The sequence below is a fragment of the Populus euphratica genome, unplaced genomic scaffold (genome assembly GCF_000495115.2).
Source record: "Populus euphratica unplaced genomic scaffold, PopEup_1.0 scaffold172.1, whole genome shotgun sequence".
NCBI lineage: Eukaryota > Viridiplantae > Streptophyta > Magnoliopsida > Malpighiales > Salicaceae > Populus > Populus euphratica.
Genome location: NW_011499920.1, coordinates 499,998 through 568,881, shown reverse-complemented (window position 1 = coordinate 568,881; position 68,884 = coordinate 499,998). Strand labels below are relative to the sequence as shown.

Sequence of the window (68,884 nt, the reverse complement as noted above, 5' to 3'; positions counted from 1 at the left end):
ATATTAAATAATAGAAAATTTTAAATTTTTTTACAGGGGCCCGGGCCCCTGCTTGCCACCCCCTGGTTCCGCCGCTGGTCATTGCTATTGATCAAAATTCGGTTCAACATGGGAGGACCAAGCACATTAATGTGAAATTTCATTTCATAAGAGAAGCTGAGAAGACTTTATTTGTAAAGCTTCATTACTGTCCAACCGATATACAACTTGCTAATATAATGACTAAAGCACTCCTTAAATCAAGGCTGGAATTTCTAGGGATGAAACTTGGTTTGTCCAAAGCAAATCTCAAGGAAAAGTATTAGAATTTATGAGAATTTGCCTTTGAAGATAGCTGTTAGACTTAGTCTTTGAATTTATTTTTTCATAACAGAGTCTGTTGCAAGTTTTGCTATTATTCTGTTATTAGTAGTAATCCAATAATCTCTCATGTTTGTTGATAATTTATAGCATTTTGAATTTGGGTGTAAGCCTTTAAATAAGTATTCTTAATTTATAATATTAATTATTTTTCAGTTTTAACTTTCTCTTTTTTAGAATTCTTTGCATTTGTTATTCATTAAAAAATGCAGATTTCAACAATATTCATTTAAATTGTAGATTTCAACATAGTACGTCCACTAGCATAAAAGAATAGCTCTGCAGCAATAACAACGTACATGCCAAGAACATCGAACATTTCAAACATAATTTTTGTTATTTTTTCCTTGTTAGCGATAAGGTTCAGGGGAGCTTTAGGGTGTGTTTGGTATTGTGGTTATGACAAAGATTATTTTATAAAAAGTACTTTTAGTTGAGATTGGTTTGAAAAAATAGATGTTTGGTTACAACTGTGGTTGAAATTGAGATTGATCAAAAAGTAGTATAATGTGTTTGGTTAATAATGCTTTTGAAATTGAGGTTATAAAATAATTTTAAAAAATATATATTAATATTTATGGTTTTTAATTTAAATATTGTAGATTTAACTATTGCTATTACATCATAAAATAAATAATACTTTATATAAAATATTTTTTATTGTTCCATTAATCATTCTATAATTTCATCAGATATAAAATATATTCGACAAGGACTATAGTTTTCAAAAAACTTTTAAGAGCGCAACAACACTAGGGAAATATAATCAAGAACAAAATTGAGATTGCACTTAAATTCTATAAATGTGGCATCATCAAGTGATCTCTGTCTAATTTATATAATCATTGAATAATGTTTAACATTAGTTTTTTTGAATAAAACACAATTATAAATATTTTTTTTATTTTGTTGGGTCGAACCTGGTTTAATGCATTTTTAGCATTGAATTGAACTAGTTCGACTGAAACAGTGAAATATGACTCCATTGTTCATGATAGACAACTCATAAATAATAGAGCATGCTTCACTATTTCATGGATTTTCTCATCACAAGAAGCAGCAATGAGTTGCTTCTTGTAAACCTAGGGCTGTGTCATAATTAATGGTAGGACCTACTAGTATAAAATTATAATAAAAATATTACAAAATTTGTTGTTGTTGTTGTTTTATAATTGTTGTTTTTAATTTTTACAATTAACCTCCCTGTGGTTCGACCCCGGTCTTGCCGGGTTATTTATTACTTCGACACTCCTGCACTTGGGAGAAGACATCAATCTTTTTGTCGTGTCAGTAGACAACTCATAAATAATAGAGCATGCTTCACTATTTCATGGATTTTCTCATCACAAGAAGCAGCAATGAGTTGCTTCTTGTAAACCTAGGGCTGTGTCATAATTAATGGTAGGACCTACTAGTATTAAATTATAATAAAAATATTACAAAATAATAATATTTATAGCTGTGTGGTTGAATCTCACCCGCAATCATAATACCAAACTATAGTATCTAGTTGTTTATGTAAACTGTGCTTTTTAATCAATCCTGTTTTGTTAATTAAAAAACTAATTGATTTTGCATAGATTCATTGTTTGTGATAATTACAGTGGAATGATTAAGGTGAGAAACCGTATTCTTTTAATAGTTTGTGTTGATTTCTTGCTGCATTGTGAAGGAAGCCCTTTCCAGTGCTCAAAAGTAACCCTTCATCTCGATCTTTCTCCTTCAACAGGCAGGTTTTGGTAGAGATGGTGCGCCGAAGGCCCTTTTCCCCAGCTTTGTCGCATTAGACATGAAACAGGGAATTTCCTATGCCCAAAGAGTTAACACAACCCATAATCAGCTTACTGAGCACAAGATAGATCATGCCAGCAACATTACTCACTCATTTTCCTTGTTCTACGCGAGCAGATCACATACTCAAAGACATCATCATTCATCAGCAACAATCCATATCCACCAAAAATAACTCAAGAGAAAAGAAAACCCAATCATTGTCTATTATCATGCAAGTTTCAATACCAAGGAGAAACGATCAAGAACCAAGATAGAGAAATCTATGATCCACCTGAAAACAATAAAGCAGGATATATTAAAAGTAAAGCATCTCAGTTCTTGAATCTCCTATACTTTCTTTGATCATTCGTGAACAGTGTGGTCCTGATTTTTTATTTTAATACGTGGTCCTGGCTCATGAACATGCTGCGTGTTTAGTTAGCCCACCTTACCTGCTTGGACTTGTATCAATCCTGTGCGAGACTCGGTACTGAGCAATGAAATATCCATTTGATGAATAATGGATTTTTGCAAAATCCCCTTCACCTCTGCAAGATCAGGCCTTGCCAGACTCACACAGACCGTTGCCTACTATCTTCCCTTCCCCTTCATTCCAGCTATTTCCTTACGAAAGCCGAAACCAGAGTTAGTCAGATATAGATAGGCCACCCCACAAACCAACCCGAGGGCCTAATATTGTGTGTTAGTGTCATTTTGTTGTAACTTGTAAGAATCAAAGGTTCAATCAACTTTGGTAATCGGAGAAAAAACCCTTACTAGCAAGAGAGTTTTCTGTACAACGACGATGACCAGCATTTGGTTCCTCCTCTATTACCACAATCTTCAAAGAATAAGAGGAGCATGCTGAATATTATTTATTGATGAAAAAGAGGAGCATGCTAACTGAGCGTAGCATGCTTCTGGGCTTTCATTATTCATCAATGAAGGTTTTATTCTGTAATGAAAGACAGCCCCTACAATATTATTTACCCGTATCGGGCGAGGTGGGCTAATCACAGATTCACAGTGAGCCAGGACGATGCTAATAAAATCTAAAAAATGAGAAGAACATCCACACATTTCATTTCATTTCATTTCTTTCCGTATACATAAGTAAACTTGACATGAAAAGACAGGGAAAACAAAGGAAAATAGTGAAAAATACATTAATGCTCTTCATGAGGCGATAACTTGGAGAAGATAAAAGGCAATCTATATATGATTACACATACCAAGTACATGTTTCATATAGTAACTATGAGGGGGGAGAACAAAATCAAAGATCACAATCACGCCAAAACAAGCCATATTAATCGGCCTCACAATCCAAAACCATATTGATAAAGGAGGGATGGGAAAAGGGGCAGGCAAAATGGATTTGCATATCTAGAAGCACTTCCTGTGAACAATGGAGGGTCCTGATTCATCATATTCGGCCTTTGATATCCACATCTGGATGAAAAATTAAAATCTAAAATCAATTGCCTGTATAAAAATGCTGAAAGCCAAATAAATATAGACAGAAAGGAAGTAGAAACTACAGAACATTGTAAAATAATTAATCAAGTAAATGTTATGAATTGGTTTTCTAATTTGGTTGTTTTATTTTGTACCCATTACCATTGCCAATTCTCTTGTGTGTGTTATTCTCGCGCATGCTTGTACATGTTTCTCAACTAATGGAAGTTAACGTTTGTTCTGTTCTGTTCCATTACTTCACCCTTTAGCCTCTTTTTTGCAAGCATGTGATTCTGGTGACCTTCAACTCTTTCGAGCTTTTGGGTCAAGAATAACTTTACCATTTGCAACATCAAATACAACGATAAAAAGGAGAAAATGGAGATGTGTGATACATGCCTGTTGGAAAGTGCTGAGGGAAGCCAGTATAGACCCTCCGATCCAAACACTGTATTTTCTCTCAGGAGGAGCAACCACCTTGATTTTCATGCTACTTGGAGCAAGAGCTGTGATCTCCTTGCTCATTCGATCAGCTATTCCTGGAAACATGGTAGATCCACCACTGAGCACTATGTTACCATACAAGTCTTTCCTGATATCAACATCACACTTCATGATCGAATTATAAGTGGTTTCATGAATTCCAGGTGCTTCCATTCCAATGAGTGATGGTTGAAATAGGACCTCAGGGCAACGGAAACACTCTGCACCAATGGTGATAACCTGGCCGTCAGGTAGCTCATAGCTCTTCTCAATTGAAGAGCTACTTTTAGCCGTTTCAAGCTCCTGCTCATAATCAAGGGCCACATACGCAAGCTTCTCTTTAATGTCTCTTACAATTTCCCGTTCAGCGGTTGTGGTGAATGTGTAACCTCTCTCCGTAAGGATCTTCATCAAGGCATCTGTTAAATCCCTTCCAGCAAGGTCAAGCCTAAGGATTGCATGGGGAAGTGCATAGCCCTCATAGATGGGAACTGTGTGACTAACTCCATCACCAGAATCCAGCACAATACCTGAAAAGCACGCCACAAAGAGAAAGTTACAGGCAACTTTGAACGGCAATAATTTTTTCCTTGCAATTGAAAACAGAGAAGAGTTCTCACATATATATATGCATCCCATACACACCTGTTGTACGCCCACTAGCATAGAGGGAGAGCACTGCTTGGATGGCAACATACATGGCAGGGACATTAAATGTTTCAAACATAATCTGTGTCATTTTTTCCCTGTTGGCCTTAGGGTTCAGGGGAGCTTCAGTAAGGAGAACAGGATGTTCTTCTGGAGCCACACGAAGCTCATTGTAGAAAGTGTGATGCCAAATCTTTTCCATATCATCCCAGTTGCTAACAATCCCATGTTCGATAGGGTACTTTAACGTGAGAATACCTCTTTTTGATTGGGCCTCATCCCCAACATAGGCATCTTTCTGCCCCATCCCGACCATAACACCTGTATGCCTAGGCCGGCCAACAATACTGGGGAAGACTGCCCTTGGAGCATCATCTCCAGCGAAACCTGCCTGTTGAAGAAGAAAACAATTCAAAGTTATAAGCATGTTCATGTGAACTTTGGAAGGCTCTCACAACATTGCAGCCCAAAAGGAAAACAAAATATTAAAAGACAACCACACTCACCTTAACCATTCCAGTGCCATTATCACAGACAAGAGGTTGAATTTCCTCACCTTCAGCCATGGTTTATAGTGATCCTGCAATTCAAGTAGTGTCATCTAGTCAAGGCAAAGAATCATAGCAAGGTACAATAATATTTGGAAAAATAACCATAAATTCATCCTTCAACAGAAAAGACTGGTCTTCGGAAAGACAAAAGATTATTGTACTTTAAAAATAAGAAAATGATTGCTTACATCATGGAGAAACAAACTTAAATGAAGGGCTAAGTACTTTCATTGAAAGCAAACTTGAGTAAGACAAAGGGTACACCAGCAACACAACAAATTAATTCTCTATTCATGGCCATGCCAAAACAGAGGCCAATGATCCCTACACCACCCCAAAGGTTAATGCAAATCCACGATCAGCTTAATGAACATAATAAAGATCACACCAGTCATAACAGTCACTGATTTTTCTCGAGCACAGCACAAATCATGTGCGCAAACATTCGCGTTCAGAAAATCTCACATCTAGAATCAAGGTAAACATTTGTCTTAGATCAATATACGAAAACAAGAAATCCAAATTGAAGACCCCAATAAAATAAGCATCAACAAATTGATATTTCCCAATAGAGTTTTCGTGCAATTTGTACAGCAGAGTTTTGAACATAAAGCGCTATAGCATTAAAAAAATAAAATCTTAATTGAGATAAACCAATGATTAATCTTGATTACTGTACTTTAACAATAAGAGCAGACATGTCTACATCACCAAGAAACAAACTTTGAACAAAATGTTAAATTCTTCAACTGAAAGCAACAAACAATCTGAATCCCTGATCATCGCAACACCACAACAAAGGCCAGTGGTCCTAAGACGCAGTTAAGAATTTTAGTACAATTTGCACAGACCAAAGTGCATGTCTTGAACATAAAACAACTAAGCATGCATCTAATGATCCTGATTCCAATAAATCCAGAATTGATCTTGATTTAAACAAGTTTGTTGACAAATTTAAGCACAAAATGCTCCGATCATTGACTGTGAAGACTACAAGGCACAGATAAAACAATGATACAACAAAATCAGCACACAAAACACCAAAACCTACAGGTACAAAAGATCTAAATGAAGAAAAGTATGATCCAAGTAAAACCCATCAACAAAAAGCACGAATACTAGCCAAGAAAGAACAAAAGCTAAAGCAAACCCAATTCTTGAATAAAGCAAAGGAACACTATAAACAATTCAAGAAACAAACTTTCTTTGAACAAACAACGTACCTTTTGATTCTGATAATATAGAAAACCAAAACTGAGAGCAAAGAAGAAAGAAACTCGAGTAAGAAGAAAAAAGAAAGAAACCCAAGTTTCTTCTGTTGTATACTCACAGCATGTGCGTTCTCTAGAGAATGTGGTTACTGCTTTTATATTAGAAGTGAAAGAAATTAAGAAAAAGTTGTAATTTTTGGACTAGTGAGATGGGAGTGAAACGGAGAGGGGTCACTTTCCTTTCTTTTCCTTCCTTTTCTTTCTTCAATCCCAAGGGAAAAAGTGCAGAGAAATAATGCTAAAAGCAAAAGCAAAAAGAGAGAAGAGAGGGAACAGGTGGGCATTGTGCCACTGGACTGACAGTGAAGCAAGCGGAGGATTTGCTTGCTTGACGCCTTGCTTTACTTTGGAAAATATCTACTGATGCTTTCCATTCTCTTCTTCTTTTTTCAACTTCAGAACAGAAGAGATATGTTTTTTATTAGTTGCAAAAGAAAATTGTACGACAACAGAAGAAATCGGCATGACTAAACCTGAGTTAGAAGGATAAATATGTAATTCTAGTAATCAAGTCTCAGCTATGATCAAAATTTTGATTAAAATAAAAAATATAAATAAGTTTTAATTGGAGAGGAAAATCAAAAAGAAAAAACAATTTAATAAAAGGTTAAAAAATTAAAATTAAAATTAAAAAAATAAAGATTAAATTGTAAAAATAATATATGACAAATTAATATTAAATAATAAAATTAAAACTAATAAAATTTCTATAAAAAGATCAAAAATAAAAATAAAAAATTAATAAAATAAAAACCAAAGTTAAAAAACCACCAACAAATAAAGATTAAATTGCTTCCAAGGATTTTTTTTTAATAATGAAGATATTAGTGTCATCTAAATTGGTCTGAATATATATTTTATCATCAAATAAAATAACAATATGGTACATGTATTTGAAATAAATACAATCATATATCTATATAGATTTGCTTCAAATTTAAGAGATATAATCCATTTTCATAGATAAATAAAATTAAAATTTTAATATTTTTAAATCATTTCCATTTATTTATGTAAAAAATAAAATTTAAAAAATAAAAATATTATTTTGATGAATTTTTAAATAAAAAATTTAAAAAAATCTGAGACAGTCCTAAGTTTTACATCTCAACTCCATATTTTATATAAAAAATATCTTAATCCAATTTTCTGTATTATTTATTTTTTTGAAATACAAGTTTTCTTTTTTTGTTAACTTGGGCTTGCTTCTCATGTTTCGAACTCTCTCCATTGGGCAGCTCGTATGACAGAACCTCTGTTTAGGCCTGTTGAAAATTCTACCATGGGCTAGGCCTCCTTTAATGAAATCAAGAACTCCATGAGTTCATGTCAGCAGTGATCGGGGATGTAGCAAGCTTTGCTGTTCATAGGCAAGAGGAAGAAGAAGAATGAGGGAAGTGAAGAAGGCTTTGAGTTTCATCTTGACTGTAGAATTTTGGAGGATGGGAATCTTTTGGACACTCTCTCTTGTCATGTCTTACTTCCAGTTGTTCTGGCAAAGGGTTTTTGCTAAAAAGCCTAATGCTTATCCTCGTTGCCCGCCGCAAAGAATTGGGACTAAGAAACCCATTTGCGTGATTACTGGTGTAAGCTATGGATTTTAGTGGTTTTTTTAGTCTGGCTAAGCACAAAAAAATCTGTATTATTTTGGGTTTTAATCATTTTTTCTTGTTTGTGTGTTGTTGCTGCTACAGGCTACGTCTGGTATTGGTGCGGCGGCAGCTTATGATCTTTCAAAGGAGGGGTTTTATGTTGTTCTTGGTACTCTGCTGATTTTAGTTCATGTTCATTTTGTTTCATTTGTGTAGGATAACAATGTCATGAATTGTGAAGATGAATGAATTTTAGTGACTGTTAGGAGAAATAATTAGGGAAGGATTCGAGTTGCATAATTGTCATTTGTTAAGTAGTTAGCTTGCTGATATTGTCTAATCGAAAAATTTGTGATCTTTTTGTATGGATGGATTTGAATTGTTTGATTAACAAAGTAGAGCAGCTAGTGTCTTGTATTGATATGTAAGTAGTATTCTAGATGCTGCAATAAATTGACATCTGGATAATGGTCTCTCTTCTAATCATGCTAGAATCATTTTTTCACACCATCTTTGAACAACAAAGATTCTCCTATCAGTTCAAAAACTTGTTGCTGAAACTCATATTATACATGCAGTTGGAAGGTCATCCCAATTGCTATATAAGGTATGTAATCCATGCCGTTAGTGACTGGTCTATTATTTATGTCCATGCTCCACATTGAATTTTTCTTTAAGTTTTCTTGTACTTGTTGCTTTGCTTGTGTGACAGATGATAGAATGGATACTCGAAAAGAATAAGGATGCCTGTGTAGAAGCTTTTGAGGTTGACCTCTCATCTTTCCAGTCAATCTTGAAGTTTAAAGACTCACTTGAGAAGTGGCTATTAGATTCAGATATGCATGTTTCTGTCCAACTCTTGATAAACAATGCTGGGATACTGGCAGCTTCACATCGTCTCACAGAAGAAGGCTATGATCAGTAATAGAAATCAAACTATTCTTTCCTGGTTAGATTGAGAATTTCATGGTGATAAGCTAACCTGTTTTTGCCAGGATGATGGGTACAAATTACATTGGTGCCTTCTCTTTGACCAAACTTCTCCTACCACTTCTCAAAAACAGTCCTGTTGGCTCACGGATAGTAAATGTCACCTCCTTTACACATCGAAATCGTAAGGACTTTTATAGTCACTCTATATGAAGCATATTTTTGAGGATTAGATGATTGGTTTTTAGGCATCTCTTGCATAGATTATCAATGGTAGCTAGCTGTCTACATCAGCGATTATCTGTCATGTTTTCAATGAAGAATGAATTTTGTAATGACAGTGCCTACTTTGTTACTTGCACACAGCCTCATTCTGTTTGGATGTGTCTTGTTCTTAAATTTCTTTTCATTTCGTTCTTTTTTTGAGAGATAAAATCCTTTTTTTAATTTTTTTATTAGCAGCATTTCTAGTGAGGAGTGCAAAGCAAAATATTTTGCATTGCAATGAAGTTTACACAGATGCTTGATAAAAAATGTAATTACATTTGCTCTTTTCTTTAGTATTTAATGTACAGATCGACAAAGAAACTGTTGTTGGGAAGTGCCTCTCGAGATCAAAACAGTATCCATTTTCTCATATCTACGAGTTCTCCAAGTGTAAGCCATAACAATCACACTATACACAAATGGATTGTGTTTTGTCTTGTTTCTAATAGTCAAATGTCATTTGTGGCTTAGTATGTCTCCTGATGTTCTCATATGAGCTTCACCGGCAACTTCACTTAGCAGATGAATCTTGCAAAGTCTCTGTCATGTATGTATTTTTTTTACTTTGGCATGTTTATTTCTTGGTTATTTAATTACTGCATTCAAACTTTAGAGTGGAAATTAGATATTATTTCTATTATTATCACTGTTTGAATGTACTCATGTATTCCTGCTATCCTTTCTTCATCTGTTTGCTAGTGGTTCCACATATTTCATCCTATGCATACAATCATTTGTTCTCATGCATAAGCATCTCATTTGTCCTAAGGAATGTCTAGTCTTATGCTTTAGTAGTTAGATTCCCTTTTCACTGAAATGTTAAAAATATCATGTTCTTTGTCAAAATAAAAAATTATGTTCATGATTACTTCAAACTCAAATTATTTCTTTTGGTTCTGTTTAATATTGAAGTGCAGCCGATCCTGGAGCAGTGGAAACCAATATCATGCGAGAACTCCCTTCCTGTATTTCCCGTATGACATTTATAGCGCTCAACCTTCTGGGCCTTTTGCAATCACCTGAAGAGGGGGCTAGCTCTGTTATTGATGCTGCTCTTGCTCCACCAGTAAGTTCTTGCGGTTGCTCTTATGTTTAATAATTTAATCAACCCTTTTTCTGTCCTTGTGGTGATTTTGAACCTTGGGTAACACGCATGGTATTTCCTTGATGAAAATTAGAAATCATCGTCTGAGAAGGATCAGTCTTTGGATTATTGTGGTTTAAAGAAGCTGGTATTATAGTGGCTGGTTACTCTGATGTATAGTGAGGATTCTGCTACTTTTCTTTTTCTTAAAAATGCTTATCAGATTTTATGTGGTTTTTTAGTTGATTTTGCCACAAAAATAATTCTTACCTCTTTTTTAGTTGAGAACTATAAGAGTTTGGCAATGATTCCTCTTGCACATTTGCGATAGAAACACCATCTTGAAGGCATTTCAAACAGGAAATTCTGTTTCCTCGCCCCTTTCTCACTGTTCATTGTTCTAGAGAGAGATCTAATTTTATCCAGCAAATTCAAATTAACATGTCATCTGTCATTTTTTTTCAGCAAACTTGTTTTGTTCATCTCAGGAAATATCTGGAGTGTACTTTTTTGGTGGAAAGGGCAGGACTCTGAACTCTTCCGCACTATCACATAATATCAGACTTGCAGAGAAACTCTGGAGATCTTCAAGCGACCTCTTTTTAGAGTCAAAACTCGCTTCTGCTAGAACATACACTTCATGAATTGTAAGTCAGAGGGACACGCTACCATGAACAAAGGAAAAGATCAAGTGCTTATGCAAAAAGGGTTTTCATTTTTCTGCATAATTCACAAATATGAATCGAGTGAAAAATAGCAATTGAAATGTCTATAAGAGTTGACGAATACAAAGAATGATATACCTTGTGTGTCGTGCCATCATAATGATTCCTATGATTCAATGATACACTTGTTATATACTTAGTGCTGTTTGGTTATTGTCTCTTGTCTCGTGATAAAAGAGATAAAGACAGTTGAGATTGAAAGGACATGTTCCCCTCTCTTTCCTGTTTTGAAAGGATAAAAATTGACTTCAAAATTGTCCGGTCTGTCCCTCCAACTAAACCTTTCTGTATTTGTCTCTTGTATTCTAGGACACTAACAAAACGCAAGATATCATATCCAAACCTTTACATGCGAGCATTTATATATGTTGTGTTGGCTTTTTGTAGATATTTAGAACTGAAAAAACTTGAGTAATGGATGGTAGTAAAAATCTCTCCATTTCTTTTCCTTTTTTCATTTTTTTTTTGAAGATGGAAGAGTGATTGCATTAAACCTCTTGGAGTCGTACAAAATTTACTGGTCTTGAAATGGATGATTGTTTGGACGCATGTCGCCCGCAACCACTCCATAATAGAAAAGATGAGCAGCTTCTCTACAGGAAGCTGCAGAAAGGGCTTTTCTTGCCCTCTAGTGCTTTATTAAAAAATTAGGCGAGATTCAAAATACAAACAAGTCATAAACCGTCTTCAAAGGTCTTCAATCCTAAAACATTCCATTCCACATTCAAGGAATGAAAAGATGTTTAGGATGAAATGTAAATACCTTAAAGAACAAAGACCAAACATGCAAACAACGAAACTTGAAAGGCCAAATTAATTTTTTTGTGCCTTTTTGAACAATATAAATAAAAAGAGGCTCTGTTTTTTAATATTAATTTTGTATCTTGTTATTTCAATTTTTATTTGAAGAATAACATAAAATTGAGTCTCATAAGCCATATCTATCAGGGATGCTAGTGCATGCAAATAGATATACAACATTAATGCAAGGTTACATTGTTTCATAAAACATCACACAAGCGGAAAGCATAAATGGAAAAAAAAGAAGAAAAGACTGAGCCTTTGCTTGGAAGCATATCTTATCATAACAATGGAAAAGAAGCTAACCAATCACAGCAAAGTTGAAAAGAAAGAAGCTGAAACATGGGGTTAGTCCATCAGGGGCATAAAAAAGAGCTAAGAAGCAAAGAGATGAAAAGAAAAGGATGAAAAAGCTGATCAGATGACTGAGGATGAATGCTGACCACTAAACTCATGAAGATGTTGAGACTTGAGAAGGTTATTCCAAAACCCTTATGAAGGGTCGAAGGACATCCTTAGCATTTCTCCATTATTCGAAGAGAAGGGGGAGGAGATGGTTGGACATTGTCAAGCAACGGTAGAGAGGGTGGCATCCTCCTCATGTTGAGACAATGCTTTACGGTGATGTTTTGGGAGGCTGTAATGGCTTGATTGGCAGATACTGCTGCTTTATTCACCCACCATGCCTCCCCTTCTGTTGCTATTATCTCCTCCATTTCCCAGCAATTCTTGTCTCCAATCTCTTTCAGGTTTTGGAGGTTTGGCAGCAGCAAGCCACCAGGGAAAAGCTTCTTTGCACCTAGACAACGACAACAGTGAAGGGTTTTATGATGCATTCAGCATTAACATTTTTTACTTTGCTTTTGGAAAAATTCAATTTTTTTTAAATTTTTTGGTTTTTGAAACATTTTAATATATTGATATTACAAATAAATTTTAAAAAATAAAAAATATTATTTTTATAATTAAAAAATACTTTAAAAAACAGTATTTAAATCAGACCCTAACGAATCGAGGAGAGAATATGCACTCAAAGGGATGGACTTGTCCATTGCATTTTACTAACATTTGCAAGGATAGGACAAAGTGTATATTTATCCATAAGTTTAGGGACTGGAATGAAGATTATCCAAAATATAAAGCCTAGCAAATCCTCCACGCTAGTCTCACGTGATCATAATTGCCAGTCTGTAAAACCCTGCTACAAATACCTTCAGCACTGCCAAAACAGAGGAGGAATCAAAATCATTCAGGCCAGGTTGGGGGTTCAATAAGATGTGGTTTCGTGGAGGACTAGGTGGTGGTGGTGGTGGTAGTAATATTGGGTCAATAGTAAAAAATCAAATAGTGAGGCATTTCTCAAGAGCAAGAGCAGTGGATGTGAAGAGGATAAACCCTAAGGTTCCATTTTCTGAAGCTGCTTCTATTGCCCAGTCTCTTTATCAAGTCATCAAAGAACATGGTCCTCTCACTGTTTCCAATACCTGGAATCAAGCCAAGGTCACTTCTTTCTCTCTTTTTTAATGTATTAGTGTTAGGATTTATTATAAATGTGTGTGTCTGTTCTTGTTTTGAATGATTCTTAGTGTTCTCTTGATTGGTTTGTTGATATTCTTGATGGGTTTTCTGTGAAATGGGAGAAAGTTAAGTGGTTGAGTTGAAATGGTTCAAAAGATGTAAACTTGGGTGGGAATGATTTCAGATTCTTGCAAAAGTTGGGTGCTTTGTTGAATTTCAGGGAATGTGATTGTAATTATTGTGTTATAATTCAAGAGTATTGCTTTTGTGTCCTTCTTGGGTAGATATGGAGTATGGAGGTTTGATGGATTTGAGTGTTAGGTTTCTGCAATGAGTTTGATTTCTTGAATGTCTTATAGGATGTTTTGGTTCTTATGCATATGCAATTGTAGAATTTATCTAGTGAGTTTATGGTTAATGGATTTGTAATCTATTTAGTTACAACAGATGTTTTTGTTCGTTCATGTGATGTTTCATAGAGCTGAGAACATCAGCTTGTTGACATAGAATTGGACATCCTATCATTGCCTATATTCTTCAATCACATTTCCAATTATGAATCGTGATGAACATTTCAGCATCAATTTTGGATTTTTAGCGAGAAAAAAATGTGGCAGTGAATGGCCTTTTCGCTCCTACTTTTAGCTGAAACTGCACGCTTCCTACTGCAATCACAATTGAAGAAGAGTACACATGTTCTCCAACTTATCTAGACAAAGAGATCTTAAATGTTCTTTGACCTACACCACTTGGCTTTTCAATGTCTTATCCGTGCCGTGGTTGCAAATTCAGGTTTAACCAAATGATGAACTTATCTGGCTGTTGATGACATTATGTTCTTTTTGCACAAAAAAATAAAATAAAAGTTATCAGCTCTCTGGATGTTGATGCCATGATATGTTCTCACTTTGCCTGCGAATTTAGTTGACCTAACCAACCTTATAATATGGATCGCGGGTAGTCACATGATTCTCCTAGAAGGCCTAAATTCAGGGGACTATTGCTTCTCCTGTTTTACTGAACTAAAATATTCAGATAAGCTTCCTGGCGATTGATGCAAACAAAATCAAGCATCCTTTTTGTTCTCGTTTTAACTTGGAAAAGATTGTATGCATGCATTAAAATTTACCTGTACCCAAATCTATTATTGTGTTTTTGTAATAGTACATCGTTAGTTACATTCAGGAAAAGTCACTAAAGAGATAATTCGATCGTAGTTACATTTTTTTGTCCATTTGTGGGCTTTACATTTTAGTTGCTGTTGTATAACAGGAAGCAAATATTAGTGGATTAAATAGCAAAACACACATGAAGATAATGCTTAAATGGATGAGGGGGAGGAAGATGCTGAAGCTGTTCTGCAACCCTAACAGCAAGAAGTTTCTGCACTGCAGTTTACCAGAAGAACCACGAACTGAACAATCAAATAGCGCATCAGAACTGAATCTGCAGACCAAGAGGAAGCCTTCCAAGAAGAAGTCATCAATAAAGAGGAAAAAGCAACACAAGTAGTACCGGCAGGGACCATTGCTGAATTGAGGAATGCATATTGGAACTTGCGACGCTCCATCTCTTTTTGTGAGTTGATGCTCCATTTGGATGGATGGTTCTTAATGCCTAGCATCTGTTGTGATTGTTCTTCATCATTTTGTTTGACGTGTCAGACCTTCACCCCCTGTCGGAAGAATTTTTATATTTCCATGTTTCTTGATTTTCTAGAACAGTGGTAATAAAGTTGAAAGATTTAACAGCTTGCTCCTGATTATGCTTTTGTGTGCATTGTTCAGTAAGTTAGGAAAGCCTGTGCTTGCTAGAGGACTGACTGTTCTTTCAATACTGGCATCTCTGATGGCACAGTATTGTTTGCGTTGGCAATGACAATTACTAGATTTGCATCCATGTATGTATGTAGCTATGAAACAAAGCAACAAAGGCCTTGGAATGATAGAATTAGTCCATGTTTTATTACCCAAAATATCAAATACAATTGTTCTAGCTCTTGCTTAAAATATGTTGGTTTATTGAATAGGTATTAAATATTAAATTATTCTTAAAAAGAATAAATTAAATGCCAACTGAAATGCTTTTCATTTGAATCTAGGATTTAAGATTTTATTTTCAAGTTTATATTTTTTTTTCATTTATCTGGCTATACGGATGATAATGTGAATAATACAATGTAATATTTTAAAAAAAGAATAAAAACTAGCATAGGAGTTTCAAATACAATAAAAGAAATCAATTTCACTAAAAAAAAAATAAAAATCAACTACTTGAAGAAAAAAGAAAGAAAGAAAAGCCAGCGATACACAGCCACATTAATCACACTAAATACATCACAATTTAGATCAATACTATACAAGCACAGCCCTCCTCCGTGACAAAAAAAAAGAAAAGAAAAACCCTTGCATCACGCCTTCAGTACCAAGCAGTCATCGACTTTATTACAGGTAGCTTGCACATCCCATTCCTCCTCCTCTTCATCCTCCAGCATGTACTTGCTGAAATGGTTGACCTTGAACTTCCACTCTCCTTTAACAGGGTCATAAGAAACAAATTCGGCGCCTTGGTCTTCAGCTTTTCTTTTGAGCATCTCCTTGTATCTCTCGATCTTTGGTCCTTCTGTGAACTGGCGTCCACTCTTTTTATCTATGCATTTTATGTTGAGAAGTGTTACCTCAGCAGGCTTGTTGAGACCCTGTCCGACAGGTGGTTTCTTGCTATCATCCATGTACACGATAACTTCGCGGTTATTAAACTGAACAAGGGACTCAAGATCAAGCCTTCGAACATCTGTTTCAACCAGGAACTTGATGCTTCCATAGCCATGCCTTCCAACCACAAAATCCTTAACATGTCGGCAGAATCCCGGCCTAGCCCTTTCCTTGGCCGCCAGTTCCTGGATACGAGGCTCGGTGAAATAGTCAGAACGTCGGAGTTTTGGCATTAGTGCCTCAATATCCGCTCCATGCTCATACACAATTGCAGCTTCACCAGCTCTGTGACCACTAAGTGTCATGTAGGACTCCTCTCTCAGAGTCGCATGATCCTCATGGACTCCATTAGGTTTCTGGTTGACTTTAACTTGCTCCTTGATTACACCATTCTCAGCTGAATTTTCTGCACAATAAGTAGGCATTAGCACAAGCAAATAAAAATAAATCCATAGAGGGACTACAGAACCCATTGCCCGAAGCAACTTTCTTCCTTTCGATTAAATTAAAGAAATTGATTAAAAAAGTAAACAAACACAACCTATCATTAACAAATTCCGGCATTCTATTTGTCTGAGAGGTTAATAATGCACAAGATGCCTGCTATGAGGTAAAATTAAACATGCAATAAATGGAGAAAAGCTACGTTTCCATGGAAAAGTGTGCCTGTTGGAGAAAATGACATTAGAAGCTGAGTAATTCAACTTTCAGTAGACTTCCTCAGATGGAAGTTCTCAAATTGGTTGTCACATGAAGTTCAAGTAGAAGTTTGAATATACCAAGCTACCTCCCAAAAGATCTTATTAAGTAGTCAAGATGCAACCCTTCAACATACATAGCAGCACAAATGAAGGGTGCACATTATAAAAGAAACAATATCTTACTATTTTTATCACCAGCAGCGGAATCATTTGAGGGAGAAGCATCTTCTGATACTGAAAATTCTCCTGGATAAAAGAAGGTACTAGACTAAATTTGGATTGTAACAATACAAAATAAAATAAATAATAATAATAATAATTCCTTTTTAAAGTAACAATAATGCAATATGATAACTAGAAATGGAAAGAAAATTAAGTCTCATGCACTGGAATAACCAAGTCAATCACAGTAGCCCAACCAATGCCAACACACACACATAGACAGCAAGAGAATAATGGTAACATTATTCACTTGGAAATTTACCGTTCTCATGTACAGGTGCTGATGCATTCAATGGAGATGCTTTCTCTGCAATTTCCCTTGAAGGCCACTGGTCCATAGGACGAATGACTAGAGCTCTTGGGTTTTCCCTTGGAATGAAAAGAGCATCTGCCTTCGGTGTGCTGGGTGTTTCTTCTTCATCACTGAAAAATGGAACCTGAATGCAATAGTTGGGCAAAGAAATAAGTCAATATGCAACCTCCCGTCCCTGTAAATCCAGTTATAGGTAAGGCAATCAAAATAGCCATTTTAAAAAACAAATTTAGTAAATCTCATCACCTTTGGTCCATCATGCTTAGGATAATATTTCCTCATGGGCAACCTGATCCTCCTTTGTGACAAGTGCCTAGAAGTCAATAAAGATGATATTCTAATGGGAGAGGGTTTCTCAACAACCTGACAGAAAACAAAGAACCAGAATCACTGTTATCTCTCCAATTAAATTTTGTATACACAAGAATGACAGGGAATAACACAGAAGCATAATAAAGAAGTGGCAAATCTTATTTACATTAAGAAAACAAAAAAGGAAAAAATCAACGACACCCTAGAGTACACAAATTCAGGACAGTTTATAGTTACAGGCATGGTAGAGATTCCATATTGAACTGAAGGTGTAGTTCCAGCTCGACCAAAGGACACTTGAGGCATTGCAGGAAGTGTTCCAAATGGATTTGTAATGGGCACTGGTTGTACAGCAACAGCATTTTGTGTCGTAAACCTGTTAAACAGAAAAGCATTCTTGAGTGTATCATGAAAAAGATGGGTAACAGAGCACTGCATACTGTGTGCATATGTTAAGAACAAACAAGAAGCCTGTCTAGATGAAGCAAAATAAGCAATACAGAGCAGAAAGGAGCAAATGTCTCATGTAATGAAAAAGATGGGTAACAGAACACTGCATCCTGAGTGCATTTATTAAGAACAAACAAGAAGCCTGTCTAGATGAAGCAACATAAGCAATAAAGAGCAGAAAGGAGCAAATGTCTCCTATCCATTTGGCATACATGATATGGACACCCATGAAAACATGGATACAGAAGCACTAACTATAGGCAGTGAAGCAAAGACATACGGTTGTCCAAAATTACTTGATACACCAGCATAGCCACTGTTACCAGCTGCAAAATAGCAGACAACTAATGTCAGCACCATAAACTAAATGCTAAGAATTAAATAATGAAAAAAATACCTGCTTGTGTCTGACTGAAGTTCAAGGCAAAAATACCTGCATTCTGAGCTGGTTGAGATGGCTACATATAAAATGATTGTTAGAGATACAAATTGACCTAATGTGCTGATACTGGAACTTAAATCACACACAAATACACCCATGCTGCAAACAAATCATAACAAGAAAGATAAATTGCAAAAATGAATTTCCAATTTGGATGTCTTGTTTTTTAATTTTTTTATTCCACTTTCACTGATGTACACAAGCAGAAAGGCTTTGAAATAAACACGAGGGACAGAACTGAAAATTTAAGTTGCTTGGGAAGGAATGAAATCTGATTATCCTCAATACTATTATTTCTGCTAATAAAATGAAGAAATTAAATATGATGATAAAGGAATCAGTAATTTAATTTGTTACTCACAGTCATTTGATTAAACCCCCCAAGGTTTGGGGTTATCTGAGATTGAGTGCTTGAGAAAAGGCCGCCAGTAGCAGGGCTACTGAACAAGGAACTGGTGGTACTTGGTCCAAATGGATTGGACTGTGGAAATGCAGTCGTCTGCCCCATTGAAGGTGTGGTAGATGGGAATGAGAGAGATGATTGAGTGTTATTAAACATATTGGAACCAAATGGTGAAGCATTTCCTTGGCCTGTAGTAGAACTAAACAAGGATGGTGTTGTACTAAAATTAGGCATGCTTGTTGATCCAAAAAGAGATGGAGATGAACCAACTGAGAAAGCAGGTGTTGATGGCTGAAAGAGGTTGGATGACGTTGAAGGGCCAAAAGGGGAGGCAGTGGTGAATGAAGGTGTAGATGTTTGAGTTTTTGGAGCAAACAGGTTTGTGGCTGTTGAAGAAAACATATTTGTAGATGTTTGACCAAGTCCAGTTGAAGGAGCAAAAGGATTCGCCTGTGGGGTAGACATGCTATATCCAGCCCCACCAGGGGATTGACCAGGAGGAAGCGGTCCACCTGTAATTCAATATTACTGCATTAGTTATCAGAGAACATATGCACGAGTGTGTCATTGATATTAGCAATGAGAATAAAAACGTCCAGAAATTTTCAATGTAATCACAAACAAATTACCTTTGTCCCCCAATTGATAGTCCTCCCACCTTAGCTCTTCATGGCTTTTATCTTTGTAGGCAGGCATGGCTGATATTGACACTAATTTTCCAGCCTGTGCACCACCTTCCGCCTCAGCAGTTTCTGCATAAGGTGCTGCTCTAGTTCCAGGACGGTGCCCCCCAAACCCTGGCTGGGCAAAGCCAGTGTTTCCAAATGCTGATGTTGTAGGCTGAGCTCCTGCATACCATATCATTAAAAAAAAAAGTTATGCAATGAATAAATAAAAAAGTATAAGCCACTCAAGTTCCTTTTACTCTAGATAAAAAAATCTCATTATTAAGATAAACCTTGCTGCAAATTGCAAAACAATAGACTTAAATATGGCTCACCAAAAGGAGAAGGCTGGGCAGGAAAAGTAGATGTAGTACTTCCAAATGGGCTGCTCCCAAAAGTAGAAGTTGATTGGCCAAAACCTGGACTTGATGAAAACATAAAGGATGGGGAAGATGTAGCCCCAAAGGCAGAAGTAGTTGCAGCCCCAAAGGCAGAAGTGGTTGGAGTGCCAAAGCCAGAACCAGTCAAACTCCCAAAAGCAGGTGTAGTAGCTGAAGATCCAAAAACTGAAGTGGAAGCTCCAAAAGCTCCACCAGCTCCAAACAGTGGCGCACTGGTAAATGAAGCTCCTGTGCTACCAAAACCTGGAGTTGCTGTTGAGCCAAAGGCTGGAGTGGTGCTTGGGGCGCCAAATGCTGGGGTGGTGCTTGGGGCGCCAAAGGCTGAAGTGGTGCTTGTGGAACCAAAGGCTGGCGTGGTGCTTGTGGCACCAAAGGCTGGGGCAGTTGTCGTACCAAAGGCTGGGGTACTAGCAGCACCAAATGCAGACTGAGATGGAGCACCAAAAGGTGTTGAACCAAATAAACTATTGTTTCCAAACCCTGGCTGTGGCTGCTGATTTGTGTTTCCAAACGGACTTGTTTGAGTGGTAGACCCAAAGCCTGGCTGTGGCTGTTGATTTGTGTTTCCAAATGGACTTGTTTGAGTGGTAGACCCAAAGCCTCCAAAGGGCTTCTGACCAAAAACAGAAGAACCTGCTAAAAGAATAAATAGTTAGAATGAGAAAGCATTGTCCATTCATAAAACAAGAAAATAACAGAATCAGATAAAGTACGCTAATACGAACATAGACATGAAAAGGCAAGAAAACCAGGTTACAAAGAATAAACAAGCAAGTATAGGTCTGCTAGAGACAATGAAGAGCAGTCAAAACAAACATGCACATGCAAAAGATGAAATAGCAAAGATATCTTATCATAATCAAATCTCATCATCTACCAGTTTCAATGAAGAAAACAAGATGAAACAATGAGCATAAAGACTAGGGAAAAACTACAAGTGATCAGAGCTAAGAAGGATAAGCAATATACTGTATAACCATATCACTCCTAGCACACTTGCTTTTCTGAGAAATGAAAAAACTTGATCTGCTATAAGGCTTCCAAGACAATTTTTTACCACAACTCTTGAGTTAGATCAACAATCCATATATATTTCCAAAACAAAAACATCATATCACTTCTATAGAGCAAAATCATAACCCACGAATAGATAAAGAATGAAAAAGGACAACCAGTTATTGGAATAAAAATAAACACTTACCACCAAATGCTGATGATGACGAACTACCAAATGCAGGGGTAGTAGATGCTCCAAAAGCGGGTGTTGAGCTACCAAAAGCATTTGTCGCAGAGAATGAAGAAGTTTGGGGTGCACCAAACATACCAGTAGAAGTGCCCCCAAATATGGAACTCCCTGTTTGTGCACCAAAAGGGGTTGTTGGACTACCAAAGGGTTTCAGAGCAAAAGGACTACTACTTACATTACTAGCCTGACCAAAAACCGGCTGTGTTGTCCCAAACGGGCTATTAGAAGACTGCCCAAAAGCTGTCATGAAACACAAATTTTAACTCATTAGTACACACATTACACATACAAAAAATCACACTATCAAACAACCACTGATCACATTACCCACAACCACCACAAAACAGAACAGAGTACGCCAATAATCATCTATCCAACAAAATGCACAACGCAAAAAAAATCGAGAAAAAAATGCAATGGTGTTACTGTAATTACAATCAACTTTATGTTCATTTACACTCCATATCAATTCCGTGATTCATTCATTATTTTTCACCTTCTTCCTCTAATACAAAAAAAAAAAACTCGAAAATTGATAACTTAAAAAAAAAACATTCTCGCCAAACAATAGCATTTCAAATAAACAAAAAAATACCAAAAATTATAGAAAAAAAATCATTAAAAAAACGGAAAAGATAACTTACGATTGCTAGCACCGAACATCCTTCCTTTTACTGATCAATCCTCTGCTCCAAACATCGTTCCTTTTATCAATCAACCTTCTACCTCCTGCACTTAAACAAAATCAAAAGTAATTATCACTAATTACGAATAATAAACGATTGCAACAGAAATTCAAAATAACGAATCGAAATTTTTTTAAAAAAACTAAATACAAATTAGTTAGGGCTTAATGATTAGAGTTACCTTGAAGTGGTGATGGAAATTAGAGGATTAATTTGTATCTGAAAGGGAGAAACGTTTGAGTGTCTAAGAAATATAGAGTTGTTTGGCTTTCTTTGTTTTTTTTTTCCCCTTCTTTTTTCTAGACTGAGAAATAAAATTTAGAAAAGAATATTGAGGGGTGAAAGGACTTTTATAGGAGTTAAGAGGAAGGAGCGAGTAGCGTTGTTTTCAAGTCAGTACGAGGGTGTTGTTTGTAATTTTGATGGAGAGCAGCGTGAAACCTGGGAGCCAAACGTGACCCAGGCGGTTTGAGTTTTGTCTTTTTTTTCCCTTAATGTAGCATTTCATTTCCAAAAGAAAAGGAAACGGTGATGAATTTTTGTGAAAACATTGGGATATACAACCACTAAGCTGAGTTTAGTTAGTCTCTCGTAATATAAATAATAAATATATAAAAAAAATTTATTAAAAAGAAAAATTCAAACTATAAAATTAAATATTCTTATAATAGTTTTAAAGTAATTTTTTATTTTTTAAAAAATAGAAATTATGATTAACTTTTTCAACCAATATTTCAAGAGAGAGTTTTTAGTATGAATATGCAAAAATATAGTATTTATTGATTAATTAAATAATTTTAAAAGTATGATTGATATAAAACACAATTTCAATCATAATTCACCATACTATTAAATAAATAGACATTAATAGTAGTTATTTGTCCTGACTTTTGGCTAAGAAAAGAAAATGGAGCGATGAAAGGTTATTTAGAGGTATCGCATCAATAGTTTTTACCAAAATTTCAACTATAGCTTTCCTTATAAATAGTGATGCAACCAAGCTAGTAGAAACATAAAGTTCTAAGTATTCAAGTAAGGATTTGATATTACCAGATAGAGATTTCACCAAAGTAATTTATGTGGATGATTTAATATATATATTTATAGACTAATGAGATATGTTTAAGTTTAAGAAGAGGTCTAGTCGCACTAGATTATGTTAGCACTTTAAAACCGAGATAACAAGAAATCTAACAGTTGGATTGGATTTACATCTTTCTAGGTGATTCTAGAGATAAATTATTTTTAACAAGCCATTGCATCATTTATTGAACCGTTAAATATTTTAAAATCATATTGCAAACCCTGGTATTTTTTGGGCTAATTTTGTTAATTTTCTAGGTTGTTTCAGATTTGTTAATTTATTATGGATTTTTTTAATGTTTTTTTTTTTTAAATTAGATTGCTTTCTAATAATGGTTAGTTTTCCTAGCCTATTTAAAGATCTTGTAAAGATAGCTATTATATACTTAAATTTTAGAGAATAAATTTTTGAATTTATAATTCATACCTACAACCATTTTCACTCATTAAATTCTTGTTTTTTCTATTATATTCTTGTTATATTTAGCTTCTACTTGCATTAGATGGTATTAGAGCCTAACAATCCCAGGTCTTGTACTACTTGTTATGTGCTATAATTTTATGGGTAATTGTTTGCTTGATGTGTGCTGTTAATAATCATGATAGGAAGAAATGGTGGAGCGTGTTTAATGGAAGGATGAAAAGGCTTCTTCTTAGGAAAGAACATCTGGGAGATCATCATATAGGACATGTAAAGACAGATCATATAATTAACTTATAGGCTAGAAGAGAAAGAGCAACTAGAACAAACTTATGAGAATAACCATAGGGCTTTGGCTAGTACTAAAAACTAAAGGCATGATCAAAAGAGACAACCTCATGATAATGAAAGGTTAGATCTTAGGATTTCAGGTTTCACATCAAAATCTCTAAGCTCGCTGGAATCGTAAAGGAAGAAGAGTTCATAGATTAGTTGAATAAAAATTGAGAGGATTTTTTAGTATAAAAAGGTTCCTGAGTAGATATGAGTTAAATTAATTGCAATTTATTGAAGAAGATATGAAAAAGGCAAAGAAAATAAAAACTTAGTCATTGAGATAAGATAAACAAAAAGATGAAAACATATTCCCTTCTTTTTTACTTGTGAGTAGCTTAGAATGATTTGACAACAATAGAAGAATAGTTCATTCAAGATATCTAAATGGTCTCAGGTTATTTATAAAAGAGGTATTATGTCTCTAGTCTTTATAGATAGTTTATGAGGCTTATCAAATGGCCTTAAGAATAGAGAAACAAAAGATTATTAGGACCGTTAATATGAATTTTTGAGCTTATCAGAATAATAAAGGAGTTGGGCATAACAATAATCAGAGGGCCATCACCACATAACCTATACCAACCCAACATAATTAATATACAACGATTTAAGGTTCTGGATTTATAATTCGTTACATTAAAAGTGGTAAACTAGGGTATCAAGTTAGTAAATATAGCAAAACAAGAGTTGGCCCAAAAAGAATTTGCTAATATAAAAGCTTATGTATATAGATTATAAGAATGATGATGACTCAAACAATAATTGTATGGAGATAGTGTTACTACCCTTGTTATTAGAAATAGTTTGTTAACACCTAGGGGTGATTCAAAAAATGATCGACAATATACTATTATCTTTCATTTCATATGCACTATTAAAGACAAAGTCTACAACTTTAATTAAAAAATTATAGATAGTGGTAGCTACGATAATATAGTGTTTGTAAAGGTAATTAAAAAACTTTAATTAATAACTGAAAATCATTTTAAGCCATATAAGTTGACTTTAATGAATAGAGACACTAAGGTAACTATCGATAAACACTATTTTATTTCACTAAGGTAACTATCGATAAACACTATTTTTTTTTTTTCATGAGACAAAATATTTTGATTCTATTTGGTATGATGTGGTGTCTATACATGCGTGCCGTATTTTATTAGGGAGGCCATAATAGTTTAATATGATTGTGATGCATGATAATAGAAAAAAATACGTACTCTCTAAGTATCAAGGGGAAACGTATAATTTTAACACCTATAAGAAAGAAGATGGAGGTGAGAACTAAAAAGAGGAAGAGTTTATTGTCTTCATCATAATTTGTAAAGGAAATACGGGGCAAAAAGTAGTGAATACCCTAGTTCCTAGTAATATAATGGTTAGGAAGAGGGATAACATTGTTGAAAATCCAAAAAAAAATACAGGGTGTGCTAATATAATTTATAGATTTGATGCCTGATGAGTTACCTTATTATTTACCTCTTATGTGAGATATCCAACACCAAATTATATGATCCTAGGTTTTAGTCTTTAAAACAAACCAGCTTACAAACTTTTTTATAAAGAAGCTAAAGAGTTGTAGAGACAAGTTATGGAGCTAGTAGATAAGAGATATATTTGGAAAAGTATGAGTTTAGATGCAATCCTAACTTTTCTAGTCTTAAAAATAGATGGTTCATAAAGTATGTTTATGGATAACTAAGCTATTAATTAAATCATAGTGAAGTGCATATTCCTGATACCATGACTAAATAACATGTTAGATCAATTGTCAGGTGTTAGGTTATTTTTAGAGAATGATTTCAAGAGTGGTTGCCATTAGATAATAATCAAGTCGGAGGACGAGTGAAATACAACCTTTAAAACCCAAAAAGGGTTATACAAATAAATGGTTATACCATTTGGTCTTACCCATTATTTTTGGCACTTTCATAAGGTTCTTATATAAACTATTGATGCCATTTGTTAGATTTATTATGGTTTATTTTGCTAATATTTTAAATTATTGCCCCACTCTAGAGTTTCATTTAGAATATTTATATGCTATTTTTGACACTTTAAAAAAAGATTAGTTGTATGTGAATCATAAAAAGTGTAAGTTCTTTACTAGTACTATTACTTTTATAAATGTTTGTTGAAATGGTTTAGGTTGATCTATCTAAGATTTTTATAATTGTTGAGTGACTGACTCGAAATAGTGTTTATAATATCCAGAGCTTTCATGGACTTGGATCTTTTTATAAGTGGTCGAAATAGTGTTTATAATATCCAGAGCTTCCATGGACTTGGATCTTTTTATAAGTGGTTCATTAGAAACTTCAATTCTTAAATAAATCTATTATGAAGTGTTTAAAAAGACACATCTTTTAGTGGATAAATGAGGTTGAATTTAGCTTTTAGTTAGTGAAGTAAAAAATGATTGAAGCTCTTATATTAACACTTCTAGATTTTGAGGTAAATTATGATATATTGAGGTTAGGTATTGAGTGAGTTCTTAGTCAAGATGAGAAGCTAATTGCTTTTTTTAGTGAGAAGTTGTCTAACTAAAAAAGAAACTATTCTACATATGATTTAGATTTTCATTCTATTATTTAGACTTTCCAGCATTGATAACATTACTTAGTTTAAAAAAAGTTTATCCTAATCATGGATCATGAAGCTTTAAAATATATAAATAGGCAATATAAGTTAATTTATCGATATGTGAAGTGAGTGTCATTTTTATAAGAGCTTACCTTTTTACTAAGACATCATACAATTTGAACAAAGTGGTTAATGCTTATAATAAATAGGTTGCTCAACTTAGTATTATACATACTTAGGTGAAAAAGTTTGATGCTTCTAATAAGTTGTATTAGGGTGATTTATAATTTGAACATATTCATGTTGAGTTATAAATCAAGGTAAACGAGATAACTTTGTACTTGTGAATGATTATATATTTATAGTTATCAGCTTTTTATCCTAGATTGGTCCTCATGTTTGTAAATTATTATTTACCTAAGATGTTAGGTCATATATCTAGTTTTGTGAAAATATATGTTTGTCAGAGGTTCAAAGGTGGCTTATCAAATGATTGGCTTTATACTCCATTATTAATTCTTTATGCTTTGTGGTTGGATGTTAATATGAATTTTATATTGGGTTCACCCTGTACCTAACAAGCTATGTATTCTCTTTTTATTATTGTTGATAAATTCTTAAAGATGACCCATTTCATAGCTTGCTATAAAAAAACATGGATGCATCTTGAATAACCTACCTTTATTTCAATGATATGATCCATTTAAATGGAATTCCTCTATTCATCATTTTGAATAGAGAAGTGAAGTTTATGAGTAATTTCTAGAAGATTTTATGGGTTAAGATGAGAACTCAATAAAACTTTAGTAGCGTATATCACCATCAGATAAACAAGTAGGCGAAGGTAGTTATTAGCAACTTGCTATAAAAGCTTAGTGGGAGACAAGCTAAAACGATAGATGACCTTATCACAAGTAGACTATAACAAGTCTCGGAATCGAACTAACCAACTAAGTCTATTAAGATTGCATATGGATAAAATTATGCCAAAATGCTAGAATTGATGTTTGTGCCTTGTATTAGATGATCGAGTATCCTAGCTAATGGTATAACAAATTACTTGCATAGTGTATAAGTAGGCCAAAAAGACAATCATTAATAGCAATGCAAAATATAAAGCCCTAGTTGATACTAATCGTACGAGGCTGGTGTTTGAACTTGGTGTTCTCATATGAGCAGTGCTTACTTATGACAAATTTCTAGTAGACAAGTACAACAAGTTGAAGGAATGAAAGATAGGCCTTTATGAGACGTTATAGAAGATTAATGACAATACACATATATTTTTGCCTTTCTAGTCATCTGAAGACTTATGATGTCTTTAATGTTTAGCACTTAATACCCTATCTGGAGGCAAAACAGAACTTAAGGATAAGTTCTCTCAATATAAGGAGAATGATGCAACCATACTAGTAGAAATAAAGATTCTAATCATTCAAGTGAGGATATGACATTAACAGATATAGATTTGATCTAATATGACTATGTGGATAGTCTAATATATACTTTTATGGACAAGTGAGATAGATCTAAGCCTGATAAGATATTTGGTCATGTTAGACTAAATTAATAGATTCTATTTTAATTTCCTTAATGTTTTCAGACTTTAGATTGTTTTCTAGTAGAGATCTATTTTACTAATCTATTTAATAGTCTTGTAAATTACTTAAAAAGACAATCACCATATATTTAAATTTTAAAAAATAAATTTGCAAACTTATGGTTCATATTTACGGTTCTTTTTGCTAATCAAATTCTTGTATTTTATGTGCTATTGATGTAATATTTAGCTTTTATTACATTATATAGTCACTATTATCAATAAACTTGGCTAAACTCAACTGATCGACTCAGGGCTTAAATTTAAATAAGGTTAGGTTTCACAAAAAAATATAAGATAATTGACTTGATTAAAAACCTAATTTAACTTGCTATATAGTTCAAATTCATCATTTTTTTATTCATTTTCAAATGATGTTATGTTGATTTATGGAAAAAAAATTGATTAATCTTTTCAATTTAATAACCATGTTTATAATTAAGCTATATCTACCTTTTGTCTTTAGTGGTTAACATATTTCGGTCATGTACAAGACTTAAGTTCCAGTAGTGTTTATAATTCTTTAACGATGGTGACATGGAATTGTATTTTTAAAAATATGCACATATTTATTTTTTCCTTAATTAAGTATGTTTGGCGTGGTAGGTTTGTGGTAATTATTATTTTTAAAGTATTTTTTTGTTTATAAATATATTAAAATAATTTTATTTTTAAAATAATTATTTTTGACACTAGCATATATATCAAAATGATTTAAAATTTTTTTAATTTGAAGTAAAAAATAAAAAAAAATTAATTTTTTTCTAAAATATTTTTGAAATATAAAAATAAATGGGATAGTAAAGAGAACGGAAATCAACATAACTTAAATTCCTTCTATTAAAGTTAAAAATAAAAATAAAAATGAATGAAATGCTTAATAATGGTGAAGTTAAAGCAGTTAATTTTCCTTTTCTCACTTGAATTATTGATCAGAAGGTTGGCCTTTCTTATTAGTAAACTACATGCATGTCCCAACTCCTGTCTTTATATTCTACAAACCCTTATCTTCCAAAACGGTCCAAGTTCTAGGTTTTTTGGTTAACCTTAAAATGATGTTATTTTTAACAAAAAAAAAAAACCCTAAAATTATCATCATTTAAACAAAAAACAAAATAAAAATTTTAGATAATTGAGTGAGTCAGTTGAGTTTGATCAAGTCATCTTAAATTTATCTCATCAGATATCCAAATTGATTATAGTTTGCTGACCGAATAATAATTTTAAAAAATTAAAAAATTGGATAAAATAGAAGTTGAGGGATTGGTTTGCAATTACATACTCTTAAAATAGTAGATAAAAAATATAGGGTCTAAATAATAGAAAAAAAAAGCATAGGACCTGCAATTATATCATCTACATAAAAAATTATATATATATTTTATCAAATAGTAATATTTAATTATTTGATATGACACACTGGTTAATAACATCCCAATCAGTCTTGATGATTTTAGAGGAAAATAAATGCAAAATAAAAATAGAAATATTTTTGAAATATAAAAATAAATGGGATAGTAAAGAGAACGGAAATCAACATAACTTAAATTCCTTCTATTAAAGTTAAAAATAAAAATAAAAATGAATGAAATGCTTAATAATGGTGAAGTTAAAGCAGTTAATTTTCCTTTTCTCACTTGAATTATTGATCAGAAGGTTGGCCTTTCTTATTAGTAAACTACATGCATGTCCCAACTCCTGTCTTTATATTCTACAAACCCTTATCTTCCAAAACGGTCCAAGTTCTAGGTTTTTTGGTTAACCTTAAAATGATGTTATTTTTAACAAAAAAAAAAAACCCTAAAATTATCATCATTTAAACAAAAAACAAAATAAAAATTTTAGATAATTGAGTGAGTCAGTTGAGTTTGATCAAGTCATCTTAAATTTATCTCATCAGATATCCAAATTGATTATAGTTTGCTGACCGAATAATAATTTTAAAAAATTAAAAAATTGGATAAAATAGAAGTTGAGGGATTGGTTTGCAATTATATACTCTTAAAATAGTAGATAAAAAATATAGGGTCTAAATAATAAAAAAGAAAAGTATAGGACCTGCAATTATATCATCTACATAAAAAATTATATATATACTTTATTAAATAGTAATATTTAATTATTTGATATGATACACTGATCAATAACATTCCAATCAGCCTTGATGATTTTAGAGGAAAATAAATGTAAAATAAAAATAAAAATAAAAACTTATAAAGATATTTATAATTCTGATTAATTAAACAGTAGTCGAAATCGAAATGATGGCTAATTAAATTTATTTTTGGAATTATTGAGCTTGGATCATCTTAATTTTTGTTCCATGAACTGGCAAGAACTCCAAATATTTTGAAGAAAATTGAAGGTACACAACCAGCTTGACTACCCAATTGGTGTGTGGATCACTTCATTGTTCTATCATTTTGGATAATGGATCATCACAGGACTTGTTCTATCTGTTTAAAGCAACGAATACTGTAATGTTGCAAATATATTATTCTTGTTTCGATATAAACAACATGGCCTGCAATATTCAATCTAGCTGAGCTTAACATTTTCTCACTTGTCCATACATGGATGTCATCAGATACCTGCATGGTTTTAGCATTATAAGAACCAGCTCCTTAGACCCTGGCACGGTTCCATAAAGTAGAGGGTTAATTCTGTAGCAGGAGAAGGAAATATGGGAGCACCAACAGGTGATGGTTCGCGAGGCAGAAGGAAGTCATCATCAAGGGGACACCACAGGTTTGTTGGGGTTAGGCAGAGGCCATCAGGGAGATGGGTGGCAGAGATTAAGGACTCGTTGCAAAAGGTTAGACTCTGGCTTGGAACTTTTGATACCGCTGAGGATGCTGCAAGAGCATATGATGATGCGGCTAGAGCGTTACGCGGTGCTAATGCGCGTACAAACTTTGAATTGCCTCAGCCTGCACCAAATTCCGGCGCTGGCCGTCGCAGTCTTATAGAAGTTGAGCCTTTCTCATTTGAGGAGGTTTGCGGGACGGGAAGTGAAGCGGGAGGGATTCTTGGTGCCCTCAAAGCCAAGCTGCTTGATGGCAAGGGATTGCAGGAGCTTCCGTCTGCTGCTCGTTTTTCAAGTGTGCAGCCTAACTTGGCTGCGAATACTTCTCACAAAAACAATTATAAGAGAGATCTGGCATCGACAGGCTCTATTCCTCGCGGAGCTGGAACTCTAAATGCTATCCAGGATCCTTGTACTTTAGGATCTCGTAAGATTGACCTTGTCTTAGATCATGATCATGGTGACATGATGGCTGGTCATGTTGCGGCTGGCCTGTGGAATCAACTATGTCATGGTACTACAGCAACAACAAACTTGGAATGGCCCAGTGAACCAGCACCAAATGAAGTCGCCTGGGCCACGCAGATGAACCATATTTCTGATCAGGCCGCTATGTTTGCCAGTAGTACTTCAATTACTACTTCTGCATGGCCACTTTCTGCGACAGCTCAACCATGTGTTGATTTGATGTATTCGAATCCGTGCGCCATTGAGATGCCTATGAACAAGATTAGTCGAATTATTACAACAAACGTGCCAACATCGCAAATTGATGGATGTATTTGGACCACTGAGCAACAATTCCTGCACTGTGATAATAGTGGCTGGACTGGTGGTAATAGCACTTGGGATCCGTTTCTCTTGTATCCTCATTCCTCAGCGTTAGGGTGACATTGGATGATCTTTCATTTCCTCCATTGTTACTGCAATTTCTCCCTACCAACTACAGTTACCAGCTAATCATTCTTTTACATGTGCACCATAAATTCCCACCTATATATAGGGCTTGCAAGTTCAAGAATTTTTTTTCCAGGGAGTGATCAATATCTGTAATTTGTACTTAAATCTAGTATGCTAAAGTATGTTTCACAATCTTTTGTTTATTGGAGGAATTGTACTGCCTCAGCTGTGAAGTAATTCCTTCTATTTCTTAATCACGAAAAGGAAAAAATTCCCTTTGAATGCTGCCAATTGTCAAACAGTTAGTTTTATATTTCTGAAAAGCAATCCTATCAGACTGGCAATCCTGCTCCTGCAGCTTAAGCACTCAAGTTTTATGTTTTCATGGCTCAAGCAATAAAAATCAACTTTCCATTTCTTTCTTATTTTTGAAAGGAACAGGAATCATGTGCAAGAAATGGTAAGGCAAGCAGGAAGATGGACATCAATGGAATAACAGTTCATATCCTGAATTTTGAATCCCTCACAACAACATCCAGAACTGGCTTGCATATCCGCAGTAAATTATTGATCTAGTATAGCATGCGAAGATTACGATAATGTATTGATCTAGCATGAGATGCGAAGATTCAGACAATGTCAACTGTTAGAATTTAAGTCCATAAAATAAAATAAAAAAGGTTCCATTGCACACTGTATGAAGCCTCGAAATGTAAGATGATTGCTGCCTTGTGATCATCGTTGAAACGACAGCAATATCCAGAATCTGGAGGATATATATTAGTATACTCTAGCAGATGATTTAGTCCATGTTACTAAGCAGTTGATAGGGACTGCTATAATGGTCCTGCAATCAAAAGCCAAAAGATCCGATTTAAGACAATAAAAAAAAAGATCTTGTTACTTCATTTGGACTTGGTAACACAGATGCTAGCTTGAAATGTTTCTTTGTTTTTGACATAGCTTTTTTGTCCCGATGCAGGGACATGACAGGGACCGCGCGAGCCTGACGAGGTTAATTGAACGCCATTTTACTATTGAGGATAGAGTCTAAAAGGGGAATCTGTACACTCCAAAGTGACTACTGTTTCATTCCTGTTTCTTGCCCCCTTAGGAAAGGACATTAGGTATCGGTTAGTTTAAGGTCTAAATCATCATCCACGTTGGCAGTTCATCTTCATGTGTTTTCGGTGGAATGCTAAGTAATCTCACAAAAGAAAATATGAACATAAAATATATTAAAACTTTAAGAAAATTTTAGCGTTTAGTTTAGTTACTGTCTCATAATAATAATAAAAAACATAAATAATAGAGAAAGAAAAGACATCTTTTTATTTTAAAAATATATAATTTCACTCCAAAGCTGTCACTAAGTAAATTTTATTTTATGTTTTGTTTTTCAACTAAACACATTTTCATATTTATTTTTTCTATTTTAATGGTAGTTAATAATAAGAGAAGCTTCGTACACCAAAGTGGAAAAGAAAAATGAACATTATGCTATTTTTTATTGGACCAGCACTCATGGGAAAACAAAATAAAAAAGTGGTGTGGTCAGATTTGAAATAATAGATGATTTTAAATAGTTAATAAATTTATTATAATTAAATAGGGATTTGCCACATATAAATTATATAAATGACAATTAAATAGGGATTTGCCACATATAAATTAAATGACGTAATAAATATATTTATGAATTAGTAAAGTTAATTTAGATTGGAAAAAAGATTTGTTTGTTCTAAACTATCATTTGGAAAAAAGATTTGTTTGTTCTAAACTAGCATGATGATCTAAAAAGATTATATTCAATCTTGCTTAATTTTTTATAAAAGTTTCCAAAAATCATTTTTATACTATAATACTTTCAGTGTTATATACACCGTCGGATCTTAAGATATCGATAAGCTCATCCCGAGATCTTGGTTAGGCTAATTTTGTTATTTTTCTTGTTTTATGCTTTGTTTCGGATGTTATGATTATTTTTTTTGTATTTTTAAATTTTCATTTTATTTTTTAGTTAAGGTAGAGTTTATGGTGTTTTATAAACCTCTACTTTATCAGCATTAATTTCTAGAAGGAATAAAGTTGTGAATTTAAGTTTCACATTCCAATCACTTTTCACTCATCAAATTTCTATATTCTGATTTTTTTTTTTGCTGTGTTTAGCTTCTGTCGGCATAAAAAGAGCCTTCTTATGTGTCGCATGGTAATATCATATGCGCTTCTCTTAAATGTACAAGAAATCCATTATCACCTGGCTCAATTATATGGTCCATTAACAATGTATTCCTTTCCAGATCAACTGGGACCAGGTAAATGAATGGCTGTGGCTCTTCCTTCAGAAAGTTGTCAGTTGGAATATAGAATCAGGAACAGGTTCTCAGTTCTACATTATAAGAGAATTAAAAGAGTGAAGGTGGAGGGGGTGCTGAAAGTTCAAGGATGGAAACAGTTGACATATTCAATATCTTGATAGTGTAAAAGCATCTCTTAGCGAATCCACACAGCAGTATTCTTCCTATTACCTGCTCAGCAGCGGTCTGCATTGGTGATGAACAATCGCAATAACTCTTAGCTCAGGATCCCCCATATTAATTGCACTTCAAAGAGTACAATCTGCCAGGATATTACACGGGCCACGTTTGTTTTTTGAATAGTTACTAGCCAGCTAGAGAGGTAAGGACTAGCAGCTAAAAGATTGGGATGGAATTAAGTGAGATAGAGAGGGATAATTTCAGCTTGGAGTGCAATCCAGGAAGTGATAGCTAGGTAGAAGACAAGTGCGTGCGTGTAAAAGATGACACAGACATTTGAAGTGGCACCATTGAAGTGTAGGGATGGACAGTGCACAGAAATCTTCCTAGTTGCTGCGTCTAATCAAGGTGATCGCTGCTTTTCTGCACTATTCTTTCCGGTATTTACGAGAAGATTTGACATGTTGGTCTTGCTCTGCACATTGTAAACGCCAACTGTGGACACAGACTGTCCTCTTTTGTATAAAATCTGCAGCGCGATAGCCTTCAAATGAACCTAATTTGGAATAATAAAACAAGATATATTTCTAGCAATTGAGTGCAATACAGTGATTGAGGAAATTGACGCAACTTTATACCAAATAATGACCTAGAGCGAATGATAATGAAAATTATTACCCCTTCGACGACTCATTCGGTTTGTTATATCTGAAACTCTCAAATATATTTGTTTTTTAAAAAATAATTTTTAAAAAGTTAAGTTTTAAATTTTTTTAAATTTATTTATTGTTAGAAAAATTAATGAATGAAAAATATTTTTTAATAAAAAAATTAACTTGATTTTTAATAAAATGTTTTTCTAAAAAATTTAGATGGAAAATATTTTTTAGAAGTTGTGAAAAATTTAAAATTATCATATTATTTACTGATTATATCAAATTTGATCTTTAAATTTTTTGATTGCTATATATATATTTTTTTTTTATTTTGACAATTTTTTTTTTGAATATTTATTTTTATAATTGTTATTTATTTTTTTCTTATTATTTTTTTTATTAAAATTTTTTATCTATCAAATTTAATCCTTATTTTTTGATTGTTACTTATTTTATTTGAATTAATTTATGAAATGTTAATTATTATTATTTTAATTTCTTCATCTTTTATTTTTTAAAATTTTTAGATTTGATTTCTATTATTTTGATTATTATTTGAGATAATTTAAAAATATATATATATTTTTAATTTCATTCTCATTCAACTTTTTAATTTGTAACATTTGTTCCTTATTATTTTAATGAACTTGAAAACAATAAAATATTAATAAGTTATTTTCAGCTTATTTTTCATGACATAACCAAATGCTGAAAAGATTTTTCCAACTTATTTTTCATTATACTACTAAACATCAGAAAATAATTTATTTTTCCAGAATTTACTTTTTCAAAAAAATAATTTATTTTTCCAGAATTTACTTTTTTTTAAAAAAATGTTTTAAATATTTTTCAGCAAACAAATATAATCTATATATCAAATCTCTAAACAATCTCATAATTATAAAGAATATCAAAATAAACAGTTAATTCATCCATGGTTGCTATGCTTTATATTATAAGCAGGTATAAAACCTAATTCTTAATAGGAAAAAATTTCTAAAAAGTAATTATAAAGTTAATATTAACAAATACTTTAAAACGTGTAGGAAAAGTAGTTTTCCTCACATTTTTTTCATTTTTTTTCATGTTTTGTCTTTCTTTTCTTTTGATTTTTTTTTCTTTTGCGTTTTACATGTTATTTTTTTTTCCAAGATTGTCTTCTTGTTCTTTTTATTCTTGTTTTTTTTAAATTATTTTGTCGATTTTTTTAATATTAAACTAGTTGAAATTTTAGTTCTGTAGTTTTTTTAAAAAAACATTATGGATTACTATAATATTTTTCTACATAGTTTTTTAATGAATATTTTTTTTTTCAAAATAAACTTTGTCAATTTTTTTTTATATATATTGAGCTTGTTGAAAATTTTGCTTCATAGTTTTTTCTTTAAAATACCATGTATTGTTCCAGTATTTTCCCACATGATTTTTGTTTTGTTATAGTGTTTCTCCATGTATTTTTTTAAATTATCTTTGTTAATTTTTTTAATATTGAGTTAATTGAGAATTTTGTTTCGTAATTTTTTCTTTAAAACATTGTGGATTGCTACAATATTCCCTCACATAATTTTTTTTGTTATGATTTTTTTTTAAATTATCTTTCTCAATTTTATTATTTTTAATATTGAGCTGGTTAAAAATTACAACTATAGATTTTCTCATGAAATACTATAGATTGCTACAATATTTCCCTGCATGGTTTTTTTATGTTATGATTTTTTTCAAAATTTTCTTTGTTAATTTTATTTTTTAAAAATTAAGATGATGAAGAATTTAATTTTATAGTTTTTTCCTTGAAAACATTGTGGATTCTAACAATTTTTCTCCATATTTTTTTTTCTATAAACCCACAATAACACACAAGTATGTATAAGCCCAGGAGCGGAGTAGTAAAAAATAATTAAAAGGGGTCAAATTAAAAAAATTATTTTTAAAAAGTTAAAATTTCAATTATTTTATATAAAAGAGGGGCTGAAAAAAATTTTCTTGCCCCTCTCTCCCTCCACCATTGTGCAAGCCCACGACATTGCACGAGCTTGATATCTAGTAAAGATTTCTAAACTATGTTGAAAATATAAAATTATAAAGGTGATATTTAATTTTCTAAAATTGCTCTAGAAGAAACTTATTTTTGAATTCGAAACTATCATCCATCATGAATATATTCTTTACAACCTCCAACCATGGTGATTTCTTAGGATTAATTATAACACAATTAATTTTTTTTTTTTTGGTGATTTCTTAGGATTAATTATAACACAACTAATTTTTTTAAAAAAAAAATAGTTATTTTCTCATAAAGTTCTTGCATCAGATTTCTTGGATTAAAAGAAAATTATCATTAACTTCAAATTATTTATATAGCAAAACATCCTCAATAAAAAACCATCATCCATTATAAAAACATTCAACATAATATTCTTCTAGCATAGCCTCCTCAATTAAAAAATCAATGATCTTTTCTATATGTAAGTACTCATTTCCTCAGGAATCCTTCAGCACTTTTGTGCAGTCTCATTACTAGGATTTTCAATAACAGCATGTAATGTCTAATTATAAAAAATTATTGAGTTTTCTGATATTAATTAATACAGCTATAATACCAACAAACATGACCGGAAAAAATAATTAAAAAAATCTGAAAGCTCTCAAAATCTCCTGCGTCACAAATTAAGACACTTTCTTGGATACAAAACTCTCTCCCCTTGCGTGTAAAGGATGTTAACCATGTATTAGATGCTACGTGCAGGGGACCCCCATGAAAAAGAAGCCATTAAGCTATGCTTGGCACAGCAAACAATAAACTCATAAAGTACATCATGCACCAAGATAAAGCCTAGAAGAAAATGCAAGTGAAAAACTCGTGGTCAATATCTACTGCTTCTTCTGCCATTTTCGAGGACCAAATCATGTATTGATGCTTCACTGTTTTGTATGATCCGTGATGCTAAATGATTCTCTTGTAATCTCCATTTGTTGGAAGGTATCACTCAAAAGGAAGTGTAAAGAAGAGAATAAATAGCGAACTATTGTCGATGTTAGTTGCTTAAAGCGTTGATGTGACTTGAAGAATTTAATTCTGCTTTCTACCCAATTATTCCAGAGTCCATTTATTTAGAGCAAATCTCTGCACATAAGCTTGTGGTACTGCCTGATAGAGGAAATTGGTTAGCAAAGAGAGTGATAAGAAAGGTGTTACTCTACTTCTTTCAAGAGTGCTGGATTCAATGGCTGATTTGAAGAGCTGTGATCAATGGAAACCTTTCATAGCAATGATAACAATTGATTTTGCTTTTTCCATTGTGAATATTCTTCTCAAGAAAGTCCTTGATGAGGGGATTAACCATTTGGTCCTTGTCACATACCGGCTTTCGATTTCTGCTATTTTCTTGGGTCCTATCGGCTACTTCCGGGAAAGGTAGTAGCTCTTTAGTCCAACATTCTGCTTATTTTTATTTTGATTTCTTGACTGTATAAACTCGCGCCCCTCCCCAGAATAGTCTATACAGGCATGTAGCTAGCTACCTTGCTAGAACCAAATGTTCGTCGGCTAATTAAGTTAACGAATAAGGATTGAAGTTCTTATTGTAGCCTTGTGATACTACTTTTCAGATATTAAAGCAACAGATCTTACAAATCAAGCTTGCTGGCTTGCTTGCAGGGGTAGCAGACCACAGCTCACATTACGCATCTTATGTTACCTGTTCCTCAGTGCGATTGTTGGGTGAGTATTGTTTAAGCCTTTTCAAGTTTTCAATATCCTTGCCACTACTATCATGGAAGACTCATCAAATAATTGTTCCTTGCAGGGCATCACTGACACAATACTTCTTCCTCACCGGCATTCAATATACATCTGCCACGTTTTCATGTGCCTTCATCAACATGGTTCCTGTCGTTACGTTTATAATGGCACTGCCATTCAAGTATCCATAATAATTTTCTTTCAACTTTCATGGTTCCGCAATGTGTTATATTCTTTGTCGCAGTCTTGCAGCTTTAGCTTTTCTTGGTTTCTATCTATTGCCTTGCAGAATGGAGACTGTTCATATAAAATCCAACAGCGGAAAAGCCAAAGTACTCGGTACCCTGGTGTGTGTTGCTGGTGCCATGCTGTTGACTTTCAACCGAGGAGCACCATTATTTAACAATTCACCTGGTCAAGCTGTAACTCAAGCCATGGATCATAGCCTAAAGCTGAGCCAAACTAAAAGGGCCGGAAGATGGACCTTTGGTTGTATTGCTTTGCTTGTTGGAACGCTGTTGTGGTCTGGTTGGTATGTACTTCAATCACATATTGGAAGGAGATACCCCTGCCAATGTTCGAGCACTGCCATTATGTCCTTCTTTGGTGCCATTCAGTCAGCTATTTTATGCTTGTCCACTGAAAGGAGCCTCTCCATATGGGTTCTGAAGGGGAAAATAGAAATTATGACTGTCCTGTATGCTGTAAGCATAACCTTCACAAGCTGAAAGCCATAGAGCTATATATTAGTTTCTGTCGTCTCTTCATTACTGAATGAACCATTGATTTATGCAGGGAATGATAGGATCAGGCTTGTGCTATGTGGGCATGTCATGGTGTGTTAAGAAAAGGGGTCCGGTCTTTACAGCAGCATTCAGTCCCCTAGTTCAGATAATGGCAGCCATGCTTGATGTCCCTATCCTCCATGAGGAACTCTATCTTGGCAGGTGAACTTTTTGACCATGCTGTCTTGAATAGTACTAACACTGCCTCTATTTTTATTTTATTTTTCACAATAGGGATTTTCATGAGCAGTTTGCTGGGATCCATCTTTGTGATAATTGGCTTGTACATTCTTCTTTGGGGCAAGAACAAAGAAATGCAGATTCACGCAACAAGAGTAGCTCAAGAAGCTGCAGAGATAAAGGAACAAGAGCCCCCCTTACAAGTTATCAGTGTCTCTTGTGATTCAAGGTGTCCTTGAGGCCAAGTTAAATGATCTTTCCTCTTTCCAAGAAAATTCGTGTTTGTACTAATTGTACTTTCCTTTAAATTCCACTAACATTCGAATAAATCTCGAAGAAAATATTTTCAGCTTCTCTTTCTGAAAGAAAAAGAAAATTGAAAGGAGAAAAGAATCGGGTAGGAAGTACTCCTTGTTATGTTATGGAGGCAAAGGTTGTATGCAAGTCTGTTCTTCGGTGGAGCCCTGTAATCAAATAAACAAACGTTTTTGAAGCATTAAGCCGAAAATTTGGATATCGTAGGTGGCTGCCTGTAGATCATGTCAACAAAAAACCATTTTAACACCCTGAGTCTCATGGTGGAGAAGACCGCTGTGCACGCTCTTTTATATAGTTGAAGGAGTCGGGCCATAAACGTGTCTTTTATACTCGTATTTTTACCTAGTCTGGTCCCAAACCTGTACAGCAAGTTTGGGACAGGCCGATTGAAAGAGGCAAGCCATGAGGCATCTTGGGAGAAGCACAGAAACCTTTCTCAACGTGAATTCATTTCAACAATTTTGGTATTTGGAAAGCTCACCGAGCAAGCGTCCCTTTCCTTTGAGTTCGGGGTTCACATTTTGGAGCTGGAAGTCGCACCATGGGCTTGTGATTTTATTCCCGCACCCTTGTTCATTTCGAAATAAAACCTCCTCTAATGCATGGAGGACACCATACGTTTTTCTTTATGGGGAAAAATAAATAAAATCAATGGACACCGAAAGAACTCCTTATCCCTTTCATGAACGGTTTATTTAAAGGGTAATCATGGTTAACAAAAATAGAGAATTTATGAAAATAACCCCACACCACAGCAGGTTAGGCTCAATATGAAAAGGAAAAAGCTCACACATACGTGTACTTTGCCCTGATCTCCATTTTTTCATGTCTCTTTGCACACAGTCTACACTTCATAAAGGATTCTCTCTACCTTTATTAATATCAAGGGTAATCAAGGGTCTGGTTATGCCCTATTCGGTGACCCCTTTCACATGCTTAATGATTTAACAAGAGAAGATGAGTTCCAACATTGAAGATCAAACCTCGTCCTTCCTATTCAACCCAATGACTCATGGTCATCGTCTGTCATAGCCCGAAAGCCCAAGAGACCTCAAGGCTAGAAGAAAATGTGACCTCATCAATAATGTTACTTGATAAATGGAATTCCTGGTGCGGAGTCCCTCTTTTGGGAGCTTAAACATCATCACTCATGACCTGTGATCATCTCTTGGACCCATAGGCACACCACTCAAATACTGAAGCACAATTAGACCGATACAAGGTCATCCATCAATGTCATGATCTGAATCTCAGGTATGCGATGAGGAATGTAGGAACAGTGTCAAAAAAATAATATCTTATTTATGCTAAGTTTCAAAAAAAATATTTTATAATAACAAGTTATTTAAATACATAATATTTTATATTTTATTACTAAGAATGATTAATAGGTTAGGGAGTGGGGGTAATGGTCTCGCAGTATGATAAATAAAATATTATTAATATTTCTTAGACGTGCATTTAGAACTTTTTTGATGATTAAATTTTCTTAATCGGTTTAGAATAATATATAGGATGTAATTTTATTCAATAAAATAAAAAATAAAAAATTCTCACTCCGGTATATATAGACACATTGCTAAACTATATAGACACTTTAGCAATGTTAAGTCTTTTAATCATTTTAGTTTCTCTCATGTTACAATAGTTATCAATAATTACTACAGGTTTTTCACAACAGCAACGTATTCATCCAAGAGTCGTAACACAGGCATCTTTGTTGAGATTCCGCATAGCACAGGAAGACACACTTCCAGGCACAAAGGTCAAGTTTGCTTCGCCGGTGCTTGGGGATATGAACATACAAAGTATAACCTTAACTCATGATTCTAGCAATTACTAAACATATTAGCTTAGCATCACTGCGTGCCAATGACTTTCATTGTCAGTAAAAGAAATATTTGGTCATATTATGCTCAACATATAATAGCTAAGACAATACAGACACGCCATCAATCCATATGTAAATCACACCATATATGATTTTTGGAACTTTATTGTCTGATCATTATAAATTCTGAAAACCAAACCTGTAGTAATCTTTAACAAGCAAACTTAAACCTGTTGTATATAGAGCATTACTAAAGCACAGCTTCATTCCTTTTGAACCTCCTGCTTCAATTTTCTTCTTCAGTGACCTCAATCTGAATGTTCAGAACTTTGGTCACTTTTGGAAGCTTCCTCGTCTTTCTTCTTTCCCTTCTTTCCATGCTTATCAGGCCGAAGTCCCCGGTGTTCGTAAGTACCCGAAATGTCCATATGAACACCAGGATCATTGGTGCTGTAGTTGCTACCAAACATGATAGAATTGTTAACAGCTTGGAAATTGCTATTAACGTACGTCCCTGATGCCTCAGGATCGCCAAATGACACACCATCAGGCAACTTGTTGGATTTCTGATCATCCAACTCGCTTCGCATTGTAGCTCCTGTGTTGGTTCCAGCAAGAGTAACGATTCTAATGCCATGACCATTCTCATCAGCCACGCTTTCCTGGTTGTGGAGACTTGCACTTGGCTTGTGAAATTGATCAACAATGCGGTGTGTCATGGTATTCACCATGTCTCTAACTTCACGATCGAGAGGTTTGTTCTTGTTTCCGTCAGAAGCCATGATTTTTTAGGCTGACAAGGTCGGGGCTAGCAAGGAATGTAAGAAAATGCAGGAGAATTGAAGTTATGGAATTTGGGGTTGGAGCTAGAGGGGCTCCATTGAATTTAAGAGGAAATGTGAGGTGCCAAATGTTGGAAAGACTAAATTAAAGGAAGGGAATAACTTAGAAGACACTATAAGAATTTGATTTATTAAAGATGGAAAAGAGAAAGGATTGCTTGGCTATGAGTTTACCTTCCACAATTTCTTTTCTCCTTTTCTTTTGTGAATGATAAGGCTCTATTATTCTTCCATTAGTACCATGCTATTAGAAACAAAACAAGTACTCCATCTCATGAAGAGAATCTTCTCTTTATTTAAATTTCCCAAAATGTATATTTTTTATAAAACAAAACCAAAAAATTGAGTATAATTTTACTATTTTACCTCACTTTAAAAATTCAATTGACATAAATTCATCCATTGTTGAGGGGAAAAAAAAAATTAATTTTAATTTGTCCTCTGAAGGTGAATCCAATTTCTCTTTCTAAGGTTTTGATTATTTCAATGTTTCGGTCTATTATTTAAGATTTAAATTTTTCAATTCTTAAATTAGCTAAATTGCAAAAAAATTGAAGTTTTGTAGTTAATTAGGAGTTAAATTGAAGAAATTTATAATCAAGAACCATTTTACAAAAGGCGGTAGGCTATGAGGGTCCCATTGACATAATCAGGGGTTAAAATTGAAGAAATTAAAAGTTTAATGGTTCATTAAGGGTTAAATTGCATAAATCCTAAACCAAAGACCACAATGTAAAAGGCATATAACTACGAGGTTAAGATTGATGTTCATCCCGGGATTCAATTAGATACTATTAAAAGTTTAAAGACAGGGGTGTATAAGAGACAGATCAGAAATAGAAGACCAAAATGAACTTTATAAAAACGACATTGTTTCGGTTATTGTTTATTTTCTTCTTCAATTTTCTCTGAAATAATTGTTTAAGCTAGCATTTAATGCCTCTACACTCCACCAAATTTGATGAAGTTTGCAAAAAAAATGATCAATTAACATCCCTTTAACTCCGAGTATGGTCCGTTCAGGTGGCATGACAACACGTTGGCCCTAACACCGGTCTAAAGAGGTCAACTCAGTCAACCTTTTCTCATAAATTTGACAGTACAGCATGCCTACTTTGAACCAACGGTTGGAATCCTTTTCAATTGAATCAAGAGTTGATATTTTTCTCCAGTGTAGACAAGATTGCCCTCATCTACCGCCTATAAATAGAGGTGGGTTTCATGGCCTTAGAGAGGAGAAAATCGGATCCAAAGTAAGTAAAAAAATCAGCCTCTTCTCTATTTTTGCCACCTTTTCTCTATCTTTCTCTCTCTCTTTGTTGTCTCAATAACCAACCAACACAACTAAAAAATTAATGTCTTTTTCCAAGCGTAGGAGTATCGAAGTAATAAATAACCCGACAAGACTACGGTAAACCCCACAAGAAGGTTAATTATATAGTTAATGAGAACTTTAAGATGGAAGATCAATGTAAGGATTAAATAATGATAACAACAAATGTCAAGGTTAGAGGATCCACTAATGGTATTTCAAACAAGTATAGTATAAACTCTTATTATTCAATTGGAAACTACACACAAAGGAGGTTCCATTTGGATTATGAATTGTTAACATGATTACATTAGTTATCTTATTCGAATAATTCTAATACTTGTAAATATTGTCAGGCATTCATGATTATAATTTATATTAACAACAAATCAAGTTCCTTTCATAGCACAAGTATAGGTTATACCATACGGTTGAGCAATAAAAGTGTCAAATATTTATTGTACCGAGTGTTATACAATATAAATCTAGATTAACCATTTAACAAGCAAAGTATTATGAGTGAACAAGATAACAAATACAAAACATATTAGTATCAAATATTAAAGTCCATGTTAAGTTTGCACTATACTTATTATTACACCATTAGTGTAACATTTTCATATTGACATAATAAACTTAACTAAACATAATGAAAAGAGAAATAAATAAACAAGTTAAGAATATAAATAAGATAAAAGTTAACTAAGTAAAGGAAAGAAATTGAAAGTTATAAATAAGATATTAATGAAAACAAAACTTAAGCATTACAAAAATATAAAGAGAGAAAGCAATAGTATGATGTTGATTATAAATCAAGATGCCTAAATGCATGACAAATGCCTTCTTTTATAGACCAAAATTAGAAACTATTGATTTGATGATTAATGGATGAGTAGGTGGTCAGCTCTTAACTTGATGACAATTCTTATCTTCTCTTGTCTAAATAAAACATCATTGATAACGTTAGAATTTGAACTAACCTTACTCATGAAAGTTCTAGGAAGTTGTCTCAGCTTTTTAGGAAAAAAAAATTGAGGTCATTTGGACTTTTAGAACTTAAAATATGGGCTGAATACTGAACAGTATCTAGGTTGCAAGGCAAATTCAGACTTCTTTGTTGTTGCTATAATTTGAACTTAAAAACAGCTTTTTAAAATCTTGGACTCAATGAAAATTGTAGGCATTTGTCTTACCTTTCAATCCATATAAAATGAACATAAACCTGAGATCTACAGTTATAAAATGAACATAAACCTGAGATCTACAATTTCATATATGACTCAATTACCGAACAGTATTTTAGTTTGGACTACACCAACATCTCTTTTCTAAATTTGACCATCTCTTTATCCTTTTAATTTAAATACTTAAATTCATCAATCAATCCTTTTATTTATATGATAAGCCTGTATTTAAGATAAATATTTATCACAAATTAAAAGTATCTTATATTTTTAGATATGTTATTATAAAACATGTTTTAGTTAAAGAGTTATTAATACTTTAAGTGCAAAATGATGATATAAAACTTTAATAAAAATATACTTTAAAGTACTAATCACATTTCTCAACCAGCTTAATACTAGTATCTAGTAATCAAAGCATTAAAATAGAAAAATAATTTATTAATTTCACAAAGTAAAATATTCATCATTCAACTTTTATTAATTTATCCATATTTAAACTTCTACATGGTAAAAGTATTTTTGTTTACATTGCCAATCATGATTTAAACTGTGATTAATTATAAAAAATATATTTTTTAATATTTTTATAGCCAATCATAATTTAAAACATTGGTAATTTTATAAATAAATAAAAATACTTATGAATAAAAATGAAGTTAAATGCATTATATGATTAAAATTATGTTTGTGGTTATAGTAACTTTTGTTTTTAGATGTTTTACAAAATTGTATTTTTTTGAAAAAAATATTAAATTAATTTTTTTAATTTTTTTAATAATTTTTATATGTTGATGTTAAAAATAAAAAATTATTTTTTAAAATTATTTTTCATTCTAAAACCTAATATATACTAATTATTGTTGCAGCTGCAATGAAATTATTTATAAATTATAAAATTTAAAAATAAATATGTATATGAAAGAATTAAAAAAGAAAAAATCTGAACCCACCGTGGGTTCAGGTCACCATTTCTCTTCTACTTTCCATTTCCTTGTTGTGAAGCAGTGAAGGTTTAGTCTTGACAACAAAATAGAGATTACTTTTGTATTTGTCCTTTAAGCGAAAGCATTTTCCAGGTAAAGGGTTTCCATTTTGTTTCTTTTTTTTTTCCTCTCTAAAATGGAAAGCCATTGCCTATTCAAGTTGCTTTGCCTTTTCTTTTGCTGTTCTTCTATTGTAATCCCACCTGGGTTTTAGCTGTTTGATGGAATTTCTTAATTGGGTTATTACTATGTTGCCTGTCTTTTTGAATTTTAATATATTTTTTGACAAAAGATTGAATATTTTTGTTTGATTCTACTTGGGGTGCAAGTAGGATGCCTAAAAAGATAAACCCTTTTAATCTTATTGAGTGTTAAGTGGTTTCTAGGGTTTATTTTAGTTACTGAAGTTTTGTTGAATGTTTGTTTTTTTGAATAGAATCAGATGCAGAATGATGTGTCTGATCGAGACAGCACCACCAGAGCTGGTGCTGGTGGTTTAGCCCTTACTGAGGTTGACCTGGAGAAGCAGGATAACAGTAAGGCTTTGCCGCAAGAAGGCGATAATGAGATCCTGTCAGGGAATTCTGGTTTTCCACCAGTGATTGCCATTGCGTTTTCTAATGGGGAGTCTACTGTGGCTCATGTGGCTGCCAGCAAGGAAGAGTTGCCTGGTGTAGATTCTCCCGGAAAAGGGTCCTTGTCAAGGACTTCAAGTCTGCACGAACAATGCAGGTTGGTACTTATACTTAATAGTTCTTGCTCTAGTTATAATTTTGTTGGAACCCATCGTGTATTGTGTATTTTTCCCATTTTGATCTTGCTTGATTTGATTGGATTATGACATTAATTGACTATGAAAATCATGAGTCTGTTCCATGTCATAAACTTGTGAATTTTCTCCTCTCAAGTTGAAAGTTCCATTGTGCTTTTATATGCACTTTTTTTTGGAACTCCTAGTGATCCCCTGGTATTCATTTAGCGTTGTAAAACATTAGATACTGAAATCTAAATCTTTATTGGCGTACTGGGATGTAATTTGCTATTTTCCTTGACACCACATTTCAGGGATTGACAAAGTAGCACCATCCAGCTTGTGTTTGTAGTTCAGCAAACCAGAAGTATCATTTGTCTTATAATCTCATTCATCATCATGGTTTCATATTCTAGAAGGGAAAATTGTTATATAATTTAATTGCTAAGATTAAAAAGAAAACCAGAACCATTAGAGAGAAAAGAACTAAGATGAAGAGAGACATGGAACTCATCACATAAACAATAACTAAGATTAATTCATTATTCTTCAGAGTTTGCCAGGAGGAGAAGGAAGAAGTTCTCATAGATCTTGGATGCAAATGTAAAGGTGGTCTTGCAAAAGCCCATCGCACATGTATAGATACCTGGTTTAGCAGAAGAGGATCCAACAAATGTGAGATATGCCAGTAAGTCAGTCCTTCACCATGTCTGTTTATGCTATGAAGTTTGGCACAGAGAGGTTGCTGAATTAACTTTATATGATTTAAACCTTTTATTTCAGGGCTGTAGCTGTAAATGTGTCACCTCCAGAATCCCAGCCAAGTGTACGTATTCTATTTCTGGGAACAAAAGCAAAATTACAATGTATGCTTAAGATAGCATTTTTCATTTTTATTTGGTCTAAATTATACATGCATTGGATCTGGAATGTGATGCAAGCTCATGCATCTTTTTTGGGGCCTGTCTAAGATAGTTTATCATGTCAGCTTCCAAAATCACAATGACACTGCTGGAAATGTGGGGTATGTTTTTCCAAAATACCAAAGGGCCAAGTGGCATGCTTTAAGAACCTGGATAAGGGTTTGCAATATCTGGAAGCACTATTTATAGACTGTTGGTTTGGCAGCACAGATTGATGACAAGAACTTTTTATGATAAACCATGCAGTGCTTAATGTTGATATTCTGTTTCTGTGATTTCATGAAGCAGACAAACTACTGGGTTTGGAGAATCGACCCTAACTTAAGACCACGAGATCTCAATAGGGTAAGGGAATTGAGAGTATTTTTTTTGGATATAGTATTCACTTTGAATGAATTCATCTTCAAAACAGGGTTGTTTTAGTCCACTTTGGGTGGCATTCTCAATTCTTACTGGTGGCCTCTTGTTGGATGTGCTGATATCCATCACCCTAGGTGTCTCTGCCTTACCTGTTAACATAATAATCGGTAAGCACGTCTATATCAGTTTTCAACAGTTAACTGACTTGTCCATATGCAAATAGTCGCATTACGAAATGAAGAACAATATGCATGCTGATGTCAAAACTATGACAAATTACACAGGGGTCATTGTTGTGCTCGGACTTGGAACTGCACTTCGGCTAGCCCTGGACTTCTGCATTAAGTGGAGTTTTAGGAGACCAGTGCAGAGGGCAGATGCCAATGTGAATCACGGGTATCATCCAGCTTTGTAGGCAGGTAAATATGTATAGAATGAAGATAGAACTCCCGAGAGAAGTCTTAATTTGTTGGGGCAGTAGTCCACAAATTATTCACCTCATATATAGGATATCATGTGATGTTTGGCGATGGTTGTTGATTATTACTCAAGTGTGCTCGCGTATGACAATACGCCATTAAGTTTTCCGAAACTTCATTTCCCTACAGTTTCCTTGGAATTTTATTCAACTTTATTTCCCCTTCGAAGCATGAAAAAAAATGAGTTTCATTGGTGGAGAAATGATATGGAGGGATGATCAAAGAGATAATTGTCATCGGCCTTGGCCCAACGGGCTCTCTTCAATCAAGATTTGAAGTTTAGCAAAACGATGAGGCTTCCTCAAATCTTGATGATTTCTTTCAAAGACTTATTATCAGGTTCTCTTTTCCAAAAGTTCTGGTGTGCTGCGGGACTGGAAAGGAATCATCTCCATATGTGGGGTCCAATTATGTACCCTCAGTCCTCACAATTCAAAAGACTGGTGGCTCTTTATTGGGGTCGGGGTCTCTTGTTGGCTCACTTTATGTGAGAACAGCGGCTAGTGAGAGCAGTATCGTAGGCATGTGCCTGCTAAGAGGGCTACATGTCGGTTTTGACAACTATAATACCATATATGGGTTATAATTAATGCTGAAAATCTGCAATTAATAGAAAGACGACTTCAAGAACTAATCGCATGTGAATCAATCTATTATAAATTAGAAAAAGTGAAGAACAAAAAGGTAAAAGTGAGAAAATATTCCTTCGCAGATAAGATTCAGGGAAGGGAGTTTCTTTAATCCCACCATCCTGAACCAATCCACTAAACAGAACCAGAAAATTGACAATTGAGGGCAATCGAGCCATGCAGAATGGAGATTATTATTATTTTTTTAATGTATTAAAATAATATTTTTTTATTTTTTAAAATTTATTTTTAATATGAAACGATTAAAAATAAAATAATTAATCTAGAACTGAAAAAATATAGGTGAACAGTGCATGTGTACTTGAGAGCCAGCATCAGCATCTGGAGACAGGAAGGTTATTAGTTCATTCACCAATTCACTAGAATATAGTATATTGTTGTGTTTTGTTTTTAGAGAAAAGAACATATATATATAGAGTCCCCAATATGGTTAGGATTTCAAACCAATACTCAAACTTACTAAATCTTGTAGTTTTAACACTTGAATGCCTATTACCTAATAATACAATATCATCTAATTACATTCCTTTGGGTTTAAGAAAAATCTAGCAATTTTTCGGGGGTAGTTGTTAAAAAATTTATGGCACTCATAAAGTAACCAATGATATATTATTAATGATATATTATTAGTTATTTTTTAAAGAAAAAACAAATACAGAAATGAGAGAATATAAAATCTATGACCAATAAAAAATGATAAGAATATAATTGTATAGAATTTATCTCCCACTTGTATCTCTTTATTTTTTTTTTAAAGTGAGTGTTTTACATTTATTTAAAAGCACATGTAAATCTATTTCTTTGTTAGATAATCATTGACAATAATTTTTTATTTTAAATATATTTTCTAAATAAGTATCATTTGCTTGTGTTATCTACTCGTATTCTAGATGATATTTTTATATAGACATCTTGATTACATCTTCTTTATATGCAGATTTTTCAAAAGGATTTAAGAATTTAACTATTTTTTTCAAAAATTAAATTACCCATCATTCTTAGCATTTAAAATTTTATAATTAACATTTTTTATCTAGATGTTTTTATTTTTTATTGAAATGGTCTCAAATCCAATTCATTTTTATCTCCATCTTTGTGATCGTTCGTTGTTAATTATAATATATTTTTATATATATGCTAAAAGTTCATGGGTCAAATGTATATTTATTTACTCTATTTTAATGAATTAGATAGATATTTCTTCATTTCTTTAATGAAATTTTTTTTTTCTAGTATGATAATAAAATGATGAAATTAAAAGAAATTTTACTTTAAGACGTGACTTGAATACATATCGAAAGATGAGGACTGAATCGTACTTGTTTTCACGCCAACAACATCGTACACATAAAATTCTTCTTCGGACCTGACATTTGACACTTGCTGTTTTGTCATGAAGCCATTGGCCAGTAGTACAAACTAAAGAGGTCGAATAAAAAAGTGTTTTAAAGACTGATCATTTTAGCTGATCACAGACCCAACCGCCAGCAACAACAATAAAAGAGCAGGCAAGTACACTGAGAGATTGATAGTTTTTGGAGTAACTGATGCAATTACTCGAACTTTGATTGAATTTCTTTGTTGGGTTTTGGTTAAAGAAAGGAAAACGAAGACAGCATGGTGGCTATGGTGTCTATTGACTCCCTACCATTAGGGTTTAGATTCAGGCCAACTGATGAAGAACTGATAAGCCACTACTTGAGACTCAAAATCAACGGTCGTGATTCCGAAGTCGAAGTCATCCCTGAAATTGATGTTTGTAAACGGGAGCCTTGGGATTTGCCTGGTAAAAAAAGAGAAAAAGAAAAATCCGTTCTTTTTTTTTTTATTATTAATTTGTTTTTAGGTGGGTTTTCTTTGATTTTAAAGGTTGAATCTTTGATATTTTTTTGATTGGTTGTTTAATTTTTTTATTCCCTATGAATAATTTCCACTTTTTGCTTATCTGGGTAATTCCTTCATCACTAAGATTCCTTAGTAAAAAATATTGATTTCTTAGAATCAGGGTATTTTAGTATCGTTTCTATAATTAAGTGCATTAGTGTATAATTCTGATATTTTTTGCTAAATTTGGAGTCATTAGGAATGTTGGGTTTTTCTTGGGGTTACAAGTAGATTCCCTTGAAATTGCTATAAAGATTATCATTATGTTCTGGGAATAGGGTATTTTAGTATCCTTCCTATAATTTACTGCTCTATAGTTTACAATTCTGCTATTTTTAGCTAAACGAGAAGTGAATTTGAATGTTGGGTTGTAGGGCTATCTGTGATAAAGACTGATGATCCAGAGTGGTTCTTCTTCTGCCCAAGAGATAGGAAGTATCCTAATGGTCATCGTTCGAATAGAGCAACGAATGCTGGTTATTGGAAGGCTACAGGGAAGGATCGAACAATAAAGTCTCGAAAATCAGCTGGTAATACTACCTTGATTGGTATGAAGAAAACATTGGTTTTCTACCGTGGTCGTGCTCCAAAGGGAGAGCGAACGAACTGGATCATGCATGAGTATCGTCCCACTGAAAAGGATCTTGATGGTACCGGCCCTGGCCAGGTTGCTAGCGTTCTTGATCTCATTCTTTTTAGTAATTTGTTCATTTTGACATGCTATACTTGGTTGAAATGCTTATTTTTGATTTCATTCGTCGGAAAAACTGAGGAAATTTTGTCTACATGCCGTGTGATTACTTTTTTTGCGTTATGTTTTTTCCTATTAAGCATGCATTCAATGATAATTTATTTTGATGTACGTATGAACATAATGCCGGCAGCTAAACTGAAGGAATTCAGTTTTAGTAGTAAGTGATGTACATGGAATTTTTTTTTTTTCACTGTTGATTGTTAAAGTTACCAAATGTCCTTTTGTGTTGTATCTATACAGTGATGTTATTGTTGAAATGAATACCGTTGATTCTCATTGATGCTGTTTATATCTTCAACTCACTTAGTTCCTCTTTTCACCTGGATCAGGTTGCATTTGTCCTTTTTCGCTTATTCAGAAAGCCAGAAGAGAGAACCAATGGTGTAAAGTATGATGAGATAGAACAGATTGGATACTCTCCTGCAGCTGCTAAGTCCCCTCCTGATAACGCACCATCAGATCTAGTTCAAGAAACAGCTACATCTGACATGCATTCAGGAAAGCAGTCAGAAGATATAAAGATGTGGTTGCCTGAGTCTGATAACGGGACAACTAACTCTGTGGTGCGTGTTGATAGCTGCATTAATAGACATGGAACTTCAGTTATTGAAGATCTAGTGCCAGAAGCAACAGCTGTGGAGGTGAGTACTGGATTCTGTATTTTGGCCTCTTGTACTCCACTCAAGATAAACATTATGAGAAAGTTGATTTTCTTAAGTTTGTTTTTTAGGCATGTCCGCTGCTGGATGAAAGTTCTCTTATACACGAGCCTGTATCTGGTGAACTCGATCATGAAGTTTTCTCCCCTGTGCCATCACACATTCCAGCAGACCTAGGATGCTACATAGATTCACCTTATGCCAGTGACTTTGGCAACGATCAAAATGAATTTCCTTTTCAGGATGTCTCCATTGAACAGGATGTATCCATCACAGAATTGTTAGATGGCTTCTTCAATAACCATGACAAGTGTTCTGGTGAAGAAACGAGTAAGAACAACTTGGGTGTTGGAAGTGAGACTCGGTTGTGTGGACAGATACCACCAGGAAACTTTTATGCTCCGGACAATGGTATATACAGTTTCATGAACAATTTACAGGTAAAACTATGGTCTCTTGGTAGCTTTCAAATCACCATGTTGTTGAATCTCTCTTAACTGTCGTAGCTCTTAAATGTTAAATCTTGTATTTTCTTTTATTGCTGTTTGAGCAATTTGACATAGTTGATTTATACTTATTTGAAAATAACCTCCGAAGCTCAAAAATCCTGTTGTAATTTTGATGTACACCAGCATGTTTCGCTCATGGGAGTCCCAGCATGGCCTAGTGATCAATTTTGTAGCAATGAGCTGTTTCAAATGCAGCCTGCACCTGGAGCTTTGAGAGCACCCACTCCTGTTTTTTATGGAGAACTTGGAAGGGGAAATATTGGTCATTTTGGCAATAATTTTGTTGGACAAGATGCTCCATCTGCCACATCTGCAATCTCATCCTTTGGTGTGCTTAATAGTATAGAGGAAGCAACCAGTCAGATGACTTCTGTAGACAATGGCAGTGGTGTTAGTGGAACTGGAATCAAGATTAGGGCCCGCCAGCCTCGAGTCCGACCACAGTCAGACATCTTCATTGCCCAGGGCAGCGGCCCAAGAAGAATCCTTCTGCAGTTGCAAACGAAGCTTTTGTCTGAGTCAGTTGGATATTGCAAGGTTAAAGATGCAGGCTACATTAAAGATGAAGATGAGGTGCAATCAGCTGTAACAGAGGTAAGTGCTATCACTCTACGACAATGTGGGGTTTCTGTTGAAATGCACCCATCGACTATAGATTTCATACAATTATTTTCTGCAGGCCACTGGAGATGCTGAAAAACAGACCCCTACAGCTGACTATCTGCAGAAAGAAAGCCCACTTCCTAGTTCCAAGACTAGCTGGGAAATTGCTGAAGAATCTTCTTCAGATTTGAGATTAAGGGCGAAAAAGGAGGGTGAATCTGAGAGCAGCCAGATAGCATCAACAGCATTTCCAGCAGCACCTCCAGTTTATATCAGCATTTTCCTCCTCTTAATCACAATCGTAGCATTTGCTGGAATATGGAGATCCCTTATGACCGTGAAGTTTCTCTGGATACAGGATGGTGCAAGTGATAATTTGTAGTGCATGTGTTCTTCCACGAGGAGCAGAATAGTTTTGTAGAAGGCACTTAAAACACTCAAGGCATAATAACTTCGGTTACTACTAGTGTACATAAAATTATATGCCCTGTTTGTGGTGTAAATTGTGTTAGTTTTTTAGTACAGCAAGTAGCTCTGATTGTAGATGATGCCTTTGTTGTATGCATCTAGCAGCTTCTCATTCTACTTGGTTTCCTTGCATTCGTGCTTGTCTTTCAAATACAGTACAAGAGCCTTAAATGAAATGGCACAATGCTCATTCCAAGATTTCACGAACCACTACAAAGATTTGGATTATTTCTTCCTTCTTTGGATTAGATCAAAGATAAATCATCCATATACTGACTGTGAGAAGGTATTGTGTGTTCCTTCGTGGTTTTAGTGGTGAAGAATTAAGGGCGGTCCAGTAGTCTTGCTCCAGCCTTGGAATCCTACCAACGAAATGGTGGGCTGATGCGGCAGAAAGCCAGAAACTAAGGGCTAACAGTACAACCAATACGAGGATGTGATCAAACCGTAGTGAAACTGGCTGTTTTGGAAATATTTTAGTAATGACATTTTATGATAATATTAGAAAAAGATTAATTTGTTAGCAAGATAGTCTGTCCCGACCTGACCTAACATATTAACCTGACCACTTGAAACAAGGTGAGGTTTTATTTTGAACCGGATGTTTTAAGAAAACAACAGTGCCTTTTTTTTCCTTATAAAAACTGAAATTATGTTATGAAAAAACCACTCGAATGTTTTATCAAAAGCACTAATTCTTAAAAAAATTAGAAAAAACCACTCGAATGTTTTATCAAAAGTACTAATTCTTAAAAAAATTATTTAAACAAATTTTTATCTCTCCAAATAAAAAGTTTGACAGAACTTATCTTTTTAGGCTCTATTTCTTTAAATAGCACCAATCTAAAAAAATATAAATACGGTACAAAATAACGCTTAAGAAGCATTTGAAGCTAAAGAATATTTTTTATTCCCATCACTTGGATAAACACTACACTGAATTAAGTTTCGGAGTATTTTTCTTGTAGATATCATCGGCCCATCAAGTTCTTCAGGTCTAATTTTATCAACCCAAGAAAAGCCCCCTAATTTTTCGGCTGAGGATTTTTCTATCCTCATCAATTGGTGCTATCTGTTAGAATTCTATCCTTATTTCTCAAAACCTCTTTTCATTGCTGAAGAAATCTCAATACAGCAACTATCGCTGAAGAAATCTCAATGCAGCAACTAGAGGTGAACAAAAATTCTGAAAAATTGACTAAACTGAGAAAATAAAAAAAAAATTAACTGAAAAAATAAAATAAAAAAACCTTAACCAATTAGAAAACCCAAAAGAATTCTCTGTTCAATTCTATTTCCATTTTAAATACTTAAAACTGATTAAACCAGAATAAATTGAACCGATTCAACCATATAACTGACTAAAAACAATAATATAAATAGTCACTAACTAAACCCTAAACTCTATTTCCATTTTAAATACTTAAAACTGGTTAAACCAGAATAAATTGAACCGATTCAACCATATAACTGACTAAAAACAATAATATAAATAGTCACTAACTAAACCCTAAAGCAACACGCACTGGCACTCGCCCTCCCTTTTCTTTGCCTCCCTGCATTTTAATTAATTCTCCATCGTATTCTCTTCTCTCCTTCACCACAAATTCAGCAGCCCCTCACCCCTCAATTTTTCTTTTTGCCTCTCCATAGTTTTTAAACCCAGCTCGGTCCAAGGCCTGGGTTCTAGATTTTGACCGGGTTACTAGGTTTTGACCAGGACACCAGGTCAATTCTAATTTTAAAAAAAATTCAAAATGACATCATTTTAGTAAAAAAAAATCAATGGGTTACAACCGAATTTTGTCAGGTCAACTAGGTTACCGAGTAAACCTACCTGGTCACACCAGGTCATGACTTTTCCTATTTTTCTTCAACCCGACCTGTTTCCAGCCTCGGGTCGGCCAGGTTCTGGGTCAACTCGTCAGGCTGAGTCGGGTTTCAAAACTATACTATTAACTATAACAAAAACTTAAAGAGTAGGTAGATTCATAGTTCACCTACTCACAAAAGTACTATTTACTTGAATAATTTTTTTTTTATCCATTTATTTTTTTTTATATTTTTAATTTTATTCTTTAATATTGGGTTGATAAAAAATTATGTTTTATAATTTTATTTTTGTTTGTTTTCTATGAAGTTGTCCTGGTCTCAAACAAATTTCCCGGCATTGTATTGATGCATAGTTTTGAAAATATCTATTTTCTTATCATATAATAAAATAAAAATAATTTTCTTTTAAAAATAAGTTTCTAAAAAAAAAAGTTATTAAATTCTAGTGAAACCCATGAATTGAATCAAGGGTTTAATGGGTCAACTTGTTGATGAGGATGAAAAAATTTATCAATAGAAAGATTTAAAGCGCTTTTTATGGACTAATAAAACTAGACACAAAGGATTTGGGGGGCTCGATAACACCTCTAAGAAAAACACTTTGAAGCTTAAATTGATATAATGTATGTACAAGTGATAGGAAAAATGAGTATTCTCTTGATTTAAATGTTCATTAAAACTTGTTTAAGTCTTATATTAGACTTAAAGTCTAGGAAGATGAGCTTATATGAACTTTCTTAAGATAAATATCTTAAAAAATATCTAAGATATTTTATATAAATATCTCATAAATATTTAAGTTATAAAATATATAAATATCTAAAATATTTATAGAGGTATATACATTATATAAAATATTTGTATAGTTTTTTTATATATTATTACCTGCTCACTAAAGATTAGTTGACTTGCCCAGCCCATAAATCTTGTCTTGTTCTCTAATTTCTGATTTTTATTATTGAATAAAATGCTAGTTAAAATGTGGAAATTGTTTTCTTCTTTGATCATTATTTTTCACTCTTAATGTTTGTTTCAATTATTTCAATGAACAACCAGAATGAACACGGTGGTTATGTTCAACTTTCCACAACAATCTTCCCTGTAGCATGGCCATCGATACTCTTTGCCCAGGCATCTTCTGCCTTCCTTAATGGATGTCTGGAGTCGATGATCGTCTTAAGCTTCCCTTCCTTGACTAGTTTAATAAGACAATCCAGGCTCTCCATGCTGGGGCTTACGGTTAATATGGGCACCAGCTGTTTCTTGGAGAAGGTAAGTTTCTTGAGAACAAAAGTCATCATGGCACTAGCTCCAGGAGTGATGTCAATAACCTTACCACTTTCACTCAAAGTAGGTTCAAAAGTAGACCAAGAAATGCCCCGTGCACAGTGGAGCACAACATCATATTTCTTACCAGATGGACTCTTGAGAGCTGCTCCTTCAGGTGTTTTGTAATCAAGAACCTCATCGGCCCCTAAGCTCTTGACCAATTCGATGTTACGAGCACCACAGGTGGCTGTTACGTGTGTATTTCCAAGCTTTGCTAGCTGAACTGCATAAAGACCTACACCACCTGAGGCAGCAGTGATCAGAATGTTTTTCTGCTGCCCGCTTCCATCAAGCTTGATCCGTCCATGCTGTGTGAGAGCCTGGTAAGCTGTAATACCTGAAACAAGTAAGCTTGCGCCTTCAGCAGCTGAAACCTCAGCTGGCCTCACCACAGTCAAGCTCTTCTTTGCCACAGCATACTCAGCTAGTCCACCTCCATACTGCCATTGCACAACACAATTAATTCTTTGAATGTTAAGATCGGCCGACTGCGAGCAGATGTTATATGTTAAGATTATTTGTCACTTCTCGAAGTTTGCTTAGTCTAATTCATTTCCAAACATTGTCCCATTTTGTTCTTCCCTAATGCTGGCAAATCTAAGGCTTCAAAACACAAATTCACCAGAAGGGAAATGTCAGGAATAAGCACTTACAAGATGACCAAGTTCTGCAACCACTCTGTCACCAATTTTGAAGTTCTTTACTTCTGCTCCAACCTCTACAACCTCGCCTGCTACATCCGTACCTGTTCAAGCAAACAAAAAGGAAAAACGTTAGGATTTCTGGTAAAAGTTCAACTCTTGTCATTGACAACAAACAACGTAAAAGACAAAAAATACAGAGTTTTTGTTCAGAACTTGATATTCACTTGCACCAACAGGATTTCTGGTATGAGTACATAACATTAATTTAGTCGATTAGGTTCTTTAAATTATCAGATGATCAGCAAACTTATTCAGATAAACATCAAAACATCAGAGAAAAGAATGCAGCTATAGAACTCAACAAAACCATTACAAAATCTCCAAGTTTCAGACGGCACAGACAGTTTCAAAATAATGTTAGGATCACACAATTTGATAAAGAGAATTATCACAGCAAATAAAGGAGGAAGAAGAAATCACACATAGTGTTTTACATGCTTTAACTATGCTTACGTCCAAGGGAAATAAATTTGCCAAATGCAAGAAAGTAACGCTGTATTACCGGGTGTGTAAGGGAATTTGCGAGGAAAAAAAGGCCGCAGCATGCCTTTCTGGATCTTCCAATCAATTGGATTCAGACTGGTTGCTTCCAGCTTTAACAAAACCTCGTATTTCTGAGGACTTGGAACTGGAACTTCAACATGCTACAATCAAAATTCAGTCAGCAATTCATGTTCATCATGATTTTCAAATCTTTAAAACGTCGAAACAGAAGTTGAATTTTGAGCTAGAAATTCCCATGGTTACACAAGATAATTTAGATTTTGTAAAATTATCATTTCAATTACCTACGTATACGAAAAAAGGTAAATTATTGTTAATAATCGTTAAAACATAAAAGAGACTAACTTACAAAATCGTTAAAAATATAAGGACTAACTTACGATACAGGGGGAAAAAAAAAAACACCCTCAAAAGGTGAAAATAAATAAGCCATGAACACATAGAGAACTAATTAACAATGAAATTAAAAGAAGAAGAAGAAGAAGAAGAAGAAGGAAGAAGAAGAAATATAAAGCAGACAAAAAAAAAAAACCTTTAAAGCAGCTGGTCCTCCATCATAAGAATCATACTGAATGGCATGCATGAGCTTCCCTGCCATTCCCATGCCTAACCAGGAAATCAAGAAGTTGAGGATATATGCAAATTTAATGCAGCAGAAGACTTGCTAATGGTTTTTATGGATTTACTGGATACTTATTGTTGAGGAAGCAGCATCATTCAGTTGGCAAATACATCCTTTGATGAGACACGCAATTAGTTTTTTTTTAAGCATCATTCAGTTGGCAAATACATCCTTTGATGAGTCACGCAATTAGTTTTTTTTTTTTAAAAAAAAAACAATTGATATATTACATCACACATTTGAATCAACGATGTAAAGTCAAAGTCAACCTTTGACTAAAATTAAACGAATACCCTGTGTTTCTCACTCCTTCAATTAAAATATTTCTTAGTCCCCTTCTTGTCATAATTTTTCTCCACTTTGAGGCTTATGATTGTCGGTAGATATTTGAAAATCTTTATAAATCCAATAAAATTTTGTTCAAATTACGGGTATATTTTTTAATAAAGATTATTTTTTAAAGTATTTTTATTTAGAAATATATTAAAATATATTTTTTTTTTAATATCATCACATCAAAATAATAAAAAAAATTAATTTAAAACTAAAAAAATTAATTCTTTTTTAAATTACAGTTAAATTGAAATACCAAAAGACATTTGAAATTACATTATGTTTCATGGTAAAGAAAGCCGGGAAACCTCTAACTGAAATGAGGTTTTAGTTTTGTCAAAAATATTTTTTTAATTTTCTATATTTATTTTGTGCAAAATATTTTGTAAAAAACCGGCCAACATAAATATTTTTTTAATAAACCTATAAACTTATTTTATTTATTAAAAAAATAATTTCAGCCTAGAAATTGTGTAAAATATTTCATAGACATCAATCAACTCATTTGTAGTATCTAAACATTTCATGTTACAATCATATTCAATGTTTCCTTTCTTTAATAAGACAATTATCACTATAATCTCCATTCTAATTCATCATCAATTATTATTTCATATCCATTAAATTTTTATATAATTATTTATTATAAAAATAAAAAAATAATGTAAAATGTTTTCAACGCCCATTTTTAAGTTTGAAGTCACTTTCTCTTCTTTTAATTGTAGTTCACGGACAACTGGTTTTTTTTGGCCCAATTTTTTCTTTAACTTAATGAGAAAGTAATTAGCAATATATTAATAGTTATTTATTAGATTTATTTAAAAAAATTAGATACGAAGAGAAAATGAAACTGATCATGACTCATAAAAAATAATACAAGTATTTCCATCTAAAATTTCTTTCTTCTAGTTGTTTTTATTATTTACTTTAAAGTAAATCTAAAAAATAATTAATAGGATATATAACTAATTACTTTTTAAATACTTTAAAAAAATTCTTTAATGCTGTCTAAAATATCTAACTTTTGGGTAGTATTTAATATTATAGTAGCTATTACTTTTAATAGTGTATTTTGTTCATAAAATATATTAAAATAATTTTTTTTATTTTTTAAAATTTATTTTTAATATTATTTCATTAAAATAATTCAAAGATACTAAAAAAATTAAAATAAAATAAACTTTTAGGTATTGCAGATTAGGTCATGGAGCAAAGGCATCTTACCATCCAAATGGTGGGCTAATGCGACCGAAACAAGGGGCTAGCACAATCAACAGGAGGCGGGGATCGAACCGTACTGCTGCCGGCGGTTTTGAAGATAATTTTAACAATGGTAAAGTTCTGTGATAATATTTTTTAATATCATCATGCGAAACTCGCAACTCCATCCGAGACCCAATTTAATTTGACTGGAATAATTAAAATTTTGAGTTAGCTTGTATAGTTTGAGTTTGATTTGTTAAAAACATGATTCTTAATTTATTAATTTTTTTATAATTTTTTATTAAAATAATATTATTTTGATTTAAAAAATATTTAAAAATTAATTCAAATTAATTATTTTATCTTTGAGCTGAGTCTTACCAGAGTTAATGTTAAAGTTTTACAACCATTCTCTTTTATTTCTGCTTATTCACCAGCCATGATAAATGAGACTAATTTTTATTTTTTTTCCTGTATTTTTTTTATTGGGATATTTTGTGTGGCGATTTCTATTGTTATTTTACCAATACTTCAAGTGTTTACCCTTCAGGATAGTAATTACTGACATTTATTCAAATTGTAAGAAGTCAAAGTCAAGGAATTAAAAACAAATGTAAACTCCCCATTAAGAGAGAAGCAAATCTTTTAATTGATAATTACTTGTTTAATCTCTATGTTTACGTTTATACCAAGCTAAGTGTTTTAGAGTGTAGTCGCATTTATATGCTTCAAAACAAAATTAAAAACATGAGAAATAGTGTAAGGTAAGAGCTTGGTTTCGTGACAAAGAGGTTTGCTTATTTTATTTATTTTTTAATTAAATAAAAAAATTATTAATTTTTAATAAGTATTCTTTTAAAACTATTAAAAAAATTAGTCTCGAATATTAGTGTAAGGTGAGAGTTTGATTTTGTTACAAAGAGGTTTGCTTATTTTATGTTTATTTTTTTAATTTAAATAAGAAATATTTATTGATTTTTAATAAGTATTCTTTTAAAACTATATATTAAAAAAAGAGAGAGTCTCAATTAACATATAAATCCATCCATCCACGTGTAAGAAACAGCGGACTTGCTAGAACAAAGAAAAGGAAATCGCTTTGTCGATGGCTCCGTGGTAAATCCAATTCCTTGGCTTGATACATTAATTTCTTACTTTAAATGATCATTAGAGAGAAGCACTAACCATTCTGACTGTTAAACTGCCGAAGCTCTTTGGTTTTTCCTTTCTATGAATGCTCACTTCTTTACTGTTTATTTGGTCAAGCTCAAAATCTTTTTGAAGGGGCAGAGCTGGATCTTGAGACTTTTGGCAATTCTTGAAGAGAAAAAGAAGTGATGATACTGGTGGCAATAGTGGCGGAGCTGATGGAGGAGTATATGGCGTTTCTGACTAGGGTTTTGGAACATGTGTTTAATGATGCACCTTTTCCAAGAAGGGTTCGTTTTCTCATTCTACGTAATCTTCCTTTTGCTTCCTCTTTTCATCGCCCCCCTCTGCGTACGTAGAACTAGCTCCCTGAGTTACTTCATTGAAATTGTTTTCAGGGAGTTCTCCTCTCCCACCACAACCACCCAGTTCTTTGTTCATGCTTAACTCCTCCGTTTTTTTTTCTTTGCGGTTTTATCTCCTTTTGTTAATAGTTTGAGAGTTAATTAACTTAGCTTTTGTTTGCTTTTTTTTTTTTTGAGTTTTTGTATGATAATTAGTGGTTCTCTTTTGTAATTTTAGTGCTCTTAGTTTTCGGGTTTGGTATAGTTTTTTTTTTTTTTAATCTTAATTAATACATTCTATTATGTTTGGATTAACTAATTAGATTTTGTTTGAAATTGATAGAGCACTGAATGTATGTTCTGTGTGGTAGAGATTAGAATATCCTCTATTTTACTTCATGGATAATAGTTTAGAACAATTTCAATTTTTTATTTTCATTTCGGAAGACAACAAATTAACAAGACTTGTCCATTTCTTCGATGAGTTGTGAAACAATGGCGACGATTTCTGAATTGGGGTTGCCTTTGTGTTCACTTCTTCAATGGAGAGAGAGAGAGAGTGTGAGTGATGGACATAGTGACAAACCCACCCGGTCTATGACCAGGAGATTTACAATATTTTAACCCTCAAAAGGCCAAAAAAAAGAAATCCTCAAATTTAGAACCATAATATACATTGCTTAATATTTTTTTAATTTAATTTAATTTAATTAGGATTCATTATTATCAATATTTTTTTTAAACTTATTAGCAAGTTGTTTGAAATCAATTTTCGATTATAAGTAAATTCAATTTAAATTTAATTAATAAATAAATTGAATTTACATGATTTGATAAAATGAAATTTATTTTAATTTTGTATTATTCTCAGTATTTTTATCTTATTCCTTTAAAGTTCTCTAAAAATAAAGATGGATATGTAAGTATTTTAAAGAAGCTAGCTTTAACTTTACTTTTTTTTCTTTAATATAGTAGATTAGAAGAGTTAGTGCTTGATTCACTTTTTTATTTCTTTTACAATTTAATTTCTAATACTCAAAATCATTTTAAATATGATATCTCATTAAAATTTATAAACTAAACTAAATCTATGGAGTTGCAAACATGTATTAAATATCTTTAACATGTCATCATTTAATAATTTTTACACTTAATTTTTAAATCATATCTCCTTAACATTTATCCTTTAAATTTTTGTATCTTATACAAAACACCGCCTGGATAAGCTACTCAATCTGGGCAGTACACGTGTCATTCGAGATGAAAAGTTCTGGGACCATGGCGCCCCATCTAGTATATAATCTACCCTCACCATCATTGATGGTTTAGCCTCCAAACATGATTTATTTATTTATTTATTTATTTATTTATTTATTTTTGTCGATAAGCTAATGATTCCAGCTTTCCAGATAATGTTCTTGGTTTGCCATAATAATGATGACAAAGACAGCCCTCCAAAGTTCCCAGTGCTTATCTAAATATATCGAGATTTCTCTGTACTTGTAAATATTCTTTGCTTGATATGCTCTCTCTTGCTGCCTTTTAGCACGTTCCAGAGTTGTCAGAAATCAGCTTAATTGCTTTATTATTGTTCTTGTCGGAAATCTGCCTTGAGACCTAACTTGGGGACGAATATGTCTGCTTTGCTAGTCTTTTTGGTCTGTCCGTGTTTTTCAAAAAAAAAAAAAAAGACGGTTGAAATAAGTGAGATGTTTTTCTGTATTTTTTATTTGAATTAATATAAATTTATTTTTAAAATAAATTTGTATATGTTCAATCCAATATATTTTTATTTTTCCGTACTGAAATATTAATCACATATAATGGTATGGAATAATTTGAATTAGAGCTGGGACTCATATGCAACTTGGAGGTTATAAAACTTAAATTTTACACTGTAGGAGGTACGCACTGCAGGTTGTTAGTTTTTCTTTTTCTTTTTTCTTTTTTTTTTTTTAAAATCAATGTTCAAATCCTAAGGAATGCTATATGAAAATGATTTTTTATAAATATATTAAGGGAAAATTATCTTGATCATTCTTAATTTTATGTTTTACCTAAATTATTATGAAAACTACAAAAATATCGCTGGTTAATGAAAAAATTTAAATCAATTAATTGAAATAATCAAAATAACCCTATGTATATTATACTAAAAAAACATCAAAACCACACCCAAAACATTCTCTCTTCAATTTATGACTCTCTTTCTTCATAATCAAAATTTAAACCAATAAACAATTTACTACCCAGCAGATAAACTCTTTCACAATCAAGATTTAAACCAATCAAAATTCTCATGTCTCCTCCTCTTCCTTATTCTTCCTTAGTCTACTCCTGATGTCATGACTTATTTTTAGATCCTCCCATAAAAAACAATGAAATAATAATAAATAAGCAAATAAAAAAAATATTATCAAAGAAATATAACAGTGAAAGATTAAAATGGTAAAATATTATTGAGGAGGTTCAAAAATATAAAGATTAAAATTTGACAATATTTTGTTAACTGATGAGAGCCCTGTTGACAAAGACAATTCAATTTAAAAAAGAAAAATTCAAAATTAGATATTTATGAACTCAATTAAATTTTATTGAAGATTTAATTGAATTTATGAAGGGTTTGATTGCAATAAAAATTAATTTTGAAGTCAAATTGGGTTTTAATTGGAAAAAATTAAAGTTTTGGGATCAAATTATTTTTTTTAAGAGTTAATTTGGTCAGATCAAGGGTTTAATTGCATAAATATTGAAATTTGATGACTAATTAGGGACTTAATTGAAAAAACCGAAACTAATAACCAAACTGGAAAAGGTGTGTAAAAAGAGAGGCTATAATTAAAATTAAATAAAAAGTTAAATTGAAGAAATTAGAAGTTTATTACTCAATTGAGGGTTAAATTGCATTAATCCAAGACCAAAAATCAAAGTGAAAAAGACAGTCAATTTCAGGGCCGCTGTTTGATTTTTGATAGGGATACAATTGAATTGATTTTTAAATTAAAATAGTAATTTAGAACATGATTAAACAAATTATAAATTAAGGACCAATGTGAACTCTAATATATTTTTGTCGTCGTTTTCTTTTAAATAAAACGACCTGTTTTGTCAAAAATGACGCTGTTTCTTGCACTATTTAAATAAAAAAAATTAAAAATAAAAAGAGAAAACTTGAAATGGTGTTGTTTTGAACTGCACCGTAAATCTTCTTCCTCCCCTGTACTCGCAAAGAATAGGGGAAGAAAATATTTTTCTCCCTTGTTTCTCATCGCCTTCTCTTCCCCCTAAGACTCAAAAAGATGCCAACCACTTTTCACGTATTAGAGGGGCGATAGCACAGTGGTCGTCCCGTTCACTGTTTTCCTCTATTTTTGCCTATAAAAACAAGGGAGGGGAAGAGAGAGAAAACAATGCACAGAGAGGAGGAAAAAAGAAAAGAGAGAGCAAAATAAAGGGGGAATACCAAAAAAAAAAAGAAAAAAAGAAGAAGCAGAGAAGAGAACGAAAAACAGAGGAGAGAGAGAAGAAAAAAACAAAGTCACCATCAGCCACTGCAAATCTCCAACGTCACCACTAGCATCATTGTCTGTCGCCTCCAACAGCTCCGCCAACGGCAGCAACACCGCAGGTCAGCTCTTTTTCTCTTCTATTTTTCTTTGCTTCATCCCTACCACTATTCACGTAACATGTGAACAATGGAGGGCACTATTCATAGGGCTGGTTGAGTCCAGCCCACGTAGTTGGGCCAAGTTTGGCTCAGCCCATATATATATATATTTGATTTCCACACTTTTTTATTTATGTTATATTTATGTTACAAAAATACGAATCCGATATTAAAATATCTGGTTTTCATCAAAACGTTTAAAAATACAAAAATATATATATATAAAAAAATATTTGTGTGCATACGACGAAGTATCTCAAAGCTAAAAAATAATATTGTGTTTTTCATTTAAAAAATAATATTTTAGCATGTATTTTGACTTTAATAACCAGTTTATTAAAATCAAGAGAACATTAACCAAAATTCCAAAAACAACAAAAATTCTATTTTGTTTTGTTTTAGTATCAAGGATTACAAATTTATACGTAAAATGTATCATTGATATTAAAAAGGTTTTTTTTCGTTGACAACATAGAATAATTATGTTTTTTTTATTTTACCTGATAAGATAAAGATCTCCTTACAAAGGAGAAATTTTTTTAAATCATAGATAAATTGATAAATTTTAGATAGCACAACCAAACTTTAGATTTTATCAGACAAAACAATACAAAAATACAACTTACCATAGGAAGGGTATAGTTGGGGTGCTAATATCTTTCCTTTATGCAATCAGTTTATATACTCTATCTCCAAAACCAGTTAGGATTTATAATGATCAAAATACTAGGTAGCGATTTCCTATTTATATTTTACTAATAAGAGATAATAAATTTTTTATCTCTTTATATTTATTAAATAGTGACATAATATTTTTTTTTAGAATAATAAATGATGGTTGTGACACTGTATATATTCGGCATTTTATATTCAAGAAATGAGAGGGAAAGAGATGAAGAGAGAGATGGAGATGAGTCTAGAGGATGGCCCCAGAGCTTGGAAATGGACATCCAAAAGAGAACTTGGGATTTGATGGAGGGCCTCAACATTGCTTAGAAGCTCAGACTCCCTAATTTTGTTGGCGCCTCAGCTGCTGCTGAAAATGAATAAAAATGCTTTCAATGGGACCATTCATCCCTTGAGTTTAGTTCTTTCTCTTGGTCAGTTCATTTCATTTACTGTCTTTTGCTTGATGAAACTGACGTGTTATTAGTTAAAAAGGGGACTTTCATGGGAAAAGAAGGCAAGAAATAAAAGCATCTCCAAGATTTCATGGGAAAAGGAGGCAAGAAATAAAAGCATCTCCCTTCGAGATGCTATTTATATGCATTTTTAATAATATAAATATAGATTTGTTTTTAATTTTTTGTGCATTTCAATGGAAAAAAAATTAAAAAGTCAATTGTATTTTAATATATTTGATATATAACTATTTTAATAACTCAATATAACTCTATTGACTTGACGAGTTTAAAAATAACCAAAATAATTTTTAATCAACCTAATATTAAAGAAAAAAATTAAAAAAAATTAATTAAAAAACCACCTTAATTAATTCGAGTGAACTCATCAAATTCATAAAATAAATCTTAAGATTAAGATAATTTTATAAAGTTAACATGAGGAACTCATCAAATTTATAAAACAAGTTTTAAGATTCTCATAAAAAACAAATAAAAAATATAAATTAAATAAATTAAAAGAAAAAAACTAGTGAAAAATATATATTATTAGAATGAATATTGTTTTGTAAAGTTTTAGTTTTTTTGCATAGATAAAATTTTTATAAGAGATTGAAAAGCCACATTAATATTATTATATATATTTTTTACTTTTTATTTAGCACATACTTTGAAGATGACATAATAGGGTATTAATGGTTAACAATATAGTAAAATACAAATTGAGCTCTGAATTTTTGTTCAAATTTCAAATCTCAGATATATTTTTTGTTGTGGGATAGATTATTCAAAATCAAAATTCTCTCTTCAAAATCAAAATTTTGATCACTGTTTGGTTGTTGGAATTTTCTCATTATGATTAATGTATTCTTTGTAGTTGGGTTCAAGAAGAGTTCGTGACAGTGACGTTCAGTGACATTTTTGCTATTCATAAGCATGAAGGTTTGTTTACTCATTAAATAGGAAATAATGAAAAACTTTTAAATAATTATATTTTTCTTGTTGATTTTTTTTACACCATTTAAGTATGAACATGAACTTTTTTAGAATGTTTTATGTAATTTACAAAAAAAATTAAAAAATATATAAAACTAAGTAAACTACAAGATTTTCATAGTAATTCGTACATTATTAATTAAATATGAATGATCTAGTTAAAGTTTACTTATACAAAATTAATCTTGATAATAAAATGCTAGTTAAGAAATACTTTTTACATGCTGCTAAATATATCACTGTTTAATAAAAGGCTAGAACTCAAGGATTTCATGAAAACTGAGAATCATTTAATTAATTATATCACTGTTTATACATCACAATCACTAAATATATATGATTTTTTCAATTTTCCAAAATGAAACAAATGTACCTCAGTAATGCTTCGTGGGTGTTGCTAGTGCTGCCTAAATAATAGCCTCATTGAATATGAAAAATGATTTAAAAAAAAATTGTTAATTTATTAAAACTACATTTTGATAAAATTTTAAAAGTTCTTCTCTGGGATTTTTCTACGTCCCTTTCGTTTGTCTCAATTGGATACTAACTGTTTGCAGTGATAATTGATCAAAAGAATCACAAACCTTGAGGGGAATTGATGTAAAGCAACCTGGTTCAACCTCTCGTTGAAGAACTAAGCAGGAATAATAATTAATAATATAGAATCTCTCTGTAATGAGAATCGCTTTGAATTCTATTATATAAAATAAATGGTTTCAAAAGAAAACAATAATTAATATCCTCTTTGTTCTGTTCTTTCCTTTTTCAATGCTCTCTAAGAAATTATAATTCAATACTTAAACTTAATTAAATCTTAATTTGTCTAGGAATTAACATTACAGCTTACTAGGATAAACTCTACAGCTAATAAATTTATAACATAATCTGGTTTTTATTATTTTGCAAGTCTTCTATATCTGGTAGACTTGTGGTTTAAGCTTTTTCTTCTTCTACCTCCTGAAATGCATCAGGAATTATTGC

At 32.9% G+C, this 68,884-nt stretch overlaps 10 protein-coding genes across 19 annotated transcripts; 6 read left to right on the top strand and 4 right to left on the bottom strand.

The window, feature by feature from the left end:
• Positions 1–3,197: 3,197 nt before the first annotated feature.
• Positions 3,198–6,966, bottom strand: LOC105135058 (actin-7-like). Of its 2 annotated transcripts, none has more exons than XM_011039742.1 (5): positions 6,497–6,966; positions 5,229–5,302; positions 4,720–5,113; positions 3,991–4,604; positions 3,198–3,585 (listed from the first exon to the last, which is right to left on the bottom strand). In XM_011039742.1, the coding sequence occupies exons 2-5, from the start codon at positions 5,286–5,288 to the stop codon at positions 3,520–3,522; spliced, it is 1,134 nt and encodes a 377-aa protein (XP_011038044.1). In that variant the 5' UTR covers positions 5,289–5,302; positions 6,497–6,966; the 3' UTR covers positions 3,198–3,519. The 2 variants fall into 2 exon arrangements, with proteins under 2 accessions (XP_011038044.1, XP_011038045.1); XM_011039743.1 differs by lacking the exon at positions 6,497–6,966 and adding an exon at positions 5,462–6,465.
• An 891-nt stretch (positions 6,967–7,857) lies between these two features.
• LOC105135055 (dehydrogenase/reductase SDR family member on chromosome X-like) lies at positions 7,858–11,525 on the top strand. Of its 2 annotated transcripts, none has more exons than XM_011039735.1 (9): positions 7,858–8,130; positions 8,239–8,305; positions 8,715–8,743; positions 8,849–9,057; positions 9,132–9,250; positions 9,628–9,723; positions 9,805–9,880; positions 10,251–10,399; positions 10,906–10,997. In XM_011039735.1, exons 1-8 carry the CDS (start codon positions 7,933–7,935, stop codon positions 10,354–10,356), a joined length of 900 nt encoding a protein of 299 aa, XP_011038037.1. In that variant the 5' UTR covers positions 7,858–7,932; the 3' UTR covers positions 10,357–10,399; positions 10,906–10,997. The 2 variants fall into 2 exon arrangements, with proteins under 2 accessions (XP_011038037.1, XP_011038036.1); XM_011039734.1 differs by having other exon boundaries at positions 7,859–8,130; positions 10,246–10,399; positions 10,906–11,525.
• Positions 11,526–13,107: 1,582 nt separating this feature from the next.
• Positions 13,108–15,240, top strand: LOC105135056 (tumor necrosis factor receptor family protein). The gene is made up of 2 exons (XM_011039736.1): positions 13,108–13,443; positions 14,734–15,240. Exons 1-2 carry the CDS (start codon positions 13,219–13,221, stop codon positions 14,971–14,973), a joined length of 465 nt encoding a protein of 154 aa, XP_011038038.1. The 5' UTR covers positions 13,108–13,218; the 3' UTR covers positions 14,974–15,240.
• A 463-nt stretch (positions 15,241–15,703) lies between these two features.
• LOC105135057 (nuclear pore complex protein NUP98A-like) lies at positions 15,704–22,340 on the bottom strand. Of its 4 annotated transcripts, none has more exons than XM_011039737.1 (13): positions 22,198–22,339; positions 21,975–22,059; positions 21,286–21,570; positions 20,019–20,720; positions 19,648–19,866; positions 18,977–19,530; positions 18,571–18,631; positions 18,454–18,499; positions 17,961–18,099; positions 17,658–17,774; positions 17,361–17,535; positions 17,060–17,122; positions 15,704–16,581 (listed from the first exon to the last, which is right to left on the bottom strand). In XM_011039737.1, the coding sequence occupies exons 2-13, from the start codon at positions 21,991–21,993 to the stop codon at positions 15,872–15,874; spliced, it is 3,090 nt and encodes a 1,029-aa protein (XP_011038039.1). In that variant the 5' UTR covers positions 21,994–22,059; positions 22,198–22,339; the 3' UTR covers positions 15,704–15,871. The 4 variants fall into 4 exon arrangements, with proteins under 4 accessions (XP_011038039.1, XP_011038042.1, XP_011038041.1 ...); XM_011039740.1 differs by having other exon boundaries at positions 18,607–18,631; XM_011039739.1 differs by having other exon boundaries at positions 20,019–20,717.
• An 8,382-nt stretch (positions 22,341–30,722) lies between these two features.
• LOC105135107 (dehydration-responsive element-binding protein 1J-like) lies at positions 30,723–31,736 on the top strand. Its single transcript, XM_011039822.1, has one exon. It carries the CDS (start codon positions 30,723–30,725, stop codon positions 31,734–31,736), a length of 1,014 nt encoding a protein of 337 aa, XP_011038124.1.
• Positions 31,737–37,762: 6,026 nt separating this feature from the next.
• Positions 37,763–40,085, top strand: LOC105135054 (WAT1-related protein At3g30340-like). Of its 2 annotated transcripts, none has more exons than XM_011039732.1 (6): positions 37,763–38,293; positions 38,537–38,599; positions 38,685–38,801; positions 38,910–39,324; positions 39,416–39,567; positions 39,656–40,085. In XM_011039732.1, exons 1-6 carry the CDS (start codon positions 38,103–38,105, stop codon positions 39,822–39,824), a joined length of 1,107 nt encoding a protein of 368 aa, XP_011038034.1. In that variant the 5' UTR covers positions 37,763–38,102; the 3' UTR covers positions 39,825–40,085. The 2 variants fall into 2 exon arrangements, with proteins under 2 accessions (XP_011038034.1, XP_011038035.1); XM_011039733.1 differs by having other exon boundaries at positions 38,117–38,293; positions 38,488–38,599.
• Positions 40,086–41,766: 1,681 nt separating this feature from the next.
• Positions 41,767–42,644, bottom strand: LOC105135053 (uncharacterized). Its single transcript, XM_011039731.1, has one exon. The coding sequence runs from the start codon at positions 42,514–42,516 to the stop codon at positions 42,043–42,045; it is 474 nt and encodes a 157-aa protein (XP_011038033.1). The 5' UTR covers positions 42,517–42,644; the 3' UTR covers positions 41,767–42,042.
• Positions 42,645–46,012: 3,368 nt separating this feature from the next.
• LOC105135052 (E3 ubiquitin-protein ligase MARCH11-like) lies at positions 46,013–48,699 on the top strand. Of its 4 annotated transcripts, none has more exons than XM_011039726.1 (7): positions 46,013–46,085; positions 46,495–46,790; positions 47,363–47,497; positions 47,593–47,635; positions 47,979–48,077; positions 48,145–48,259; positions 48,377–48,699. In XM_011039726.1, exons 2-7 carry the CDS (start codon positions 46,501–46,503, stop codon positions 48,505–48,507), a joined length of 813 nt encoding a protein of 270 aa, XP_011038028.1. In that variant the 5' UTR covers positions 46,013–46,085; positions 46,495–46,500; the 3' UTR covers positions 48,508–48,699. The 4 variants fall into 4 exon arrangements, with proteins under 4 accessions (XP_011038028.1, XP_011038029.1, XP_011038027.1 ...); XM_011039727.1 differs by having other exon boundaries at positions 46,017–46,151; positions 48,018–48,077; XM_011039725.1 differs by having other exon boundaries at positions 46,017–46,151.
• Positions 48,700–50,623: 1,924 nt separating this feature from the next.
• LOC105135051 (uncharacterized) lies at positions 50,624–54,302 on the top strand. Its single transcript, XM_011039724.1, has 6 exons — positions 50,624–51,007; positions 51,480–51,772; positions 52,189–52,500; positions 52,590–52,958; positions 53,151–53,621; positions 53,707–54,302. The coding sequence occupies exons 1-6, from the start codon at positions 50,839–50,841 to the stop codon at positions 54,010–54,012; spliced, it is 1,920 nt and encodes a 639-aa protein (XP_011038026.1). The 5' UTR covers positions 50,624–50,838; the 3' UTR covers positions 54,013–54,302.
• A 2,603-nt stretch (positions 54,303–56,905) lies between these two features.
• LOC105135050 (putative quinone-oxidoreductase homolog, chloroplastic) lies at positions 56,906–59,214 on the bottom strand. The gene is made up of 4 exons (XM_011039723.1): positions 59,001–59,214; positions 58,467–58,608; positions 57,914–58,005; positions 56,906–57,700 (listed from the first exon to the last, which is right to left on the bottom strand). The coding sequence occupies exons 1-4, from the start codon at positions 59,070–59,072 to the stop codon at positions 57,008–57,010; spliced, it is 999 nt and encodes a 332-aa protein (XP_011038025.1). The 5' UTR covers positions 59,073–59,214; the 3' UTR covers positions 56,906–57,007.
• Positions 59,215–68,884: the final 9,670 nt, after the last annotated feature.

Bases quoted from the DNA above. Each gene is read 5' to 3' on its own strand.
- LOC105135058 (XM_011039742.1), bottom strand. From the start codon at position 5,288: ATGGCTGAAGGTGAGGAAATTCAACCTCTTGTCTGTGATAATGGCACT. The intron at 4,605-4,719 runs GTGTGTATGGGA...CGTGCTTTTCAG, and splicing joins TGCTAGTGGGCGTACAACAG to GTATTGTGCTGGATTCTGGT. The intron at 3,586-3,990 runs GCATGTATCACA...TTTTTCATCCAG, and splicing joins CCCTCAGCACTTTCCAACAG to ATGTGGATATCAAAGGCCGA.
- LOC105135055 (XM_011039734.1), top strand. From the start codon at position 7,933: ATGAGGGAAGTGAAGAAGGCTTTGAGTTTCATCTTGACTGTAGAATTT. The intron at 9,058-9,131 runs GTAATAGAAATC...TGTTTTTGCCAG, and splicing joins ACAGAAGAAGGCTATGATCA to GATGATGGGTACAAATTACA. The intron at 9,724-9,804 runs GTAAGCCATAAC...TTTGTGGCTTAG, and splicing joins TATCTACGAGTTCTCCAAGT to TATGTCTCCTGATGTTCTCA.
- LOC105135056 (XM_011039736.1), top strand. From the start codon at position 13,219: ATGTGGTTTCGTGGAGGACTAGGTGGTGGTGGTGGTGGTAGTAATATT. The intron at 13,444-14,733 runs GTCACTTCTTTC...GTTGTATAACAG, and splicing joins ATACCTGGAATCAAGCCAAG to GAAGCAAATATTAGTGGATT.
- LOC105135057 (XM_011039737.1), bottom strand. The intron at 18,632-18,976 runs GTGAGTAACAAA...TTTTATATGTAG, and splicing joins GGGGGTTTAATCAAATGACT to CCATCTCAACCAGCTCAGAA. The intron at 18,500-18,570 runs GTATTTTTTTCA...GCTATTTTGCAG, and splicing joins CTTCAGTCAGACACAAGCAG to CTGGTAACAGTGGCTATGCT.
- LOC105135107 (XM_011039822.1), top strand. From the start codon at position 30,723: ATGGGAGCACCAACAGGTGATGGTTCGCGAGGCAGAAGGAAGTCATCA.
- LOC105135054 (XM_011039732.1), top strand. From the start codon at position 38,103: ATGGCTGATTTGAAGAGCTGTGATCAATGGAAACCTTTCATAGCAATG. The intron at 38,294-38,536 runs GTAGTAGCTCTT...GCTTGCTTGCAG, and splicing joins ATCGGCTACTTCCGGGAAAG to GGGTAGCAGACCACAGCTCA. The intron at 38,600-38,684 runs GTGAGTATTGTT...TGTTCCTTGCAG, and splicing joins TTCCTCAGTGCGATTGTTGG to GGCATCACTGACACAATACT.
- LOC105135053 (XM_011039731.1), bottom strand. From the start codon at position 42,516: ATGGCTTCTGACGGAAACAAGAACAAACCTCTCGATCGTGAAGTTAGA.
- LOC105135052 (XM_011039726.1), top strand. From the start codon at position 46,501: ATGCAGAATGATGTGTCTGATCGAGACAGCACCACCAGAGCTGGTGCT. The intron at 46,791-47,362 runs GTTGGTACTTAT...ATTATTCTTCAG, and splicing joins AGTCTGCACGAACAATGCAG to AGTTTGCCAGGAGGAGAAGG. The intron at 47,636-47,978 runs GTACGTATTCTA...TAAACCATGCAG, and splicing joins CTCCAGAATCCCAGCCAAGT to TGCTTAATGTTGATATTCTG.
- LOC105135051 (XM_011039724.1), top strand. From the start codon at position 50,839: ATGGTGGCTATGGTGTCTATTGACTCCCTACCATTAGGGTTTAGATTC. The intron at 51,008-51,479 runs GTAAAAAAAGAG...GTTGGGTTGTAG, and splicing joins GGAGCCTTGGGATTTGCCTG to GGCTATCTGTGATAAAGACT. The intron at 53,622-53,706 runs GTAAGTGCTATC...TATTTTCTGCAG, and splicing joins TGCAATCAGCTGTAACAGAG to GCCACTGGAGATGCTGAAAA.
- LOC105135050 (XM_011039723.1), bottom strand. From the start codon at position 59,072: ATGGGAATGGCAGGGAAGCTCATGCATGCCATTCAGTATGATTCTTAT. The intron at 58,609-59,000 runs GTTTTTTTTTTT...TTTTGATTGTAG, and splicing joins GAGGACCAGCTGCTTTAAAG to CATGTTGAAGTTCCAGTTCC. The intron at 57,701-57,913 runs GTAAGTGCTTAT...GTGCAATGGCAG, and splicing joins TTGCAGAACTTGGTCATCTT to TATGGAGGTGGACTAGCTGA.